At 36.1% G+C, this 72,089-nt stretch overlaps 2 protein-coding genes across 2 annotated transcripts; one reads left to right on the forward strand and one right to left on the reverse strand.

The window, feature by feature from the left end:
* Positions 1-12,039: 12,039 nt before the first annotated feature.
* On the forward strand, positions 12,040-14,143 carry LOC145125576 (inositol diphosphatase DSP1-like). The gene is made up of 5 exons (XM_079061019.1): positions 12,040-12,312; positions 12,414-12,507; positions 13,450-13,513; positions 13,626-13,669; positions 13,964-14,143. The coding sequence occupies exons 1-5, from the start codon at positions 12,086-12,088 to the stop codon at positions 14,120-14,122; spliced, it is 588 nt and encodes a 195-aa protein (XP_078917145.1). The 5' UTR covers positions 12,040-12,085; the 3' UTR covers positions 14,123-14,143.
* Positions 14,144-21,259: 7,116 nt separating this feature from the next.
* On the reverse strand, positions 21,260-23,827 carry LOC145124728 (1-aminocyclopropane-1-carboxylate oxidase 3-like). Its single transcript, XM_079060179.1, has 4 exons — positions 23,646-23,827; positions 23,334-23,560; positions 22,327-22,660; positions 21,260-21,775 (listed from the first exon to the last, which is right to left on the reverse strand). The coding sequence occupies exons 1-4, from the start codon at positions 23,748-23,750 to the stop codon at positions 21,482-21,484; spliced, it is 960 nt and encodes a 319-aa protein (XP_078916305.1). The 5' UTR covers positions 23,751-23,827; the 3' UTR covers positions 21,260-21,481.
* Between the last annotated feature and the right edge of the window lie 48,262 nt (positions 23,828-72,089).

Raw genomic sequence — 72,089 nt, forward strand, 5'->3', positions numbered from 1 at the left:
ACACATATCATAACAACTGTAAGCATAAATGCTTAGTGAGTTCCCCAAAATACCACATGCCACACATACGCCTTTCCAGGCCACAACTCTGTAGGATCTTCCGATCCATGTGTCTCAGGGGACTCCCGTCCCAAATCTCGGTAGACCTTCCGGTCCTACCCGTATCGACCTTCCGGTCCGTAACCTCTTGACCTTCCGGTCCATATCATACATAATCATACATAGCACATACATATCACATAACCGCATATAGCACATACATCATAGGATACAAGACCTTCCGGTCACACATAAGTACCCTTCCAGGTACAGTATAGTGAGAAGACTCACCTCAATGAAGTCGGATAAACTCTCGTGCTCAACGTCCCGACTTTGCCTCCTCCTATTATTCAAATAACATCCTGATCAATATTTGATGGGTTTTAAGCATAAGAACAATCCTATGTGCTCATACAAACCCTAATGCTTGGATCTAGGTTTCTCTATTGTACATGCAATGAATCCAAGACTTACAAACCCTAGATTTATCAAATAAGAACTGAAATAAGGGTTTAGTAATTACCTTTGATTGTTATATAGCAATAACAATCAATCCTTGCTTTGATTGGCTTCAGAAAGCTTAGTGCCTCAAGTGTTGCACCTCTAATGGAGTCACAAACACCACTAAGCAACTTGGATGAAGAGGAAGGAGAGTGGATGCACCAAAAACGACTGGAAACCCTAGAGGAACACTTATCCACGTTTTTGGGGCATAGGGGTCCTATATATACATGTAGGCTATTAGGGTTTACAACTAGGAAACCCTAATCTGACTGCTTAAGCCCTAAGCAGTCCAATGGACCATTCCAGAAGTCCCTTGGACGACTTATTTATGGTCCTCCATATAGAATTCGTCCATTGCCATCTAATGGATCCTAAGCCCAACTTTGTAACTATCTTATAATTACAATATCAGTCCCCTTAATTTAATTAATCTCTTTTAGTCACAAAATTAATTCTTAATTAATTCTTGACTAATATTAATTAAACTATATGATTTCTCCTTTAATATATTATTCTTATAATATATTAATAAATCATAATTAAACCTTTCTTTCTCCTTAATTCATCCTACATATTGCTATGGTGAAGGCAACCCAAAAGGACCATGCTCATAATCGGGTCAAGTACATACCAAAATAGTTATGGACTTAGACACTAATCCAACATTCTCCCACTTGGATAAGTCTAATAACTATTCTGCGTATGACTTCAGAACATGATCAGTAATCGTAGCTTTCAAAAGCCGCTGTCAACTCTGATCTTATCAGATACGCGTGTCCTTTAGATAAGGGATTATATATTCCTCCATTCTACAAGATATCGTATAGACATGAGACATGGATTGAAATCATTCTCTCAGTCTATGTGTCGTTTCCCGATTTCCGATTTATGACAACTGACTAATTGAACAAATCAAATCAGTCCTGGCCCGGCCGAGCACTTTTCTTTGTCATCACTAAATCATCGAGGGGCCCACAAATATCGCTTTTATCCTACCTTGGGTAAAAAGAATGGATAAACTTTGACTCAATTGCTTGCTTGCACCTACTAATCGAATCACACACAACAATAAGTTTTATAACACCAAGTTACTGGTGTGTTTACTTATCATCAATGTGCAACCGACCAGCAAATAACAACTCACACGTCTCGGTTTCAAGAATATACAATGTTATCGTCTCACCAATCACTCGTGATAAAACCATGAAGTGATTCAAGTGAGCGTGGGTTTAATCCAATACTTTAATCTTATCAAAGCACTCATGAACTCTGCGGCAAACTTGTGCTATGTCTAAACACTTTAGATAATCTACAGACAGATTCATGACAATCTTCCTTCATACCTACTTCCAACGTATGACCGACTGTGGAGGTTCGAATAACCTAGTTATTTTGGAAGTCAAAACATGCAAAGTGAAACACAATAATAATATTAATCCTATATGGTCCCAAAACTTTTTGAGCGTAAATAAAACACTTTTATTTAAACACCATATTGATTACTCATTATTCATTGCTTACTGTTTCAGAAACTCAACTTATTACTCGAATTATAACCACAATTGTCCCATGCTCCAAGCATGCACACTTTGGTTTCCTATGGTCCATACTTTGTGAAATAGATCAATTGAAAACTTTTCCAATGAAACTCATTTCACAATCCCCAATCCTTATTATTAGTATAAGAATACCAAATTCTTGCCACTTTTAGAATATGTCAGATTCTAACATTTTATGCAATGATTCTTTCGTAATGTCATAGCACAAAAGTCACCAAGACCTGGCTAATGAAATTACAAGGTATTCTATCGGAAATTGTTACAAGACAATTCCATAGACGTGAAGTCTCACATTCAAAGTACATTCCTTTGAACATCCTTCTCGCATAAAAGTTTCTAATCTAGACATATTTCTTAATATCCAACTCCCATTAATGGAAACATTTCCATATTTGCCATATGACAACTCATTCTTAATAGAATCTTATCTATTCATAATAATGTCAATATAGTCCATCCAGTACTATACTTCCAACTACTCACAAGTGACAAATCCTCAGTGAACCTCAGATCGTCATTTGATAGTTGTTTAATTATTTTAGTCAAAAAACGATTCTAGTCCTTTTCCCACTTAATGCCCTAGGCATTTGGAAAATTTTAGAATGGTCAAATATTATAGCATATGCAATCGATCCTATACCCGAAGCGTATTGGACACGATGCATAATGTCTCACATAAAGACGTGATACTTTATCAGCCTTCTGCCATAATATTTTATGTGCCCTGTTCCCACAATTCGAACTATGAAGAGGGATGCCGTAATCATAATCGAATTTTGAGAATGCACTATGTATCCTTGACTAAATTTATTAACATTTCTCGATCTAAGCTTTAGAATTTTGAAACGAAGTATAATATTCTCTCCCTTAATTATAGCAAAACAACTTTTCAACCCTTGCAACTTTGCAAAATGAATCTTTGTTTTCTATAATTAATATTGCTAACTTGCAATACTTAATAATCATGCTCCCACTAACATGATGATTATTTTCTTACCAGCATAACACTTATGCTCCCACTAGCTTTGACATGTATTCAGAAAACAATTGACCTTCTAGAAAACAATGCTTATTGAATTCCTTAAGTTCATATTTCTAATACCTAATGCTTTCATAAGCCTTTATCTAAGCTTTTTAATCTCATACACCTTTGCCTTAGATAGCTCACATGTGTGTCTAAACAATTCAGAATTTATGTTACTAAGTCCCAAATGTTCATATCAATTGCCAAATCTCACAATTCGAACTATAAAAAGGGATGCCGTAATCATAATCGAATTTGAGAATACAATTTTCACAATTGCTATCTTCTTAAAATCTCTCTTAGTGAAAGCATTTCCTCACAATCATTTTCATGAAGGAGGAAAACTTTATGACACTTAGATTTTATGATGTATGTGTTCCTATCCATGTGAATTTGTCAAAACGAAAGTTTGAGACAAATCCAAAACCATATGGACTGAACTTGTTCAAACTTGATTTCTTGCCTCATGGTAACATGAATGCCCACCATGTCTTCCAAGCAACTCACCCTTTCATATCAATGTACTTTCCATTGATCAAGGTGCTTTGTCTTTATGCATTCAAATGAGAACTCATAGAATTCACACGCATAATTAACTCAACTGGAATGGCACAGAAAAAAGAGTATGTCATCCACGATAGGCTTTAAACCTCAAGTGGTGTGCTAGTGATGATCAACTAGGTTTACTCTTGATTTGTTCTTGAAACTTTTCAAGACCATTAAGACTCCCACTGACTTCTTGACATATAAGATTCTCTTGTCAAGAAACATTTCTTGACAAACAAATATTCAAGAGTTAGTGTAGCCTTTTGTCAAGTTTAACACTTCACACAATTGGTCCTGGTTGGTCTTTGTCTTATCCAAGACATCACAACTTACCAATTTCAAATGTGCAAGAATAAGAAAACTTTTCCAAATTCCACATTTATCGAGTGTTATAAACCTACTTAAGACTTGTCACTCATGTCAGAATCTTGACTCTAAGACTTGATATTGGAACGAAGTATGATTGACTTCTTGATTTAACCATTTCTATAATTCTCGATTCCTCTTCTTAGACATGCAATTGCACTAAGACTCACTTATTGGATCAATTGAGATATGGTTCTTAATCATTAAGACTTATCATAAAACACAATAAAAGGTACTCTCCCTTCTTCTTAGAATAGAGAAACTTTTATCTTTCTGCCTACCTGATTCTTCTTATTCATTCTGCTATTGATTGAAACTCTTTCAATCAACTCAGAATTATACTTAATCTTATAAGTATAATCATATTTACTAAACTTTAGTAAATGATGACGAATATCTTTATCACTCTTGTGGTGGACTTGATCAACGCACAACCTAGTGTACTCGATCTCCTGGTCCTTCTCTTGACACTTTGCCAAAGAATTAGTCTAATTTCCAAAATATGAAGTTTCTCATTCATCACGCAACCAAGTTGTATGATTCCAAGTTTCTGTCCAATTGAAACTTGGGTGATGAGAATCTTCCTTTATTTGGCAAATCCTCGACATTTCACAAATAACATAATCAAGAATCACATCCAATTCAACATTGCTAAAATTAGAAATACATAAACATCCATTTTCACATATGCCATTGCAAGGATAAATAAATAGGACGAAATCAAAATTCATTTTATTGCGGAAAAACTTGTCCTTACAATGCAATTAAAATGAAAACTATGCTATTTCAATTTCTAAGCAATCTATTCTAACTCTAAAGTAGTAGCTCAATAATCCGATCTTCAAGCAATGCGATCGAAATCCATTTCTTCACGATCAGATTCAGCTTACTTCTTCCCTTAAGCTTCCTCTCTTTTCTTCGATCCTACAAAACATCAAAATGTAATCTTATCACATCATGTATTGAAAATCAAAGAATAGGAACTTATAGAGTTAGTTATTGGATTTTACCTGAAGTAGAGCCATACGTCTTGACTCTCCCATCTCTTAGATCTCTCAGGTAAACAGGGCAGCTTCGTCTCCAATGCCCCTTCTCTTGGCAGTAGAAGCAGATGGACTCTTTTGGAATGGTACAAGGAACTATCTCAGAATTTACCTTTTCCGGATTTCCAATGTCACCATTTTCAATGTCCATTGAAGTTTGGGAGTTTGATTTGCCAAACAAATTTGCTTGATCGGCACGCCAAATCATTTCTGATTCAGCAGCTATAAGCAAATAGGTCAAATCAATGAGGGTCACGTCATGGTCCATCATATAGTACTCTCTAACGAACTCACTATATGATTCAGGAAGGGACTGAAGAACCCAGTCAACAGCCAACATTTTTGAGATATCGACACCCATCATCCTTAACCTATCAATGTGTGACTTCATCTCTAAGATGTGTGCACACACAGGTTTCCCATCTTCGTGTTTACTTGCCAAAAGGGATTGAGTGAGCTTGAACTTTTCAAGCCTTTGAACTTGTGGGTTAGGGAGAATAATTGGAGGAGGTGGAGGAAGTGAAGCATGACTCTCATTTCCTTGATCGTATCGTGGAATGTCATCTTCATTTGGAAAGCTTGTTCCAAGGGACTTGGGAAGACCATTGTAAGATTTAGACATCTACAACACGGGAGAAAATTCAAGTTAGTTGATAAGAATCCTTGATGTAACACCCAAATGAAACATCAAGGCTAGGATCCAACACAACATTCTACAACCTAGAAGAGGGATGCCGTAATCTAGTTGCAGAATATTTGAAGGTAGGTAAATGACGATTTACCAATTCCCACCATGAAAAAACGAAAAAGAAATTTAAGTTTTAAATGAATTGAAACTCCTAGATCTTTTGAGATTCATTGAACTTTTCAATGGCATGTTTAATCTCGATTATGCCCTTCAAGTTTGCGACTGGGATGCCGAGGATCACAAACAAGGTGTGAATAACCATATGAATCACGTGGTGCACCCAATTGCTACTATCACCTAATCAATGTGCCGGTTAGCCACACACGCTCCATTGATCTATGATAAACATCGAGCCACCCTTCGCCACCAATGTCAATCCCAAATTAGTGTGCCGGTTAGCCACACACGCTCCACTAACGTTTGACAAGGGTACGAAGTGTAATTCCATGGATTAGCATACAAATTCACATTTTGCCCTAAAGAAACTAAGATTGGGAATTTGTAAAAGCATTTAGTTACTTTGTACTTCATTATACTTATAATGGAAGGTTTCGTCCTATCCTACCCGTTCGGCTAACGACCCTCCACTGGTCAAGAGTGCGGTGGGTAAGAGTGGATACCCATTCAATCGCCATTTTATAGGCAATTTCCTTAAACACCCCTTATAGACCAGCTTCGTGAATGAGGCCTACTAACGGTAAGACTGACTCTTTACTCATATATATAATATTAGACCTTTAATGTTACATATATATATAGTATAGGGTGTATTTTACACTTTTAAAATACTAGGTGGTTTTATTAACTTTCTCTTTTAATTAAACTTTAATTAACTTAACAAAACCATGAGGGTGTAATTTGAACTTTTCAAAATACTAGAGTTTTAGAATTTAAATATTACATAATTAAACTATTAATCAAAATTTTAAATTCCAAAACTTGAGGGCAAGTTTTGAAACATTTCAAAACATTAGATTTTAGAATTTAAATATTTCAACATTAAACTTTTAATCAAAATTTTAAATTCCAAAACTTGAGGGCAAGTTCTGAAACTTTTCAAAACATTAGGGTTTAACTATTTAAATTTCAAAAACAAAACTTTTAAGTTCAAATTTAAACTATAAAACCTAAAGGGAGTAATTTGAAACTATTCAAACTTACTAGGGATCAAATAACAAATAATATAAATCAAACAATTAATTTAGTGATTATCTATATTTGACCTAATCCAATTTTAGTCACAAGATAATTACCAAATAATTTGAATAATCTATATTTATCATATAAAGAACTATTATTCAAAAGATTTGAAATTATCTTTTGTTTTGGTAAGGATAATCATTTACATACAATAAAATTCGGATTTTATTATCAAAAAACGATTTTGGCATCAATCCTACAACAAAACAGCAAGTAAATCCCGAAATATACTCTGTCAGACTCCCGGACTCGCCGAGTCAGTCCTAAACTCGCCGAGTAGGGCCAACTCGCCGAGTCCAGATACTGACTCGCCGAGTTGAGTCGGGCAGAGGCAAAAAAATTGATTTTCAGCAGAAAAACGACAATTGCATCACATACAATAGAAACCAATCAAGGCTCTGATACCACTGATGAGTTTTAAGCATAAGAACAATCATATGTGCTCATACAAACCCTAATGCTTGGATATAGGTTTCTCTATTGTACATGCAATGAATCCAAGACTTACAAACCCTAGATCTATCAAATAAGAACTGAAATAAGGGTTTAGTAATTACCTTTGATTGTTATATAGCAATAACAATCAATCCTTGCTTTGATTGGCTTTAGAAAGCTTAGTGCCTCAAGTGTTGCACCTCTAATAGAGTCACAAACACCACTAAGCAACTTGGATGAAGAGGGAGGAGAGTGGATGCACCAAAAACGGCTGGAAACCCTAGAGGAACACTTATCCACGTTTTTGGGGAATAGGGGTCCTATATATACATGTAGGCTATTAGGGTTTACAACTAGGAAACCCTAATCTAACTGCTTAAGCCCTAAGCAGTCCAATGGACCATTCCAGAAGGCCCTTGGACGATTTCTTTATGGTCCTCCATATAGAATTCGTCCATTGCCATCTAATGGATCCTAAGCCCAACATTGTAACTATCTTATAATTACAATATCTGTCCCCTTAATTTAATTAATCTCTTTTAGTCACAAAATTAATTCTTAATTAATTCTTGACTAATATTAATTAAACTATATGATTTCTCCTTTAATATATTATTCTTATAATATATTAATAAATCATAATTAAACCTTTCTTTCTCCTTAATTCATCCTACATATTGCTATGGTGAAGGCAACCCAAAAGGACCATGCTCATAATCGGGTCAAGTACATACCAAAATAGTTATGGACTTAGACACTAATCCAACAATATTCTCTCATGATCTCATCTCTACAAACTGGGTAGAAGGCCATTCTACCCTTCCCTGAACTCTCCTGAATCAGTCTTGACCAGAACCCTAAAGTCAACGAAAGTCAACGGTCAAACTTTGACCCGACTCGTCGAGTGCACATGGGCGACTCGGCGAGTCCATGCGGGTCCTCTGAATCCTTTCAGCCTCTCTTGGCTCGTCGGGTCATCCTTCCACTCGACGAGTTACACCTGACACGAATCGCGGGGCAACCCCGACTCGACTCGTCGAGTCCACTTATGGACTCGGCGAGTTGCCGCCATGCTCATACTCAAATGACCTTCTGAGGTCAGATCTGTTCCTCTAATCCATAGATCTGACCTTCCCAAGCTCAATAAACACGTTAAGGTTCGATCTTGATACTCATGCAATGTCCAAATAACCCTACTTGATGAATTAGCCCCAAATACAACATCCTAAGTCCATTTCTTCCATAACTCATCATAAAGCAAGGTGGATAGAGTTCTCTGAACCACTATGGGTCCAGATCTGAAGTCTAAACATGATAATGGACCATATTCCCAACAAATCAACCCAATAAAGGGTATAGAAAACCCTAGATCCATGGATTCTTTAACAAAACAGAAAAAGGATCGATATGCTACCTCAAGGATGATGTCCTTTGCTTGAAATCCACAAATATGCAACCTCCTTGGCCTCCTCTAAGCTGGAACCACCTTCTTCTTGCAAAACCAACCCACAAAGATCAAATAATGGCTTCTTCCCTCTCACAAACGCTCAAGCACTCTTAGGGTTTCTCTCAAGGGTCTGGTAGCCGCAAATGGTGGCTATAAAGGTCCTTAAATAGGGCTCAGGCCCCGAGAATTAGGGTTTCATTTAACAGTGTGGACTCGCCGAGTCCTTCATTAAATCAGACCAAAGTGCGCGATCCCACTCGGCGAGTCTGAGCGCCTATTCGCCGAGTCCCTTTCTAAAAGTCAACATAAATACTTAAAATAAGATACCTGGGAATCCGGATGTTACAACTGGATATTCTGTTGGGAGGATCAACAATCTGTTTGAGTTGCGGTGCAAAAGATGGGGTAATAGGGATCTGCAGTCCGGATCTATTTGGAATAGAAATGGTTATGTGTATTATCTTCATGTATTCACTATGAATAGAAATGGTTCAATCCTTAGTGACACCCTGATATTCGAATATTTGGAATGAATAATATACTAATATGAAATTCAATCGTCACGACATTTCATTTATGCATCAGTTTGTTGTTGTTGTTATGTTTTGTTTTAAGTTAATCAAGATTACTCTTAAATGGGGGAGGTTTTGTTGGTGATTTGTTTCACTAATTGTACTTAAGTGTAATGGGATGACTTGTTGACCAAAATCAATCTTGAAGAATATTAAACAAGTAAGGAATGTGCGGAGTGCACAATTGTTTAAGTTTATTCAAGATTCAAAGTAGACTGTCTTTTAGGGGAGAAGCCCCTGAACGAACGACGGCTCGGGGGCAGCGCTCTTGGGAGCGGGGTCCAAGGGCAGAGCCCCTGGCTGGGGTCGAGCTGTATTAAAAATACATTAGAAATCTGAATTTTGAATATTTGACTTAGTTTTGGCTTTGCATTAATCCTTATAGAAAACTCGTTTTATTACAGTTTTTGACTGTTGGAAAAACTGTTTTATGACAGTTTTATCAGTTTTTAGACATGAAACTGTTTTGTGACAATTTTCTAACAAAGGAGGTATTTAACCGAATTTTGGTCAGTTTTTTGGTACTCACGAAATTGATACTTCTCATTATCTGTTCTGAATCTCTTATGAGTCTTACCCAATCAAAGATTAGAGATACCACCTAAATACTTTGATTTGAAAGTGAAATCACAATTATGAGAATATCCAAGTGCCTTTATTACCCTAAATTTCTAACATGAAATGTTATAAGAAAACTTGAAAAACAACACAACTCCTCATGCATTGTTGATTGTAGGAAATGATTATTGCAAGTGCGATCTTTAAAAATAAAAAAGACACAATCATGCAAGTAGTTGTTTTTTTTTTCTTTTTTTTTTAATATGACTTGAGGGATCAGGTAGGCCGGTTTAACTTGTTTTTAAGTTGTTCGACCGGTTTGTTTGATACATTTTTTTTTTCAAATTGGCTGGTTTTTTTTGGTTTGATCCGACCCAAACCGCCAAAAATATTGTTGACTTTTTTTTTTTTTTTCTATTGGTTCACTTAATTAGGGAACACGATGTTATCATATTCCATATTCGCCACTATGGTACCCAACGGTGAAGCTTCTTCAATCGTCAAATACAAAAAACATGGATATAATTGTGTTATTATGCCCTAAAAGTTGAGAGCCAAAGAATTTTATCATTGACGACAAATGTGATTACAAAAATTAAAAAAGAAACTATAAATAAGAAATAACTACGACAAAGTCACAAACCTAACTAAAAAAGAATTAACATATAAAAAAGATACAAAATAGAAGAACGATGTAAATATATAATATGATGCCACACAAAAAAAAAAAAACCCAAAAAAAAAAGGTTTTGTTATTGGGTGAGCGTGGATTTCACCGTGTTGGATGTGGTTTTACTCGTCATTCAGAAATCACCGAAAAAAAATAAAATAAATAAATGTAATTTTTTTTTTTGATTTTTTGCTTGTGGCTTGTTTTATAAAAAGAAAAACGTTATATTCTCCATTCGTCCTTAACAAAACCCTAACACTATTTACTAGATACAAATTTCAATTTTCAATGAGAATATTTGATCAACAATTAAATATTTTAATTTTTTAATGGCTAATCCTTTTTAAAAGTTCTCTTTAAATTAACAAATGTATTATCGTTTTTGTAAAATGTTTTATATAGTTCCCTGTATGTTTTTTGAAAAACAAAATTATATTGAATCGTTAGCAAACGGATGGAAAAAATACATTACAAAACTCAATTAGCCAAACTTGGGTTTTATAACAATCGAACCAAATCTTTAAGTTTTTTACTTTTATTAACCAAAAATAAAGTTTTTACTTCTAACTTTTCACTTTTAAGTGCATGTTAAAAAAATTTGAAAATAACATTTATTGACACCTTTTTGACATAAGATGTCACACAAACCAAAAAAAAAACTATATTGGGTATTTTTTTTAAATATAAAATATACTATAAAACTATTATATATAATTATAAAATAAAAGAGCGACAAAAATAACTTATTTGTAAAGAATTTAATATTTGATATTAACGACTAAAATGAATTAAATTAATTTGTTGAAAAGTTATATATATTTTGAAGTTTAAATTTTAATAAATAATAAGTAAAAATATTATTAAATAAAAAAATCAATGATATAAAACACAAAATATAAAATACTACAAATAATAAAATTGAGAAAGTTGACTAAAAAATTACCGTCTCTATAGAAATATTATGATAAATTAATGGAAGTGATTCATATATAATTTATTTTTCATACACTTTATAAGATTATATAATAGTATAATATTTTAAAATATAAACTATTACATATAAAAAAAATATAAAAAAATTGTTATATACAGATCAACTCTTAAAATAAATAAAATATATCTAAAAAAACTTTCATTAAGGGTGCTATTATTGAAACAAAATCCCTAATCCTAATTGTTGTTATATAAAGTACAAACATATGCTAATTTGTATTTCTACCATAAAAAAATCTTTTTAAACGATTCAAAATAATATAAAGAGGTTACATATCTCAATAATAATAATAATAATAATAATAATAATAATAATAATAGATTACAATCTACATGTTCACAACTATATATAGAGGTGTTTTTCTCTTCTTGACATGCCACACCAAAGACATACACACACACACAAACTACAACTGTCTCTCTCTTTTGGCGCGAAACGCCATGAAAGTTGAAAGCTCGCCACCCGTGGTGTTCCATGTCATCGGAGTTGATGGAGAATCGTCTGGTGAAAACAGGATGACTATCGACTGGAAGCTGGAAAATAGCTCCGATGGCCTGCACATTCCGCCTTTCAATTTTGCTGTGGTTGACGACGGAATCTTCCGGTCAGGATTTCCAGATACAACTAATTTATCCTTCTTGAAAACTCTCGGACTCCGCTCGATCATGTATGTTCAGCTAATTCACAATTTTTTTTAGCTAATTGTTTTGCTTTTTGATAAATTGTTTGTGGGGATGCGAAATCATGGTGATTTTGTGTGTTATGAAGATATCTATGCCCTGAACCTTATCCTGAGGAGAATTTAGAGTTTCTCAATGCAAATGCGATTCAGCTTCATCAATTGGGAATCCAGAAATCTAAGGTATGTGCAAATATAATTACCTCAATTTGCATTAATCATGATTCATTTAATTTATCAATTTTTGCAACCAAAGGTTCTACTTGAAGAATTAAATCATGAATCAAATTTAAGTATCTCAAGTGCATTATTCGAAATTGTTATCGAACTACATTTGTTTGTTTAATTAATTTGAACATCTGGCTTCTGATTTTGTTTCCATTTCAACAATGATGTTCTATAAATTGTCAACTTCACTTAATTTATGGGAAAGTTAGGCAACCTGTTAGAGTTTATCAAAAAAAAAAAATCATAGCATCAACAAGAATTACATCCCCCGTTGTCCACATAACTTCATTACTTCACAACAATATATTCATTTTACAAATTACAATATACAAAATGACGTAACACTGCGAATTAGTCGGTGATCTTCTTTTTCGGGCAAAGAAAATCGGCACAAAACAACACGTTTTGCTAACGTATAGTAACCGACTAGCACCGTTTGATCATAAATATGATAATGTTTGCCAAAACCACCAATATAAAAAAAGAATAAAGTTATAAAAACAATATACAATTTTACATCATAAAAACAACCATTATGATCAACAACTAAGGGGTTGTTTGATAAAACTGGACCATTTAGAGTTTGGAATGATTCCAAACTCTAAATCGTTCGGATGTCGTATCAAACATGTTGAATGTTGACTGATTCAAAGATTATTAAACAACTCCTAGTTAAATAGAAATGATTTAATTGTTACTTAATTGGTAGTGTTCAATGAATTCAACCTATGTTTGTGTTAATAAACATATAACATTTTTTCAATGTCTCAACTTCTAACATATGTACATTAATTGCATGATACATTGTAAAAAACTCGTAGATTTGCCAATGTGTAATGTGTTGCCTTTTTTTTTATTCTTTTTTGTAATTATACTCATATCTTTATATATGTATAGGACCATAATCCTATAATGGAGATCCAAGAGGGAAAAATCCGTGATGCTTTAAAGGCTCTTATGGGTAAGGGAATTTATGTACTTTTTGTTTATAATCGTTTATGTTATATTAGTCATAATGTCAACATATTTACTTTGAGAATTTTCATGACACTCACTCTATATATCTTATCCAGATCCAAAAAACCGTCCGGTGCTCATCCATTGCAAACGTGGAAAGGTTTTTTTAATTCATCTTCGAACAATAATCTAGTGGTTGATGTCTAAATTTAAGTTAAAAATGCACAAATAAAAATATACTTTTCTTTATATGTTTATTAAAGCTTCATGTTACAATAATGTCATCCAAATATAAAACAGTTTTTGCACCGTTATAATAGTCTTGTTGACAGAAATAAAAGTAAGATGCTATAATAAACAAATAAAGAAATGAAAGTACATTTCTTTATCTTGCATTTAGCTCTAGAGTTTTCAAGGTAGTGATTAGTATTTTTGGTTAATTTGTGGGATTCAGCATCGAACTGGTTGTCTTGTGGGGTGCTTTAGAAAGTTGCAAAATTGGTGCATGAGTGCTATTCATGAAGAGTACAAACACTTCGCTGGTGACAAGTCAAGAGTTTCCGATCAAAAGTTTCTTGAGACGTTTGACATTTCTAGCTTCATCAAATCTTGATCATGTTTTTTATCCATCTTGTGTGTGTGTTTTTTAATATATAGTTATCTAAAAGTATAGTATGAAAATGGAGTTTATGATTATGATGATTCAATCTAGAAAGATTGGCTTGTTGTGTTGTTTCTATGTTATGTAAAGCATGTTTCTGTGTAGTTTCTTAGTTTACTTTCTACCATTGTATATGTGTGTTTCTAAACGATAACAACAAACATGATCAAATGTGATGGATTTTAAAACAATAGAAATGGACCATGTTAAAGTTTTCCAAATTGAACCAAAATTATGACAATGTGCCAACCAAAAGGACTAATCTGTAATTTACTGTAGATTTAAAAATGCTATTGCTACCAAAATTGGAACTCAAGCTCGAAACTAGACTTGAGCTTGACCTTGACTCGAGCCTTACTTTTAAGCTCACACTCAAGCTCGATAAAGTACTCGACACTTTCGATCTCGACTCTATTAGTTATTAAAAAAAATAAAAATTACATTAAATTGCAATAAGAAATACAATTAAGATCGTGAGCTCGACTAAACCCAGCTCGATTTTGTAAATATGAATAAAATAAAGGTCAAAAGTGTAAATATAACTTAATTCACGAGCTGAGTATTAGAATTTCTAATATTCATACCCGACTCGATAATATAACAGCTATTTGAATAATTGGAATGTAGATTGATAAGGCCCACATCGATTATTGGCATGAAATCTTATCAGAAAGACACAAACTTTGTCCATAGGTAAGTACCTGCGATTCTCATTTCTTCAGATGAAGAGATTTCGATTTCGTTAATAGATTTCTCTTGATCACATTGCAGATTAGACAGTTCTCATAGTTTATCTCATACTAGATTAAAGATTTTCCCATGTTAGGGTCAAGTAAGAATCAATTTTCGAAACATTGAGGTAGGAAGACAAATGATAATTACACAGGTGTCAAACTTGAACTTAAAATCAAACGAAAACCATCCCAATGGTGGTGGCATTCATATGTACTTGTCAATTTTGTGAGTTTTTACCAAAAAAAAGTATTTAAAGAAAAAGGATATTTAGTAGATGGGTATAGTTTTAAAATATTTAATTATGTTATTGTTTTTTTTAATATACATTTTTTTGATTTTTTTAAAGCTTTTTACAATAATTTTTTTTGGATGAGATATGGTTTTGTATACATAAATACGAAAAATTATGTGTATATAATATATGCATATAATTTTAAAAAATGGTTTTTGTATGTTCATAATCTAAATGGAAGTATAAGAAAGAAAGAGTTGTTTTTGTTTTTTTGTTCTCTTTCATGTCAACAGTAATTTATTTATTTATTTTTTTCACATATCAAACGGGCAGAAGAGGAAATTAAGAAAAAAACAATATTTTGGTTTGTACACTTGGACAAGAACACAAAAACAAAAGAGATTTTTTTGAGTTACACTACCTGAAGAGAGATAAAGAAACAAAAAAAAAAGTTTTTTTTTAATTGCTTCGTATTGATTGTTGCATCTGGACAAGAAGGGAAAAGAAAAAGGATAATTTTTTTTTGTTGTTGTCTAAAAACACAAAAGGTAAAGAAGTGGGCCGATTTCCATGTAAAACCATATCCGAACCATTACTTATCAGTTAACAAAAAATAGAAACAAAACCATCAGTTTTAAAAATAGTTCGATTATTATGGTTCGGTTTTGGTTCGGTGTTCTTCCGGAAATACTTTTTCATTTTTATAGTTTGTGTCTACATTTCATTGCGTATAATTATGTGATCGCTTTTTACCTCTCGGCTTTAATTGTTTTGTCTCAAGATTGGGTTTTGATGTTTTTAAATCACATCTTATTTGATTTCATTACAAGTCGCAGATCGATGGAATTTGAAATTTAGATTTCAATGATCATATTAAAAAGTTGGTTGTGTACATAAAACCATCTCATCAAAAATATATAACAAAAAGTAAAAAAAAAAAAAAGTAAATTAAAAGGCTGAAAATTTTAGACAAATATTAAAATTTTGAAATTACACCTGTTTATTTTTTAAATTTATACCTATCTAATACTATTTTTTCAAAAACACCCTTTTGATAAAAAATAAAAATGAAAAAAATAACCTCCGATTTTGTTGAAGAGAGCTAACCATTTAATTATAATCTTAAAGAAGAAGAAAATAAGAGATTTCAAGTCAAATGATGTAGCTGCACTTGAACAATAAGAAACTTCATTTTTCATTTGTTCTTGTTAAGGGCATCTCCAATATAGGCAACCCTCTCATATTATACAACTTACATTTTAAACGTCTCCCGTCGATACAATACATACAACTCTCGTACCACTCCATCTCACTTATATATTTATCTCAATCTTTATAAATTTATCATCAAAAAAAATCCATAAAACCATTCAATAATCATACAACTCCAAAACAATATCAATCCACGTCACCACCCTCCAATTCATATAACATCCATACCACTCTACCTCATCCCATACAACCCTTACACAACCCTCATTAGAGATGCTCTAGGAAAGAAGATTTCTCGAAGTGGGATCAACCACAAATGATTCATCTTTTCGATAGTGTTGAAGAGAAGATGAAATATGCAACTAAAATATGAAAAAAAAAATTATAAGATAGCTTAAAGATTTGGGAAATACATAATAAAAGACCATTCCACACCATTGCAATGTAATTAGAGCATCGACAATATGAGCTTTTTCAAGAGTTTAGGCTTGAATAAACCCTTGAAAGTTAAAAACAAATAGTAACGAGTTTTAGGTAAACACACAAAATAAAAGCTTTAAGTTTGCATGCAACCTAAATAGGATTTATGTTTTCTCTATTGAACTTATAACTAAGAACATAAAAAAGAAACCTACAAACCCTAGACAATTTTCGAAATTAACATGAAAGAGTTTTAGGATTATATACCTTTTAGTTGTTATAGCAAACAACTAGAATTCTTCTTTATTGATCTCTTGGAAGCAAACACCACAAGTGTCGTGCCTCTAATGGAATCACACCCAAACTAACAAGAAGATAATTTAAGAGAGAAGAGATGGGAGAAGGAATTTTCGTCCAAGGCTTGTCGAGGGAAGCATGGGATGAAAATAAGGCTAGAGGACTCTTTATATAGTTGAAGAAACTTGGTGTCAAAACTAGGGTTAAAGGGAAATCTCCTAGATCCTTTGTTTGGTGACCAAACAGCCCATAACCCCTTGTCTAAGGGGCCTTGGACGAAATCTCCTAGGGATTCCATAGAGATTTTTGTCCACCTCTTTCAAGAGGTTCTAGAGCCTTCTTTTCTCAATTATTAACAAATAACAAAACAGTCCATGTACTTTTAATTAATCCAATTAATTTCTGATTAATTATTAATTAAATAATATGATTTCTAATTAATATATTATTTTCATAACACATTAATAAACCATTTATTTAATTTATTATTCACATAATAAATTAATCTCTCTCTCTCTCTCTCTCTCTCTCTCTAAAATCATCCTGTCAAATTGCTGGGTTTGAGAGCAACCCAAAAGGACTGTGTTACTATCAATTCAAATATATACCAATTTTAGTTATGAGCTTAGATATATAATCCAACAAATAACATGAGAGCTTATTTAATTTTTTCACGTAGTTTATAAGTTTTTGACATGAACTTCTTCAATGATTCGGATAGGTCCCATAGATTTTCAACCAACTTTAAATAGACAACTTATACACACAACCATAAAATGATATAAATAAAATTAGTGGGTCATATAGTTGATGAAAAAATCTCCTATCATGGAGATTGTTTTGAGGTATTTGAGTTGATGAGTTGTGTTTAAGTTTTATGAAAAATATCAATAAATAAACTCTACTGTTATGGATAGTGGTTTAATCTTTCAAATAAGTCATGTTAGATTTTGCAATTGAAATGTTAATACTCTTTCAAAAGTAGTCCCTATTAGCATACAAAAACTAGTTCATAATATTGAACTAATATTTTAATTATTTATAATAGTAAATAGTAATTCAAATATATATACATATAAGTAATTTGTAATATAATGAACACATCATTATCAAGTATATAATAATATGGAAGTTATTAAGTATATTTATAAATAATTGATATAATTAATTTAATATTCTAATATACATGATCTGATATTCTAATAAATTACTATTAAAAAAGGCTTCTACTTAATTGGCACTGCAAACAAGATTTTAGAATTTGAAAGGCAACTTGGTAGTATTAGTGACACGATAGTGCCATATCACTTGCTAGTGAAAGTCGTGAATGACTTGAAAATGGTTTGTGATGTGTCTGCTAACGAGGCAGCTGAGCTGGCAGTGGTTATGAGACCTCAAATACATATCTTTTGCGGTGATAATATATGCTTTTGAGAGGTCACAAATTAAGGGTAAGCTCGGTTTTGATTAATAAGAGAACAAGTTAGAAACATATGTTGAACAATTTAAGCTTGCTGGGACTTTAGAGGTTGACATATCTAAAGTGTTAAAGAATCAATATTCAAATGTGACGAATAAAGCAATCATGATAACAAAAAGATCCAACAATCTTAAATATTTGATGTTCATCTAATTAAAGAAATTGCGTTTTTTCTTTTAGTTTTGGAAACGGGTCTAGTTTACTTTTCAAAATGTCTCATAATCAAGGAGTTGTGCTTATATTTTTTTGTTTATTTTATTTTATTTTTATTTTTATTTTTTTATCATGAGTCGGGTAATTTTAAATAGATACAAACAATAAAGCTGAAAGTAAAAAAAATATATATCAAAAGATAATAATATATGAAAAACACTACTATAAGCCTAAGGGGTATGATCACATCCAACCCACCCAAAAAGTGATGTCACCTCAGCGCCATGTCAGCTCCACTGCAAACCCACGACTAAACCACTAGCTCTTGTAAATGGTTACCAATCCACATCATTTTTTTTACATTAGAATAAATTAAAAAATAATTATTAAACAAAAATAAAAACATAAATATTAATTAAAAACATTTTACATTAATTAAAAAAAAAAAAATTTAAATTCTAAATTACTTAAAAAACATAAACATTTTAAACCTAAATTACTAACAAAAACATAGAAAATATTACTTGTCGTCGGTGTGGTCCGCGTCGCCATCGACCCCGTTTTCGTCATTCGCGTCCTCATCCTCATCGTCATCATTGCCATCGTGTTGTTGGAATGAGACATATTTTTACAAAATTGTCTATTATAAAAACTTAAAATACAATTGCAATAAACAATTCTAGTCACTGTTGGGCCGAGTGTGATATGATACTAGGAGGTGGGCTGAGCCTTGGTCGCCATCCATTCTCGTATAGTGTTGACCTGAAAGTGGCCCATTAATGTTTAGGCTCGATCCAGTAGTCCGTATGGAACATGTTGGTATGGGGAGCCCAATATTAGACGATGATTTCCTCATGAATGATGTAAGTTAAAATATATACAAATTAACAGGGGTATAGTTATAATATATTCTAAAACATATCATGCCTAAACTGACTCAAAAGCTTGTCATATGAAGAAAGACTGCAACTATTTACGTTGGCATAATTAAATATATTGGGCTTTTATTTAGCAATTTAGCTAGGTTAGACCAAATAAATTGTCTTTCACTTTAATTGAAATTTACCTTTTCCTTAGATGATAAACCCTAGCTCTATTCCCTTTTATTTTGTTATCAGTTTACATTTACGTCCATTTTAAGTTTTGAAGATCAAGGATATGTCGCGCGTGATTACATGGTTATAGTGGTCCTCCTCCCATTAACTTGGGATGTTTCCACATTTTCATACTTAGCTGTAGAATTGACATACTGAGGCCCATTAAGTTGGGTCCTCAATTCCTCATACCTAGTGTGGGTGTATTAGGTTCATGCATAGAGACTTTAGTGTTCTCATCTTTGGAATTGACGATACATATCCGTTCATTTGGGTGTTTTCACCTAACTTTCCTTTCTTGTCATGGAGTTGTTGGATTCATTAATCTCAGTCTTAATCTCTCTCTCCCAAATTAACGGCTACTTACCCATTCATTTTGTTTTTTTTTTCTCAATTTTATTGGGTTTAGAGGTATTGAGCTCATTTCCGTGGGCCTTAAATCTTAATGTCTACTTAGACATGAACAAAAAGATTAGTCCCGAAAAGACTGAGACTAACGGTGTGAAAATAGACCAGTCCTAAAAAAACCGGATCGAAAAAAGACTTGCCCTAGATCTTTCGGGACCGATCCAAAAAAAGAACAGACTATTCCGATATTTGTCTAAAAAAAGACCGAACCGATCTAATAACGATCTAATAAAACAGAAACCAAAGTTTATATACATATCATTTTTGTGTTAATTACACATTTTTTTAATCACGCATTAACCAACTTTTTCCGTTATTTCTCTTATTAAATTTTAGTGTATCATTTTTAATAAATCTTAATGTTAACAGAGAAACTCGAAACCGAAAGTACCAAAAGTGAACCAAAACCCCCGAAACAGAACTGAAAAATGTGCAAGAAAAGACTGTGATACTGGACCGAAAAGACTGAGACCGGTCTAAAAAGAACAGTCCGAGACCGTCCGGACCGAAAAAAGACCGGACTGTTCTAGTCCCCAAAAAACCAGACCGTTACGAAACCGACCCGAGACCGGTACTGCCAATGTGCATCTCTATCTTCATATAATTATATTTGGAACTGAAGACCTCACCAATGTCCATTCATACGGACTTTGTTCAAATGCCAAATAGTTCTAAGCCGATGCTAGTTTTGTTGAAGTGTTGTGGGATATTTTGCATAACTAATATGAAAAGCCTGCTTTTGATTTGCATTGGTTTTCTATCAAAGTTAATGGATAATCATAAAAATGGACATATGTAACATTTCATAATTTGATCAACTATTTGACCCATAACACGAAATGACCACCCATTTGCAATGGGTCAATTAGGAAACTGCAAAATTACTTTTTTTATTTTCTTGCGAAATGACATTATCATTTTTAAAGACCAACATTTTCCCAATATAATTGCAAAAGATGTTTTTTTTTCGATTTTTTTTTGAATTTCTTTTCACAATGTTTGTCATTGTTCAAATACAGGAGCTGGATTATTGAGTTACTATTAAGCAAACATTGATATTGGAAAAACACAGAAATTATGTCATTATGTTATTAGGGCATTTCCAAGATTTGGTGTTCTTATACAAACATTCATAGATAGACGCCTGCAAGACACTAGAAACACAACACCTATGAATATACTCCCAACACATTAATTTAATTTCCTTTTTTTTTATGTATAAACCTTTTATTTTATTAAATCCGCAGACACACAAACACCATTACTGTAGGTTTTTGATCTTAAACAGTTGCAATTGGGTCGACTCTGATGGTGTCTTCCATAGCTGTCTTAAAAGCTTCAAATCGGGGCTCTTTTGCCTGAAACTTCACTTGTGCATAGAGCTTCATGTAATCCTCAAACACAAATTTCGGGTAGATATTGTTTTTCTCTTCTGCTTTGTTTACTAGTTCTGGGGCAGGGTAGATCACAGCATCACTGCCCGGATTGTAAAATGATGCAATCGACATGCGGGTCCCATCTGTTTGAGCAATCACTCTATGCATCACACTCTTGTACCTTCCATTTGTAATCACCTGAAAAAGAAAGATAATGTTTTTAGTACACCCTTTATTGTTTCAAGAAACGGGTATGATTCTTTAAGCATGAAGTACAACATTTTATTGCAATACTCTATACTTGGGCTAAATGCAAGAAGTTAGCAATGTACTTTTATTTATTTGTGTATTATAGAATCATATTTTCATTTCTTTCTTACATACTTTGAAAAATCTACCCAACTATAGCATTGTAGCATAACATCCTACTTTAATTTCTTTTTGTTATATTATTGTACTTTTGTTTTTTTTATTAAGGCCCTTGTACTTTGAAAAATCTACCAAATTATAGCATTGTACTTTTAATTTATTTCTGATTTAAGACATTATATTTTGAAAGTTCTATCCACTTATACCTTTCTATTTGGATGACATTGCTACATTTAGATCGATTTTTCAAAGTACAATGTTGTGATAGAAACAAATAGAAGTAGATTGTTATATATATAAAAAAACAAATCAATGAAAGTATGTTGCTATTTCTTGCATATGTTTAAATGGGGTTTGGTTTATATTGTTGTTATATATACCTCAAGCTGATCACCCAAGTTGATGACAATCGAATGATGCATAGGTGGCACATCAATCCATTCTCCATCTTTAAGTAACTGGAGCCCACTGACCTTATCGTCCTGAAAGAGCAATATAACACCGCCAGCATCGGTGTGGGCCCGCAGACCCTTGATAAGATCGGGCTTGGGGCAAGGAGGATAATTGCTCACCTTGGTCCCAAAGGTGGGGCCCTTGGAACCATAGAAAGCTTTCTTGAGATAACCCTTCTCCAATCCCAAATTCTCACATAATATGTCTAAGATATTTTCAGCTAGTTTCTCAATTTCTTTAGCAAACTCCTTCATCACCTTCCTGTAATCACACATAAACCATAAGGGTCTCTTTGTTACAATGGAATAGAATTTAAAAGAGTGGAATGAACAAAGTAATTAATGGAATGGATCATTAGCTTTGTTATCATATCTAGTTGGCTTGAAATAACAAAATAATGTACAATAAAACGCTAGATAAAACTAAATTGATAAATAAACCAAATTATTATTTCATAAAAATAAACTTTAATCAAATTAGATATCGTTAAATAAATGGTATATGAACACATATTGATGTCGGTTGAATATAAATACTATAAATAACTTTAAATAATAAAAAGAATTGTCATCTAAAACAATTGTTTACAAAAAGTAAATACCGGTACAATGATATTTTGAAATAGAATCATAGTAGAAAAAATATTTAGTTATAACACCAAAAAAGTCATTTGGTTTTAGTTTTTAATTTATTTAATTTTAAAAACACTAGTAGTTATTGAAGATCATATAAATAAAATAAAAGTTATATATGATTATAATCTATCAACCCGAGCGAACGGAATCGCATTCCAGAATAAATTCGTTATTCCATTCTTACGTGGCGAACAAACTGCATCGATTTTTACATTTATCTCAATGATCAACAATCTATAAATAAAAAAATCATCATAATAAATTAATAAATTAATAATCATTATGTATATACTATATACCTGTATTCATCTTCAAGATCAGGGATCTCAGAGATGTTGGATTCAGGAAGATGACGGAGATAAAAAGTACTCTCCCAATCCAAATCTTCAATTTCACTTTGAACTGCTTCTAAGCCTTTACTAGCCACCATTTCTTTAAACCTTTCTTCCATACATTTCTTGTAATGCCCTTTTGTCATCTTCTCCACAGTGTCCAAAAGCTCGGTCGATATCCCATGATTCACAATCTTCAGTATAAATTATACAACAAAACAACAATAAGTTACAAGTTACAACAAATGATAGAATAGAGTACAAGTGATGATTGCATACCTCAAAGAAACCCCAGTTTTCACAAGCATCATTGATCAAGTTCATTGTTGCAGACCTTTCTTCTCCATTCAGTTTCTCCATGTTCACAACTGGGAATGTCGCCATTTTTTTCTTCTGAGTGTTTAAGTTATGTGTGTGTAGGGAAAGGTGATGTTAGTGTGTGTGGAATGAAGGTGGGGGTGGGTGCAATTTATAGAGGAATTGAAGAAGGTGGGGGGAAGTAGGAAAATTAGAAACAAGGAAAAAATGGAACAGGACTCATGCAAATTTTGCATGTAGCATTCTTTGTGGGACCCTTTTGAAAAGTTATGGTCAGCCTATGACCATGGGTCTAAATCATCTCTTTAGTTATGTCATTATCATTTTGGTTTATTGTAATTTATTGTTAAATTAACATTTCTATAAAAAACTTATTACTTGGTTCATAAATCATGTTCTGAAAAATGTATTTGTTCATTGAACTTATTATCGATACAAAGATATTGGACCAGAGATTGGGACCATAGATTCGAGACCTGAGATATTGATCAAAATTTTGGATCAAAGATTCAAGACCAATAAACACTTAGTAGATACAAATTTCGTGTATCTGGTAAACTCTGATGCTGTAAAATAAACTATGTTAACCCTTGCTTGTTTTATTTTTCTTTGTATTTTCATAGCGTGTTTGTCGTGATTAACAATAGTAATTTTTGTATTTCGGTCCACAATTTTATTATTTTATTTGGGAAAATATTGATCGAAAACATGTATTTTAAGCTCTTCTTAGAATTAAAAGAGTTATTCCGTGTTTGAATCTCACAAGATTTAATTTTAAGATTGCATTTTGAGCATTTTTTTCGTGCTTTTTGTATTTGGATTAAGTGCAATTATTACTATAATGTATTTCTTTTGTGTAAAATCTATCTTTATTTGTAATGATGTTTTAGAACATACATTTTACGTGTTTTTTGCATACTTTTTATGCAAGTGCACATGCTTTTTATTGTTGTATATATTTTTAAATGAAAAATGATTAGCCATTTTTGAAATGATGTTGTAAATCATGTATTTTACGTGCTTTTAGTATTTGGATTAAGTGCAATTATTACTATAATGTATTTCTTTTGTGTAAAATTTATCTTTATTTGTAATGATGTTTTAGAACATACATTTTACGTGTTTTTTTGCATATTTTTTATACAAGTGCACATGCTTTCTATTGTTGCATATCTTTTTAAATGAAAAATGATTAGCTATTTTTGAAATGATGTTGTAAATCATGTATTTTATGTGGTCCTCATATGCTTTTTGTACTTTGAGACGTGCATTTTGGGGTGCGGTGACTATTTTTAAGTTGTGAAGAGTGCATTGAAGTTGTACATTGATATGATTTGTCATTTTGTAGATTTCAGCCAATAATAGGTCTTTATTGAGTTGAATGAGTCTAATGTACCATTGCTATTGCATAAAATACAAATACATGAAGAATTATTGGTATGGAAAAATGATTTAATAACTTTTCCCTATTTTTGTGCTCCATGACGTAAAGATTTAGTTGCTATTTATGTTTTATGTTAAATATTTTGATTAAAGGGTGTCTGATAGTTTTCATTTGAGTCGGACGTAACTCTAAATCGGACGGACTAAGAGACATATCAGAGGAGCTAAAATCGAATTAAAGACTTCAAATTGTGATATCAAATAGTCTAAATCTCACCGAGGAGCTAAAATCGAATTAAAGACTTCAAATTGTGATATCAAATAGTCTAAATCTCACCGAGTCAGACCTAACTTCTTACCGGATTCAATAAAAAACAAATCAAAATGCCCTAAATTTAAATAAAATGTAAGGGTATGCTTATGGGTATATAAATATGTGAAATGCAAAAAATTTATCTGGGTGTGTTAAGTATAGGGGATAATGACTTAAAATGGTAATATATTTTTTGATTTGTACATATTTGGTCATTGAGTTTTATTTTTGTCCATATTTACCCATTCAACTTGTTAAACTGTACACATTCAGTCTTTATGACGGGTTATTCCAGGTTAGCCGGAAAAAATGACTTAATAGGTAATATATTTCTCATTTTGTATACATTTAGTCCTTAATATTTTTTTTGTTTCAAAATTAGTCATTTTTGTTTTTGTATTCATTCAGTACTTATGAATGATTTCTTTACGTTTTTCTCACGACATTTTACGTGGAACAATCATTGATGAGGTATTTAGGGTTGTTGATGCTTATGTTCATTGTGATCTCGACTGTTTGGTTGCGTAGATCTTGTGGTTTGACTTAGGTCTTATGTTCTAAATGTAGTAACTTCTTCATACGATATTAGATTTTAACGATCTTTATATCCAAGTGTTCGTTTTTTGAGTCTACTACAACTTTCGTTAAGATTACTCCCGTTACAATGTAATATATTTTTACTTATGGTTTTATTAAAATAAAACATCCATACATGCATTCATAAAAAAACGTATCGATATAAAGATCGTAAGTAAATATATATTACTTTTTAACTGGGGTAATATAAACAAAAGTTGTACTAGGCTAAAATACAAATGTATGAATATAAAGATCGTTAAAATCTAAGATCCTATGAAGAAGTTATGACGTTCATAACATATAACCTAAACAACCAAATATTCCATATCGCGATGAGCATAAGCATCAAAAGCCTCAAACACCTTATTAATGATTTTCCCACGTAAAATGTCATGAGAAAAACTTAAAGAAATCATTCATAAGTATTGAATGAGTACAACATCAAAAATTACTTATTTTGCAACAAAAAAAAATATATTAACGATTAAATGTGTACAAAAATATTAAGGACTAAATGTGTACAAAGCGAGAAATATATTACCCTATTAAGTCATTTTTACCTGCTAACTTGGAGTAGTCGGTCATAAGGACTGAATGTGTACAGTTTAACAAGTTGAATGGGTAAATGTGGACGGAAAAAACTCAATAAACAAATGTATACAAAACCGAAAAATATATTACCCTTTTAAATTACTATCCGACAACATTAAAATATGTTACAAGAAAGCATTACAGCTGTAAGACTTGTACTTAATGCATTAAGAGTTTATACTTCATTTTATAATTGATATTTTATATTTGATGGAAAGAGAAAACGGATCATAATTGAAATTTAGTTGCAATAAATATAGAAAGGGATTTCTGGATATTATCCTACCTATTGCGTTGTGTGGGTCCTATTGGAGTTTTTTTTAGTTATTTTTATTTTTTTGATTTTTTTATTTATGATCGGTCATCTCAAATAAGGTATTTTTTGTAGTTAAAAATTATTTTAAATAGAGTATTTTTTTATTTTAATTTTAAATAGAGTATTTAAAATTAACTAGTAGGTGATTCAGGCTTTGCCCAAAACATTTTTTTTAACTAAAGAAAATCAGAAGTGATTCAAAAATGGTTTTTGACTTTAAAAATGGATCAAAACTGAATAAAAATTAAAAATTGGGCCAAAACTAACAACTTTAATAAAGTTCAAGGACCATTTATGTCAAAAAAGAAGCCCTCCCTCACATAGTTTACTATTCATAAGGGCCTTATGCCTTTCATATGTATATAAATATACTCCATACTTCAATATTGAAGATACATTAAAGAAATCGATAATGGCAAAAGCTTGAGATTTCATTAAATCAAAAGAGGCTACATGAAGATTTTGAATAAGAATAAAACTAAGAAAAGATAAACAACTATTAGCTATGGAAACTAATCTATACTAGGATTCCTAATATAATCAAATAATGACAGTTAAGTATTCGAATTTCATTCTACATAACATAATTCAAAAGCAATTAAGGATTCAGTTATTTAAAAGGAAAAAATTCTCAAATGACCAAAATAGGAAACGGGTTTGAAAATAATGACCAAGAAAAATTAGTTTTCAAATAAAAAAAATGACCAACGTTTCTGTAGGGTTTTAGTAAATCAACCACACGTTAATTTGTGTGAGTTGTATTGTATATATGGAATAGATTAAACTCCTATAATAAAGGAGAGATAAATACATAATACATAATTGAATAATTGACTATCTAATTATCTAATATCCCCCTCAAGCGAATGGGTGGTGGACCAAGGCGTATCATCGCACGAAAGTGCTTAAATTGAGCACGCGGAAGACTTTTAGTGAAGATGTCTGCCGCCTGAAGCTTGACTGGTACAAATTTTGTGTAAAGTTTACCCGAAGCAACTAGTTCGCGAACAAAGTGGTAATCGAGATCAATATGTTTAGCACGTTTGTGAGCAACTGGGTTTTGAGTCATGAATAAGGCACTTTTGTTGTCACAAAGAAGGTGGGGTGATGAGGAGGTAGTGCATGAAGTTCTCGCAAAAGATGAGTTGTCCAAACAATTTCAGCTGTTATGTTTGCCATGGCCCGATATTCCGACTCACAACTAGAACGTGAGACGGTTGGTTGTTTCTTGGCGCTCCATGAGACTAAGTTGCCACCAAGAAAAATTGAGTAGCCATAAGTAGACCGGCAGGTCTCAAGACAACGCGCCCAATCAGCATCTGAATACCCAAGAATATTGTTGATTTGAGTTCGTCGGAAAATAAGGCCAAAAGAGACAGTTCCTTTTACATACTGTATTATACATTTCATAGACTGAAAATGAGCATCAGTAGGCGCATGAAGATATTGGCTAGCTTGATTCACAACATATGAGAGATACGGTCTAGTAATCGTTAAGTATTGAAGAGCTCCGACTAGGGATCGATAAAGAGTAGGATCAGAAAATGGTGTTCCATCAGCTGTGAAAGTCTCATGAGTGGCCAAGGGTGTTGATACTGGTTTAGAGTCAATCAAATCAGAACGAGTAAGAATATCTTTGGCGTATTTCGACTGGCTTAAGAAGAGACCATCATCAGTATAAGTGACCTCTAAACCAAGGAAGTAACTGAGAGCACCAAGATCTTTAATAACAAACTCTTTGTGTAGTCGTGCAGTGAATGTTGTAATAACAGATTCCTGATTACCAGTAAGGATGAGATCATCGACATAGACAAAAAGGTACATGATGAATGAATGTCGAGAAAAAACAAATAAGGATGTGTCAGCACAGCTACAGACAAAACCATTGGCAAGCAAGAAGGTGCTAAGGCATTGAAACTAGGCACGGGGGGCCTGTTTTAAGCTATAAAGAGCCTTAGTTAGTTTGCAAACATGATTAGGAAGCCGAGGATCAGTAAACCCAGACAGTTGCTCCATAAAAACTATCTCAGTAAGGTGACCATGTAGAAATACGTTTTTAACATCAAGCTGATGTAAACGCCATTTATTTAAAACAACAAGAGATAGAACAATACGAACTGTGGAGGCTTTAACAACCGGACTAAAAGTATGGAGTAAATTACATGAATGGTCCCTATGGTTTAGGGTAATTTGCGCTTTTGGTCCCTAACTTATTTTTTTTAACTCGGAAGGCCCCTATTGTTTGTTTTTGTTACGCGTTTGGTACCTATCTTACCTAAAAAGACTATTTTGCCTTTGATTTTTTAATTCATTTAAATCAACACACCTCAAACCCCACCCCCTCACCTTACCTTACCTACCCCACAATTTTTCCCTATTTAATCAATAGTCTTTTTAGGTAAGACATGGACCAAGCGCATAACAAAAACAAATAGTAGGGAGTAAGCGCGTAACAAAAACAAACAGTAGGGACCTTCCGAGTTAAAAAATAAGTTAGGGAACAAACGCACAAATTACCCCAAACCATAGGGACCATTCGTGTAATTTACTCAAAAGTATGAGAGTAATCTAGTCCAGGAATTTGGGTGAAACCTTGAGCAATATGACGGGCTTTGAAACGTTCAATTGAGCCTTCAGAGTTATACTTGGTACGATAGACCCACCGAGAACCGACAACGTTGGAGTGAGAGGGTCGAGGCACTGCACCTCAATTTCTTCGTGCATGGCAACCATCCATTTGGGATGTTTAGCAGCAGATTTGTACCCCTTAGGTGGAGATGTAGAAAGTAAAGCAACATGCAAGACATGGTTGGTGAGTGACGCAAAATCAGCTATGTGTCGTGTTTTGAAAATACCAGACTTGGACCGAGTATGCATTGGATGTGTGGAAAAGATTGGAGGTGGTGGAGGAATGTTGGCGTCAGGATAATCGTGATCAGAATGATCATTATTATCAGAAGAATCAACATGAGCAGACTGATCATCATGATCAGAAGGATCGTCAGGTGCATCGGGTGGAGGCTGCAGTGGCTGTTGTTGTTGGGCAGCCGATTCTGAGGGAGTCGAACAAAGTGAACAAGGCACGGAAGGGCCCATAGCGGGCTTATTATGCCCAGATGGCACCGTGGGGTCACTCAGTATTGGTAAGGTTGGGCTAACAGACCCATCATCCAAAAAAGAGGATAAATCCAAAGTGGACAAACCTGAAGCATTGCTGGTCCCTTCAAAAGGAAATGATTGTTCATTTGTAACAACCCAAATTTTTACAAAACATTTTAGCTTTTATAATCACAAATACCAACCACAATTGTTTCCAAAAATCCCATTACATAAATACCAACAAAACTGTAAGCACACACTTAGTGAGTTTCCCAAAACACACAAAAAATATAATTACATAATGCCATGAACATATACATATAAGTTTGCCATGGACTCCCTCCATGGTCTTCATTTTCAATGCCATGGGCTACCCCCATGGTCTTGTATCCCCGAGCCATGGGCTCCTCCCATGGTCTTGCCAAGTGCCATGGGATCCTCCCATGGTCTTCACATAAGTTCACATATATATCAAATAACAAACCATTACATATTTCATTACTAATCATCTCATGTCAGTTAATGGGCCGACCTTGGTACCTTCGACCCATGAGTGTGGTGAGAAGACTCACCTCAGTCTGCTGAACACAAAAGCCGCTCGCCTAATAGTCCGAAACCACACACTGAACAATGATACAATTAACCCTAAATTAGGATTATAACACAATCTAATCAAAGAGTCCAAACACTTAAACCTAAGTCCTTCCATGGTGGCCCAAAAGTCTTCCCTTTGCTAATGGGCCTAAGATCCAAGATAAAAGCCATTAATGGACCCCAATAGCACAATAAGGCCCAACCAAAATCACTATGGCCCAAAATAGAATATCAGCCCAAAACTCTAAATGGAACCAGACTTAAAACTGAAAAAGGCCCAATAAGCTTACAAGCCCACACAAAGCCCAAACCCGACTGGAGTGCGTCCGCCCTACGTACCACTCTAGTACGCTCAGCGTACCAGACCCTTAAGTTGTACGCGCTGCGTACACACTATTACGCACGGTGTACAAGCAAGACATGCATCATCGACCATTAAGTGCTTAATACTTGGGATTTCAACGTCAAACTTTACATCTGAATCCATTAAGATGTACTAGGGCATAAAGTTGGAAAATTATGCCCTTGCATGTCATGAGTGACCCCAATACTTCATTCTTCCTATTAAGACCTCATTTAAGACCTCTAACTTAAGCATGTAATCAAAACAACCTTCAAGATGGCACCTTTATGCATCAAACATGCTCAAGGGGCTTAGATCTAGCAATCCTAATCTCCGGAGTTGCTCAACTCACAAGAGAAGGTCCAAAAGCCAAAAAGGGACTCCATAACAAAACCCTAGCTCAAACAATCAAAAGAGATGACAAGGTCATGACTTTATACCTCCAGAAGTTCCTCAAGATGAACTAGATGCAGGATCTAGAAGCTCAATGACACCCAAGGCTTGATAACCACCTTTTCCTTCTTGAATGCTCTCTAAAATGGCCACCAACACACTTTCTAAGATCAAGAATCACACTCACAAGGAAATATGAGGTTATGGGACGAAATGAGGCTATGGATGATGATTAGGGTTTGGTCCAAAAGACTTAAGGACGTTTATATAGGTCTCAAGCCCGAATATTAGGGTTTTGGTCTTTAGTCACGTACGCCCCGCGTTCCCTTGGTACGCCCGACATACATGACGAGCCTCCACGATCACCCATCCTTAGTATGCTAAGCGTACTCCTTAAGTACGCCCAACGTACGAAGGGACCAATTTGCCATAAACTTTCATATTAAGGGTAAGAAATGTGAATACCTAGATCCTAACCGTTACATCATTAAAACGTGCATGCCGCGTGATATATATGCGAGGAGTCGCTGCATCAAGACACTTATAGCCCTTATATTGTGAGTGATATCCAATAAAAATGCAAGGGATACTCCGAGGAGAAAGTTTGTTTGCCGAATAGTCGCGAAGATATGGATATAAAAGACACCCAAAGGTGCAGAAGTTTCTATAATTTGGCATGCGTGGGTAGAGTAACTCAAGAGGAGACCGGTTGTCAAGTACTTTAGTGAGCATGCGATTAATGATGAACACTGCTGAACTAAAAGCATCAACCCAATAAGAGGCATGGACGTGAACATGAAAGAGCATTGCAAGACCCGTTTCAACAACATGTCTATGTTTACGTTCCGCTCGTCCATTTTGCTGAGGAGTATATAGACAAGAGAGCTAATGAAAAGTGCCATTGTCTTCAAAGATTTTTCGCACAATGTTATTGACAAATTCTGTACCTCCATCACTTTGAAAAAACTTTGATTTTTCTTGAGAATTGAGTTTGCACGAGCTTGATAAAATAGATAAAACAACATAAAAACTGTTTTTAGCCTTTAAGGGGTAAAACCATGTGAACCATGAATAGTCATCGACAAATATAAAATAATAAAGATATTCACCAGATAATACAGGAGCTGGTCCCCATAGATCACAATGTATTAGGTCTAAAGGATGCAAAGAGCGTTTGTGATTTATTTCAAAAGATAAGTGTTGACCCTTGGAAAGCTGACAAGGTTCACAAATAACAGGTTTTGGTACAAGTGAAGTAACATGCATAATACCCAATTTATGTAAACTAGAAATAACATCAAAGGAAATGTGTCCTAATCGACTATGCCATATTTCAAAAGAAGCCTTGTTTGAAGTGGGAGAAGAAACCACCAAAGCTGTATGACCATCTCTAAGCATGTAAAGACCATCATCACATCTACCTTGAGCTATCACTTGTTTGCTTTTCCTCTCCTGAATAGTAAAGAACGGTTGAGAAAAAAGTACCTCAACCAGGTGATCCATAGTAAGTTTACTAATAGAGAAAAGATTTTTGGTTAAGTGAGGAATAACCAGGACACCTCGTAGCAATAGCTTATTAGAGACCATAGAATTACCAATATGAGAGACAGGAAGATTTTGTCCATTTTCAAAAAGAACATGCATATTACCCGAATAAGGTGCCGATTGAGACACATTGTTGGTGGATGAAGTCATATGTGAAGTAGCCCCCGAGTCAACATACCAATCTGGATTTTCTTGAGTGATATGGCATTGCGAATGGAATGCCTGAGCAAGATTTTCAGCAGAGGGAATGGAGTTGGATGCATATGTGTGAAGGTGTGGGTAGGAGGAGGCATAATTCCTATTAGTGCGACATAACTGGCAATGGTGAGGTCATCTGCCTCTTCGTACTCTACCCCTATTATTACTGTTTCCACGATACCCTCCTCCACGAGGGTAATATGAAGACCGACCCCATGTATTGCTGTTATGAGACTAAGAAATAAAAGCAACAGTACGGGTTGAAGAACCGTGAATTGACTGTAAAAAGTGCTCATGGTTTTCGGCTTGAGATAGTAAATCTCGAAAGACAGGAAATGGATTTGAGGTAGGTATAGCTGTAGAGAAAGTCTCTAACGAAGATCCAAGGCCACAAAGAAACTAATGAATCTTATCCATATCATCAACAGGTTGGCCGATGACAGCCAATTTATCACAGATAATCTTGAATTTTCGACAAAAATCAGAGACTGAGGTGTTACGTTTTTGCATCTGGCGTAGGGAATCACGAAGAGAGTGAATGCGTTCAACAGAGGAATTGCTATAGGTGGCTTCCACCGCTGTCCAGATGGAGCGAGAATCAGAGAGACCAAGTACTTTTGCTGCTGCCTCTTCGGTTAAAGAGGAATTGAGGATAATGACCGCCCGCTGATCAAGTTCAGTACAGGCAGAACATGCTAGATTGGGGGCTAATTTACTGTCAATTTTAATGGTCTTTGATGGTTTAAGAGACGTGCCATCAATATGAGGCAGAAGCTTTTGATAGGTCAAAAGAGGCAGCATCTGATTTCTCCACAAAAGGTAATTTGTGGAGGAAAGATTAATTGGTATCATGTGCAAGACGGTGTTCATAGAGAAAGTAACATCAGTGGATGTCGACATGATCACAGGTTCCAGGAAGAAAGAAATCGGAAAATGGTGAGGGAAGAAGAGAATCAACGATTAGGAGGGAGAAGATTGGTTAGGCTGATACCATGTAGGGTTTTAGTAAATCAGACACACGTTAATTTGTGTGAGTTGTATTGTATATATGGAATAGATTAAACTCCTATAATAAAGGAGAGATAAATACAGAATACATAATTGAATAATTGACTATCTAATTATCTAATAGTTTCCACAAAGCCGTCTCTGTGGAACGAGTTTATGCTTTGTAAAAGACAAATTGCTATGAGGAAGTGGACATGTGCTTAAAAAAAGACAAAATTCGGACGTCTAACGGTACGGATCCGCAGAGCAGGTCTCTGTCAAATATGTACGACCTCTGCAGAAATTTATTTCACTCTGTGGAACCGAACACGTGTGCAAAAGCATATTTTCTGGATTAAAAAAAAACACATTTCCACAGAGGTCATGTGGATCATCAGAGCAGCCCTCTGTAGACATGTTCTTCATGTAGCATGCCTATGAGGAACTGATCTTCACATAACCAAAGATTCCCATGATTTGTTAAATGTTTTGTTGTTAATTTAATGAGGTTTTTCCTATTAAGCGCATATCAGTGATTCAATATACAAATTTTAACTAAAAACCTAGGTTTATAAGAGTTTAAAAGCTAGGGTTTCAATATCTCCTCACCATCTCTGATCGATTTGGAGTCGGGATTTCCGAACGACTTCTCCAAAACCCTTCCCCTTTTCTATTTTACTTATGTAGTTTTACTATTATACCCCTGAAAAGTCACTCCATCAGAGCATAAACTCGTTCCACAGAGACGGACTCTGTGGAAACCTTGGTCATATTTTGAAAAACAATTTTTCTTGGTCATTATTTTCAAACTCATTTCATATTTTGGTAATTTGACAAATTTTCCCTATATAAAATAGAAAAATAAATGTTGATAACTATGTTTTTTTATCCTAGCGTTATATGATGTGTTTTTAAATATTGAATTTATAAAAAAAATTGCGAATGCATTCTTTTTTTTTTTTTTTTTGTGTGTGTACTTTTTAGGATTATATATGATTAACTTTTTTTTAAACGGCGGAAGTATATTAAAACGAGCTAGCAAGACGCTAAACAAGTTACATAGTACAAATAGGTAAATGAGAGATACAACAATCGAACCAACATAACGAATTTAATCTACCTCTATTCTTAATCCAGTTAAAAAAAGAAAGCTGGTTGTCATCCGCCCTTTATCATTAGGCTGCACTTTTTTTCTTGAAAATCCGATCTTAATGTTGGGTTACTTTATACTTTAATCATTAAATGTTAAGATCATAAAAAAAGGATTTTGCATAGAGTTTTTTTCTTAATGATTTTCGATTTTCAACGATCAAATTAAAAATGACAACAAAGTTAGTTCTCATTTTTAGCGATTGCTATTTCTATTAGTTGTTCGGATTTAATTTAAAACTTCAAACTCATGTTTGAAACGTTATTTTTTTTTTATATTCATCGTTTTTACAATTTATCGTTGCTTTTTTTTTTGTATGCATGATATATTGTATTGTTATTATTATATAGTTTCATTTAAATTCATTTATTTTTTTGTTTATAAAATATTTGGTACTTGAAAAATAAACGTTTTGTTTTCGGTTATCTTCAAAAATGCAAACTTTTTGTTTGGATTTATTTTTAAACTAGTTTATAACACGTGAGAACCACGGTTATTGTTGGAACCTGAAAGTGAACCTCTAGCAATCCTAAGTACATATTCCGAAGTGTGTTGGTTCCGAAAGGAAATGTGATCCGGAACCTGTCCGGAGCTGGAGAAAAGAAGAGTGAAGTATTTTGAAGAGGAACACATTCTGGAGCTAATCCTGTAGTCCGGAATGTATGCTGATCCGGATCAAACCTTCATCTCCGGAACAATACTTATCCGGAATGAAGTCTTTCTGTCTTTAGTGCATTTATTACTTTTGTCTTGTATGTGATGTAACGTTTCATAGGACTTAGTCTAAAGTTGATTTAGGACAATCAGAATGTCAGACTTGTGTCTTTTGTCCGGTCCTATGTAAACATCTGGGTTAATTCGTTGTAACATTCTCTCCTATAAATATGAGCTTTCAATACAAGTTAACTACGGATCTTTTCTCTTACTTTTGGCATTTAATCTTATCACATTAAAAACATTCTTCTTGTTCTTCATTTATTAACTTTACCTTGATCATTATCTACTTGTTCTCAATTAATGTCTTGATCATTTGTTGAACTGATCATCTAAGACTTGACTGGTCTTTCCAGTCTAGACTTGAACATCTATTATCAAGCAGACATTGATCTCAAGCATTCACTCAAGGTTTGAGTTTTCAAACCTTGTCCCTGTGCATAGATCTTGTTCTCACAATTGGTATCAGAGCTCGAGTGGTTGTCCTTTGAATCCATAAGATCAGATTATAGTTGGTTTGAATTTACCTTGGTATTTCAACCATTTCCGTGTTAAGGATAAAAGGTCTTCTATATACCACTTAAGCTTGAAGATATCTTGACTTCAATGGCTGCTTCAAATCCTCAGCAAATGATTTCAATGCAAATCGCAAATAGCGTGGGTGGCCCTACACGTGCCCCATTGCTAGTTATGGAAGAATATGATCATTGGAAAGTTAGAATGGAAAGGTTTTTACTAGCCAAAGAGAAAGGTGAACAAATCTGGAGATCCGTCAAAGAAGGCCCTAATGTTCCTGTAAGAACAGTTGTAAGAGATGCAGCTGCTCAGCTCATGCGAGAGGATGAAGCTCGTCCAGCCCCTCTAACTGCAGATGGTATTGAAAAGTTGCATGCTGATCAAGTTGCCTTCTCAGAATGGTGTTTGGTGTTCCTCCATCACTCTTTGAGCACATCAAGCTATGCAAATCAGCCAAAGAAATTTGGGACACTCTTCAGGATCTGATTGAAGGTTCCGAAAATATGAAGGACAAGCGCCTCACTTCGGTTGTTAATGACTTTGACACCTTCACCACTACTCCAGGTGAATCTGTAGCCTCAACCTCCAATCGATATCGAATCGTTGTCAATAACATGACTGCTCATGGGATTGTTCGAACTCCTCTCGAGTACAATCTCAAGTTCATTAACAGCCTTGGTAAAGGATGGGGAAATGTAAAATCTTGTCTTCAAAGTAATGGTTCTTTAAAAAAATTGAAACTCTATCAACTTTTTGATGAGCTTCAGGGACATGAATCAAACGTTGCTCAAACCATAAGGGAACTTTCCGGAGGACCACTTGCTCTCGTCAGTTCTTTTGAATCAACCATTCCGAACTCACCTGCTCCGGAACCTTACAAACCCACTGTTCCATTAACTCAGTCATCCTTAACCTCTTTACCCACAAACATCTATCCTGACAATGATTCCGAAACCTTGGATTCCGAACTCCGTTTCCAACAAGAATTTGCCTTACTCTCAATGAAATACAAAAGACCTTTCAATCCCTCTTACAAGCCATACCAAAACAGATTCAGTGCTCCTCACCAAACCCATCCTCAACCAATTCCACTCCGGAACCAAAACAAACCTCTGAAAGTCCTCCTGCATACAAGCCTAACCTCACTAAACCAAACTCCGCTCCGGAATCTTCTCAAAATTCCAAATCAGACAAACCAAAGATCTTGTGTCATAAATGTGGTCATGCAAACCACTTTGCCAAAGATTGTCTAGCTGATGCTCCACAAAAACCAAAAGTCAAAGATTCAGCTTATTATGTCCGAAGAGCACAAGAAATGGCTGAAAGTGAGAAAGCATTTGTTACTACGGTTTCAAGAGAAGTCGAAGGATATTGGTCATCCGGAGATGATGATGATTTGGTGACTGGAAGAAACATGTGTTTGATGGCAAGACAAACGGTTGATTGAGATGAAGGTTATTGGTCTTCTGGGTCCGAAGATGAAGATGATGTTGCTGAACCTCACTACTGCTACATGGCCACTAACGATCCACCAGGTCGAAGCATCGTTCAGCAGGTAAAATCCATGATCTCTGATAATAACTTTGATTTGACTTTATGTGAACCTTATCTGACCCAGATCCAAACAAATATGAACACCATCTATAAAGCCTATGAGTCCACTATAGAAGCCAGTGAGAAGATGGACTGTGAACTAAGTCGTCTTAGATTACGTTTTGAGGATAAAAAATTGAAAATCGAGTCTCTAGAGTAGGGATGAAAGTGGGTCCAAACCCGGACCGGATGGACCCGGACCCGGAAAACCCAGAACTGGTTAACAGGATTTTGTAGAACCAGAAACCGGACCGGTATATAGGAACCGGTTCCGGTTCGGTTCCGGGTAAAGTGGGTCTAGAACCGGAAAACCCAGAAACATCAAAGTGGGTAGGTTGGAACCAGATAAAGTAGGTTTAGAACCGGAAAACCCGAAAAAACCGGAATTTTTTCGTAATTACTACATAGTGGGTTGAACTTTGAAAAATTTCATATTGATATCCCGACTTTGGGGGACTGTAACGCATTGAATATGAAACAAAAATTAACAATATTATAGTCTAAAATCATGTACAAACTCTAAAATACACTCTGGAAAAAACCGCATGTCAATATGACTTTAAACGAATGAGATATGCATGTGTTAACATTTTCACATAATACAAAGTACAAAAACAAATAGCTGAAAAGTTGAAATTTTTCAGTTTTGATATCCCGACTTCGGAGGACTGTAAATCATTGAATGTTAAACCAAAAATGACAAAATTATAGTCTAAAATCATGTACAAACTGTAAACTACAAGTTGGAAAAAACTACATGTCAATCCGACTTCAAACGAATTAGATATGCATGTTTTAAAACTTTCACCGAATACAAAAAACTGAAAAACTAAAAACTTCCAACTTGATATCTCGACTTTGGGGGACTGTAATTCAATGAATATAAAACTAAAAATGACAAATTTATAGTCTAAAATCATGTACAAACTCTAAACTACATGTTGGAGAAAACAGCATGTCAATCAGAGTTGAAACGAATGAGATATGCATCTTTTAAACGTTTCATAAAAACCAGTTCCGGACCTAAAAGTGTTTCCGGTTCCAAACACCGGTTCCGGTTTTTAGACACGGTTTACCCGGACCCGATGGACCCAAACCCGGATTACCCGGAACCCGGATAAAGCCAATTTTTAAACCCGGAACCGGAACCGGTTCTATATATTCCGGTTCTAACGGTTCCGGTTCCGGTCCGATTTCGGTTCCGGTCCGGTTTTCCGGTTCTAAATCTCATCCCTACTCTAGAGCATGAACTTGTAATGTCAAAAGATGAATGTATCATTTTGAAAGATAAATGTGAAATCACTTATTCTGAATGAAATATTTTGATTTCGGATAACAAACATCTCAATGCTAAAATAGATGCTTTGCATAACTCTGTAGACATGCTTGAAGCTGACATTCGGATGACTCATAATTTTCGTCATCCATGGTCCAAAGCTCCTGGTCTCAGAAGCGAGTTTCTGAAACCAATTGTTAGTCCCCTGAAGGAATTGCAAAATTTGACATTCATGGGAGAAGTTCCGAACATTAAACATTCGGACACCCCTGTTTCTCCCTTGTCACCCCTTCCGGAGGCTAAAAGACCTTTTGAGTCCCTAATTCTTGAGTTCCAACCAATAGTTGTCAAGTGTCCTGATTCCACGCCTCTTCCGCCTCTGATAAACATGGACCTGAATCGGACCACAGAATATCATTATAGTCTTCCAAATTGTGTAGACTATGTTCCTAAAAGTAATCACGTAAACAACTGCATGATTGAAGAAATTATTCTGGAAACAACTGAAATCAATGCCTCGGAATTTGTATGGGCATCTCTAGATGATAAAGTTGAAGTCACAAGCCATGTGTCCTCTGATTCATGTGAATCAGACTCCTTAGTTCTTTCAAAGACCAAATTGGTTCCCATTACTCCTGAGTTTACAAATCCATCCAAAGGAAAAACTTCTAGATCCTCTCCTCATCCTAAGAGAAAACCAATGTTGAATAGGAAAGATGTTGTAGATCCCAAGGTAGAAGCTAGAAATGCTTACAAAAAGGAATTTAAGACCAGACAAAATTCCAGGTTCCTTGCTAACTCTAAACCAAATTCATCCCGGAATTCTCGTGTCTCCACTCATAGTCAAAATTCTTTTGTTCCCACTAGGATTTTAAAAAGACTTTCCGAACCTCTTGTTCGTCCAGAACCTAAGGAAGTCCTTAACTCCAAATCACCTCAAGCTCATGTCAATGTCAAAACCATCCGAAATACTTCACCGGCACCTCAAAATGTTTCATCTGTCTTTATTGCAAAATCTAACGGCACAATTTTTAAACCAAGAATTTCAAGAAACAATGTGTCATCAAACAAATCCACAAGTACAAAAACCACTGTTTCAAAATCTTCAAAAAAAATCTTGTGTGGAAAATCAAAACATCTGTTAACAAAACAACAATCCCGGAGGTAACAAAAATTGTCAATCCTTCGGATACCAAAGATCCGAAGAAGTCAGCTCCGAACCCACAAGTAGTTGAATATGACTACTGGATAGATGAAAAGACATTAGCATTCTGTCTGTTTCCAAAGAATTCCAGTAATATCACCCAGAAACACAAAGTTGTTCCCAAGTCACAATCAAAGTCCAAAGCCCATGCCTACGTCCCAAAGTCTAACTCGGAGCCTAAAAACTCCATTGATCACTAATTTTGCAGGCACTTTGTGCTTCGGAGCAAGAAACAATATGGTATATTGATAGTGCTTGCTCCATGCACATGACGGGGTAGAAGGATTTTCTGCGAGATTTAAAGCTTTCTCCAAATGCTGGTTACGTGACATATGGCAACAACTCCAATTCTCAAATTCGTGGTTATGGAACTCTCACCAATGGAAACTTCTCTATTTCACATGTTGCTTATGTAGCTGATTTGAAACATAATTTGATAAGTGTTGCTCAGCTCACTGACTCAAGTCGACGTGTGGAATTTTGCAAAAAATATAGCTATGTGATGACTGAAGACCGAAAAGAATGTTTGATAAAGTCACTTCGCAACAAGAACATGTACCCGCTTGACATCAACATGATTATTGGCAAACCGCAACTCTGCCTTCTCTCCAAAGCTGTTCCTGACGTCGGTTGGTTATGGCACCGAAGGCTCGCTCATCTGAACTTTCGGTACATGAATGATCTTGTATCAGGCGAAATGGTAAGAGGTTTACCTCTTCTCAAGTTCGAAAATGATCATTTATGTGCTGCGTGTGAGTGTGGTAAGCAATCAAAGAAGGGTCATCCTGTTATCATAGAAAAGTCCATCTCGGAACCATTGGAACTTCTACACATTGATCTTTGTGGACCATCCACTGTAGAAAGTCTTCATCATAAGAAATACATTCTTATGATTGTTGATGACTTTACAAGGTTCACCTGGGTTTTCTTCCTAAGGCTGAAATCTGAAACAACCTCTGAGCTCATCAATTTTATCAAAGGAATAAAAGTTCTTATCAAACTCCCAGTCAGGAGAATCCGAAGTGATAATGGTTCAGAATTTGTTAATTCCACCATTGAGAAATTTCTCACAGAAAAAGGAATTGATCACAACTTCTCAGCTCCCTACACTCCACAACAAAACGATGTAGTTGAAAGACGCAATAGAAAACTTGTTGAAGCCGCTCGATCAATGCTGAACTATGCAAACTTACCACTCTATCTTTGGGCTGAAGTTGTATCCACTGCTTGCTTCACTCAAAATCGAAGTATCATCAATCGACGCCTCAACATGACACCATACGAAGCAATGAATGGTCGAAAGCCAACAATCTCATTCTTACATGTCTTCGGATGTAGATGCTTCATCAAAAACAACCGTGATCCGCTTACAAAGTTCCAACCCAAAGCTGATGAAGCCATCTTTCTTGGGTACTCTTCCAAATCCAAGGCCTACAGAGTTCTCAACCAAAGAACTCGCGTTCTGGAAGAAAGTTTTGATATTACCTTTGATGACAACTTTGTTCGGAATTCTGGCCCCACTCACATCACAACTCACATCATGGTCTGATGCTCCTCCGCCAGGATGTCCGAACCCTCAAACCATTCTTGAGGTTGACTTTGAAACCCTCTTTGGTCCTTCTGAAACCGCTCTTGATTCCGAATCACGATCCAGACCATCTCTAATTCCAATTCCTCCTTCGGAAGCCCCAGTTTCTCACAACCTCTCCGGTCCACTTCCGAGCCTACCTCCATTTGATTCTGAACCGTTTCAACCTTCTCAGGTTGAGGGGGAGAATAATGCAAATCCCTCTAATCCCTCTCTTGAATCAAATGTGGATGGCTTCCAAGATGCAGCTGCCGATTTCGATGACTCTAATCCTCTCAACATTGATGAAAACGAAAACTTCTTTGAGTTCCCTTCTGATGATGATGTCAACCTCTCAGGTTCAGAAGTTCAGGGGGAGCATCATCCCAATATTCAAATCATTCAGGGGGAGCAAATCAATTCCACTGTTGATGTAGGATCTTCGGCTGGACAAGAACTCCCTCGATTGCATGTTTGGACGAAGGATCATCCTCCGAACCAAGTGATAGGCAATCCGAATGTTGGTGTACAAACTCGCTCAGCTACCAACATGCAAAATGAATGTCATTTTTCAGCATTCATATCCATGGTTGAACCTAAATCCATCAAGGAAGCATTAGAGCATGCTGATTGGATTACAGCCATGCAAGAAGAACTATCAGAATTTGACCGAAATGAAGTATGGACTCTCGTACCTCCTCCTCAACATCACCCTGTTGTCGGTACAAGATGGGTATTTTGCAACAAGCTAGACGATGCAAGAGTTATCATCCGAAATAAGGCAAGATTGGTAGCTAAAGGTGTTACTCAAATTGAAGGTCTTGACTACGATGAGACATTTGCTCCTGTTGCACGACTTGAAGCTATCAGAATCTTTCTTGCTTATGCTGCTCACAAAGGCTTCAAAGTTTACCAAATGGATGTTAAGAGTGCCTTTCTTAATGGTGAACTTGACACTGAAGTATATCTTCAACAACCCCTGGATTTATTAATCTTTCCTTTCCAAACTACTGTTATAAACTCCGAAAGGCTGTCTACGGACTCAAGCAAGCTCCTCGGGCTTGGTACGATACTCTCACCGATTTTCTCAAACGCTCAGGTTTTTCAAAGAGGAATACTTGATCCCACTCTATTCCAAAGATCAAATGGAAAACATCTCATGCTGGTACAAATTTATGTGGACGACATCATTTTTGGATCTACGGATTCATCTATGGTTGCTGATTTTGCCAAACTTATGGTCAGTCGATTCCAAATGAGCATGAATTGAGAATTAAGCTTCTTTCTTGGCCTTCAAGTCAAACAGACTAACAAAGGTATTTTCATTCACCAAGAGAAGTATATTTCTGAACTTCTCAAGAAATACTCAATGGACACCTGTGCCTTCGCCAAGGTACCTATGGGCTTCGGACACAAAATCTTTGCCGACCCTTCGGGTGTTTCCGTTGATGAAAAGAAGTATCGTGGAATGATTGGATCCTTACTCTATCTCACTGCAAGTCGCCCGAACATTATGTTCACAACATGTTTATGTGCCAGATTTCAAGTCAATCCGAAGATGTCTCATCTTTTGGCTGTGAAACAAATATTCCGATACCTCAAAGGTACAAAGAGCCTTGGAGTATGGTATCCAGCAAATGAAAGTTTCCTCCTGCAAGCTTACTCTGATTCAAACTATGGTGGTCTTCAACTCGATAGAAAAAGTACATCTGGAGGATGTTAACTCCTAGGTGGTCGATTAGTCAGCTGGTCATCCAAGAAACAGAACTGCATTGCTCTCTCTACAGCTGAAGCTGAATACATTGCTGCTGCCAGCTGTACCTCTCAAGTTCTTTGGATGAAATCTCAACTCTTGGATTATGGTTACCGATTTCAACGCATTCCTATCTACTGTGACTCTCAAAGTGCCATTGCAATTTCTCACAATCCAATTCAGCACTCTATGATGAAGCACATTGACATCCAGTACCATTTTATTAAAGATCATGTTCTAAATGGCAACATCGAACTTATTTTTGTTCCATCTGATGATGAAATTGCTGATGTCTTTACTAAGGCATTAGACGAAACCAAATTTAATGGTTTTCTGAACAAAATGGGTATGATGATGCCTGATCCTCAATTCTTTCAGGAGACATGTTCTCTTTGATAGAAGTATTCAGAAGAAAAATATGCTCCGAACTCAATTATTTTTGCTTCAGAACTATTTTCTCTCTAAATACATAGGATCATTTTACCTGTCTTTATTACTAATTATCCTTTGAGTCTTTAAGCTGTACAGTTCTTTCTCTTCATCACGACTATCAAGATCAACCATCATCCGAATCTCTATTTCGGAACTCACTCCATAAAGGAATTTCGGAAAATCCACTCCGGAAAGGTGATGTTAAAAGTGCTCCGGAAATTCAAAATTTGCTCCGGAATTTTCAAAAGTGCTCCGGCATTCTCAAAATTTGCTCCGGAATTTCAAAAATGCTCAGGAATTTCAAAGTGCTCCGGAATTTTTAAAAGTGCTCCGGAATTTCAAAATTTGCTCCGAAATTTCAAAAATGCTCCGGAATTTCAAAGTGCTCTGGAAGTTTCAAAAATGCTCCGGAATTTCAAAATTTGCTCCGGAATTTCAAAAGTGCTCCGGAAATTCAATATTTGCTCCGGGATTTTCAAAAGTGCTCCGATATTCTCAAAATTTGCTCCGGAACCTCTTTTCTATCATATATGTTCCGGAACATAACTTTTACCCTCCGGATCATGCACTGTCCGGAATAACTCATCCGGAATACCAAAAGGTAATAAGGTTAAATGGTTTTTCTCAACAGTTACTTTTCAGGAAGATCCTTATCCAATCTTCCTCGATTTGCGTGACACGATTGCACGCCCTCTAAACTGGAAATCGAATTGACAGTTACATTCTCCTCTTTTAGCAAAATTTGCCTTGCCCTTTCACCTCACCTGTCTAATCTCACTCCCAAACGTTAAATGCGACCCGATGGATTTCGGACCGTCATCATTACCTTTTTCGACCCGACCCATCTTTCCCTACCTATAAATACTCTTTCACATTCCCTTTTACCTCTTTACGCTCTCTTAACTCTCAAACCTCCAAACATCTTTCACTATTCTTCGTGTTCATCAAGCTTCCTTCTTGTTCATCAATGGAGTCTTCAAAGAACCCAAATCAATCTACACCACCTCTCAAGAAATCCATCGCCAGAAAGAAATCATCTAAAGGATCAAAGGGCTCATCCTCATCTGCCGATCAAGAACCCTTTCTTAGGGACATAACTCAACTGTTCTTTTTAAACCCTCTTGACTACGATGAATCAATCAGGATAATGATTGAGTTCCTGGCAAATCATCCTCTCTCCATTCCACTTACCAAATCCCTTGATCCTCCACTCCCACTCTCTCATCTTCATCGTGCATTCACTAGCATCAAACTCGAAGATGGTGTTCTGTTAACCACCATTATTGGTGATCGCACCATTCCTGTCTACAAATCGACATTCCTAAAGGCGATTGGAATTACACCAAATCCTACTGGCTTTGAAGTTGTCGAACCAACGACTGAAGAGTTTCAGACGTTTCTGAACTTCATTGGGTACACGCAAGACTATAGAGCAAAGGATTTCAAGAAAACCGCTGTTTCTGGCCTCTGGACCGTTCTTATGCATCTCATCATCCGAGGGTTATCTGGAAAACATGGCGGTACTGATACTTTGAGGAAAGATTGGCTGAATGTAGTCTTCAGCATCTACTCCGGACGCAACAATGCCGTAGATCTTCCGGAAGTCCTGTGGCAAGACTTCTGCAAGTTCCCCATCAAAAGGAAGCCGAACGAGATTTCGAGCCCTAGATTTTGGGCTCTGACGATTGAACAAATCTTTAAGGAACTCAACGTACCCATTCCGGTTAGCACCATTCCTCCGGAGGTATGTGTCTCTTTTAAACTTGTTAAGGCATATAGAATTCAGGACCAATCATCTTTTAGTCCAGTCAGACGTCTTCCAGACAATATGTTGGCCATCATTCCTTCCGACTCTCCCTATTTAAAACAACATATTGAGACTTCGGTTGTGTTCGACCCAACACAAGTACACAACCTGCCCCGGTCTCTGTTGAGCCTACTCCGGAAGAGGCCATTCATACTAAGTCCGGACCCAAAGTTAAGCAACCAGCCAAACGAAAGATTTCACCTACCAAGCCTAAGGCCAAAAAGAAATCCAAAGTCAGTGCCCCCTCTCAACAGGAGGGAACCCATGACATTCCGGCTGATTCTGGCCGTCCGCACACCCCTCCTGCCCACTCATCTGAGGTACCCCTCAATGTTTCATCATCACAAGCACACACTCACGGGGAGTCTCCACATATTCCACCCTCACCCTCCCAAAAGAGTGATGCCGATGTTGAAGAAAGTTCCTTGCAGCCCCCTGGAACACACCCACGTGTCAAATTCGATATTCCCATTATCTCTTCCACACGCACACACTCCGGAACCATTGTTCCGGAACCCAAGCACCCGGAAGGAGGAGCAGTCTCTCCAACTTCCGATGCCACAACTGGTCTGATACCCGGAAGGCGTATAGGACGACCAGGCTCTAATGATCCTTTGTGGGAAGATTATGTGAACAGGGCCGCATCTCGACGTCCGAACCTTTCTCGAGCTCAAGTGGAGTCCACTCTCATCTCCATGAGGAACAGGGCCATGCAAAGCAATTTGCCCTATGTCCCTCCAACTGACGATGACGCTATCAATGAACTCACTACGGAGCTACCCCCAATCACCACTCATCAAAGCATCTTCCATACTGATCCGGAAGAAGAAATATCTGAAGAAGTTATGTTGGAAGAAGAAGCAACAACCGTTCCGGATGCTCATCTCATGCCCTCCGTTCACTATCAATCCAAAGCATCCGTATCCAAGTCTGCCTTTGACTTTGGATCCTCTTCCTCTACCACTCCGGACGACGGCTCCAACTCAAACCTTCAGGAAGATGATGATGCAACCAAACCAGGTCCCTCCTCAAATCCGAACGCTCACCAACCTCCTCCACAACACTCTGATTCTAATACACAATCCTCAGCTGGTGATCATGTTGACCCGTTTGCCCTTCTGGAGATCCGCAACAATGTTTCAGACACTATGAATAAAGTGTCAACTGTAGAGGCATCCGTAACAGAGTTAAACTCCAAATTGGATCAAAAAGTCTTCGGACTTGATTCGAAACTTGATGCTTGTGATATCTCCTAATTTCTCGGCCAGAAAAGACCGATTTAATTTATGTTTTTTAAAATAAAATCAGAGAAATCTTTTTAAAAGATGTTGTGGAATTGGTCCCCAAAACAAAACATGATAAAAGTTTATCAAAACCTTTCTTTAAGAAATGTATAGTTTCATTTCATATCAAAACCTCGGGATGTCATGTTCCGATACAGATCAAAAGCATATACAAGACATTATAAGCCTTACAACAGTTATTTACAACTACTGGCCTATAATCCAAAAATCTCTCATCTTCCTCCGACTATGCTCGGGGTCCACTACCTGTAATCATAAAAAGCTGAGCGGGTCAGGCTTGGGAGCCTGGTGAGCATATAGGGTTTTCAACTCACAATAATAATAAACTTATTAAGTTCACCAATCAACAATAACCCTGATTACCCATTCCCGTTGTCCTTGCTTTACGTCCCTAAACACCTATCACAAGGGACCTAGCCTAAGGAATATCATCGGGATGGACACTACTGCTAAGGGGACTCCTCAGCCATACATATCCTAAAGGCAACCATGAGGGGGATGGAGTACGCCAATGAATATTTAGTTCATCAACACCTACAAGTTGCGAACCTGCTAGTGTGCCACTGGACTGTCTAGAAAGGTCCGTGGTCGTCATCTATACTCCGCTAGACGACTACAACAACAACAACAACAACAACAACAACAACATCGAGGCCTCTCACCATTTTAACACACATCGACTATTTCGTCTACCCATGTTCTACCCAACATATTTGTAGATAAAATACATATACAGTTTAAAACTTGTATAAAACATCTGTTCAACAGTCACCTCAAATAAACACTTAATATAATTACACATAGCACGTATTTTATAGAAAATACTTCATATCTAGGTGTAAGATGAAAGTGACTACACACTCACATGATTTGATGATAATCGGGCAACAATTCGTTTCCTAAAATGTTCGTTTCTAATAAAACCGAGAGTTTTATTGAGAAACCGGGCTCTACAAGGGTCTGGCTTCAAAACCGAAAAGATAATTTTTCCGGGTCTTCGGGCACTTCGGGACGTGTTTCGGGTGTTATAATTGATACCGGGGATTTGGGGGATGTTAAAATGAAAGAAATATGAAAAAAGGGGTGAAAATGAACAATTTCTTAAAAGTATCCGAGAAGGCTCGCAACCTTCTATTTATAGGGGGAGGCTGCTGATCGGACGGTTGGAAAGAAGCCACGCGGCAGCAGATCCGAAGGGGGCAGATGGATCGCACGTGGGTTGCGCATGCGAGGGCCTCGGTGGCAGTTTCTTAGTGGATCGAAGTCTAGTCCGAGGAGGGGGGTTCGTGGCACCTGGTGCGAAGGTCGGATGCATCATCAGAAGGCACACGTCGGACACCAATTGGACCGCGGCTTCGGATGCGAGGGTAGGCGACACGTCTTCGGATGACTCAGCGGATTTCAGACACATGGCATGATTTGAGCGAGGGTGAGGTGGCCGAAGTCCACGTATGCGAATTTTCTCGGTTTTGACATTTTTTCTCGATATTCGCGCCAATACTTCTAAAATCCATAACTTTCACATACGAGCTCCGTTTTTGACGTTCTTTATATGTACGCGTAGGTAAAATTACGCTCTACAACTTTTGTTTAGACTTCGTCAGCTAATTTTGACTTTAATTTTTATATTGTTATTTTTAACAGACCGGGACAGGAAATCCGTTAAAAATTCATAATTTCTTCATCCGACGTCCGTTTTCGTCTGTCTTTTTACCGTTGTGCTACTATTGACGAGACCTTCGATTCTCGTTTAGGTCGTGTCGGCTGAAAATCACTCGATCTAAAATTCGAGTTTTTAGCTGTCTACTGCTAAGCTGAAACTTCGAAAAATCATAACTTCCTCATACGAAGTCAGATTTGGGCGTTCTTTTTATACATACTCTCGGTTTAACGAGCACTATGATTTTTGTTTAGATCACTAAGGCCAAAAAGTAGTTTATCAAAAACTCATTTTTTACGACATTCGACACCGTGCCGGTTTTGTCGTGAAACTTCGACATGTCATAACTTCTTCGTTATAACTCGGATTTTGGTATTCTTTATATATCCGTAATCCTTGTCACGACCACTACAACTTTATTAATAGATATCGGCTTTATCTAATATTTATTTTCGATGCTCATTTTTATTCTTAATTAATTAACTCCTAGTAATTAAGCATAAAACACATAATATTCACATTATTCCTTTTCATTTCTTCAAAATGAGTTACAAAGGTTAACCTAGACTATCATATCAATATTAATGCCTAGCCTAGAAACACGGGCATTGCAATTCTCTCCCCCTTAGGATGATTCCGTCCCAAGAATCACATATCACCAAACAACTGCGGGTAGCGACTCATCATGTCACTCTCCGTTTCCCAGGTGAGATTTGGCCCATTCGTATGTTTCCAACGCACAAGCACTAAATCGACCATCTTGCATCGCAACTTCTTAGTCTTACGGTCAACGATTGCGTCATGTTCTTCAATCAACCTCTTGTTTTCATCCGACCTTAATTAAGAAATGGGAATTATGTCGGGCACATCTCCCGTGAACTTTCTCAAATAACACACATGAAAGGTGTTATGAATACCCTCCAGTTCTTCCAGTAATTCTAGCTTGTAATCTTGATTCCCGATCCTCTGAAGAACTTTAAATGGTCCAATAAACCTTGGACTCAGTTTTCCCCTTTTACCAAGTCTTAAAAGTCCCTTCCACGACGAGACTTTAAGTAAAACCGAATCTCCAACTTCGAAGGATACCGGTTGTCTTTTCTTGTCAGCATAACTCTTTTGTCGATCTTGAGCTGCTAACATCCTCTCCCTAATCACTTTTAACTTTTCAGCAGTCTGATGGACTATTTCAGGTCCCATAAACTGCTTTTCCCCAGCTTCCAACCAACATGACGGCGTTCGACACTTTTCTCCATACAAAGCGTGATAAGGTGCCATCTTGATGCTTGAGTGGAAACTATTATTATAAGAAAATTCTACAAGAGGTAGGTGTTCATCCCAGTTACCTTGGAATTCTAGGGTACATGCTCTCAGCATATCCTCCAATGTTTGAATTGTTGGTTCGCTTTGACCATCGGTTTGCGGATGGTAAGCTGTACTCAAACACAACTTGGTACCCAATTCCTCTTGTAGACGCCTCCAAAACCTTGAGGTAAAACGGCTGTCACGATCGGATACAATCGTCAACGGAACACCGTGAAGCCTCACAATTTCCTTCACGTAAGAATTCGCAAGCTTATCCATAGACCATTTCTCGTTGGCTGCTATGAAATGCGCACTCTTAGTGAAGCGATCAACGACCACCCAAATCATGTCGTGACCGTTCCTTGTTCTGGGCAGTTTATGTTGGATTAGTGTCTAAGTCCATAACTATTTTGGTATGTACTTGACCCGATTATGAGCATGTTCCTTTTGGGTTGCCTTCACCATAACAATATGTAGGATGAATTAAGAAGAGAAAGGTTTAATTATGATTTATTAATATATTATGAGAATAATATATTAAAGGAGAAATCATATTGGTTAATTAATATTAGTCAAGAATTAATAAAGAATTAATTCTGTGGCTAAAAGAGATTAATTAAACTTGGGGGACTGGAATTGTAGTTATAGGATAATTGCAATTGGGCTATGGATCACCTTGGAATAATAGGTTGGACGAATTCTATGGGGAAGCCCATTAGAAATCGTCCAAGGCATGTTCCAGAAGGGGTCCATGGGCTGCTTAGGGCTTAAGCAGTCAAATTAGGGTTTCCTTGTTAGATAACCCGAATTGCCTACCTATTTAAAGAACCCTTGAGACCCAAAAACGTGGCTAAGTCTTCTTTTAGGGTTTCCAGCCGTTTTTTGGTGCCTCCTCTCTCCTCCTTCTTCATCCAATTGCTTAGTGGTGTTTGTGACTCCATTAGAGGTGCAACACTTGAGGCACTAAGCTTTCTGAAGCCAAGGAATTGATTGTTATTGCTACATAACAATCAATGTAAGATCTAAACCCTAGTTTATATGTTGATTTGATTAATTGTGTGCTAGATCTAGGGGTTATAAGTCTTGGAAGTTTATTACATGTTCAAAGTAGAAAAACTAGATCCAAGCAATTAGGGTTGCATGAACACCATAAGATTGATGTTATGCTCAAAACCCATCAGTGGTATCAGAGCCTAGGTCGCTTTTCTATTGAATAGATGCATAATTGAACTACCAAAGACCTGAAAATCGAAATTTCTTGCTGTCTGCCTGATGAACTCGCCAAGTTGCTCTTATAACTCGACGAGTAGCTTGAACTCGACGAGTTGCATAGAGGACTCGACGAGTTGGCTGTTCAGTTGCCGGGTTTTTTCAAATTTTTGGTCAGATTTTGATGTGGATAATTGCCAAAACTCGTTTTTATTGCCTAAAATCGATTTTTTAATGTTTGGAATGATTATCCTTATCAAAATTGATGGATTTGGTTAAATATGGATAATATAGGATTATTATAAGATAAATATTTGACCCAGTAAGTTTGAAAAGTTTCTATTTACACCCTTTAGGTTTTATAGTTTAAATTTGAACTTAATAGTTTTGTTTTTGAAATTTAAATAGTTAAACCCTAATGTTTTGAAAAGTTTCAAAACTTGTCCTCAAGTTTTGAAATTATAATTTTTGGATTAAAAGTTAATTTTGAAAGATTTAAATTCTAAACCCTAATGTTTTGAAAAGTTCAAAACTTGCCCTCAAGTTTTGGAATTTAAAATTTGATTAAAAGTTATTTTTGAAATAGTAAATTCTAAAACCCTCGTATTTTGAAAAAGTTCAAATTACACCCTTATGGTTTTGTTAATTAATTAAAGTGTATAATTAAAAGAGAGTTAATAAATCCATAAAGTTTTTGGTTTAAATTTAATTAAATTAAAAGTATAATTAATTAAATTAGACCACCTAGTATTTTAAAAGTTTAAAATACACCCTATACTATGTATATATGACATTAAAAGTCTAATATTATATATGTATGAGTAAACAATCAGTCTTACCGTTAGTAGACCTCATTCACGAAGCTGGTCTATAAGGGATGTTTAAGGAAATTGCCTATAAAATGGCGATTGAATGGGTATCCACTCTTACCCACCGCACTCTTGACTAGTGGAGGGTCGTTAGCCGAACGGGTAGGATAGGACGAAACCTTCCATTATAAGTATAATGAAGTACAAAGTAACTACATGCTTTTACAAATTCCCAAAATTCTAGTTACTTTAGGCAAAATGTGAAATTGTATGCTAATCTATGGAATTACACTTCGTACCCTTGTCAAATGTTAGTGGAGCGTGTGTGGTTAACCAACACACTAATTTGGGATTGACATTGGTGGCGAAGGGTGGCTCGGTGTTTATCGTAGATCAATGGAGCGTGTGTGGCTAACCGACACATTGATTAGGTGATAGTAGCATTGGGTGCACCACGTGATTCGCACGGTTATTCACACCTTGTTTGTGATCCTCGGCATCCCAGTCGCAAACCTGAAGGGCATAATCGAGATTAAACAGGCCATTGAAAAGTTCAATGAATCTCAAAAGATCTAGGAGTTTCAATTCATTTAAAACTTAAATTTCTTTTTTGTTTTTCATGGTGGAAATTGGTAAATCGTCATTTACCTACCTTCAAATATTCTGCAACTAGATTACGGCATCCCTCTTCTAGGTTGTAGAGTATTGTGTTGGATCCTAGCCTTGATGTTTCGTTTGGGTGTTACATCAAGGATTCTAATCAACTTGACTTGAATTTCTCCTGTTTTGTAGATGTCTGAATCTAACAATGGTCTTCCCAAATCCCTTGGAACAAGTTTTCCAAATGAAGATGACATTCCACGATACGATCGAGGAACTCGAGGTCATGCTTCACTTCCTCCACCTCCTCCAATTGTTCTCCCTGACCCACAAGTTCAAAGGCTTGAAAAGTTCAAGCTCACTCAAGGCCTATTGGCAAGTAAACACGAAGATGGGAAACCTGTGTGTGCACACGTCTTAGAGATGAAGTCACACATTGATAGGTTAAGGATGTTGGGTGTCGTGATTTCAGGTGAGTTGGCTGTTGACTGGGTTCTTCAGTCGCTTCCTGAATCATATAGTGAGTTCGTTAGAGAGTACTATATGATGGATCATGACGTGACCCTCATTGATTTGACCTATTTGCTTATAGTTGCTGAATCAGCAATGATTTGGCGAGCTGGTCAAGCAAATTTGTCTGGTAAATCAAACTCCCAAACTTCAATGGACATTGAAAATGGTGACATTGGAGATCCAAAAAAGGTAAATTCTGAGATAGTTCCTTGTGCCATTCTAAAGGAGTCCATTTTCTTTTATTGCCACGAGAAGGGGCATTGGAGACGAAGCTGTCCTATTTACCTGAGAGATCTAAGAGATGGGAGAGTCAAGAGGTATGGCTCTACTTCAGGTGAAATCCACCATCTAACTCTTTTAAGTTCCTATTCTAGATTCTTAATACATGATGTGATAAGATTACATTTTGATGTTTTGAATGATCGAAGAAGAGAGAAGAAGCTTAAGGGAAGAAGTGAGCTGAATCTGATCACGAAGAAATGGATTTCGATCGCATGGATTCAAAGATCGGATTTTTGAGCTGCTACTTTAGAGTTAGGGTAGATTGCTAAGAAATATGTAATAGCATAGTTTTTTAGTTGAATTGCATTGTAAGGACAAATTTTTTCCACAATAAAATAAATTTTGATTTTTGTCTTATTTATTTATCCTTGCGATGGCATGTATGAAAAATTAATGTTTCCATTATTAGCAATGATGGATTTGATTCTTAATTAGGTTATTTGTGGAAGTGTCGAGAGTTTACCAAATAGGGAGAGTTTCTCATCGCCCAAGTTTCAATTGGAAATAAACTTGGAATCATGCAACATGTATTGTATGATGAATGAAAAACTTTCACATTTGGGAAATTTAGACTAATTCTTTGACAAAGTGTCAAGTGAAGGAATAGGAGATCGAGTACACTAGGTTGTGCGTTGATCAAGTCCACCACAAGAGTGATAAAGATATTCGTCATGGTTTACTAAAGTTTAGTAAATATGATTACACTTATAAGATTAAGTGTAATTCTGAGTTGATTGAAAGAGTTTCAATGAATAGCAGAACGAATAAGAAGAATCAAATAGGCAGAAAGATAAAAGTTTCTCTATTCTAAGAAGAAGGGAGAGTACCTTTTATTGTGTTTTATGATAAGTCTTAATGATTAAGAACCATATCTCAATTGATCCTCTAAGTGAGTCTTAGTACATTTGCATGTCTAAGAAGAGGAATCGAGAATTGTGAAAATGGTTAAATCAAGAAGTCAATCATACTTCGTTCCAAAATCAAGTCTTAGAGTCATACGCTAAGATTGTGACTTGAGTGATAAGTCTTAAGAAGGTTTATGACACTCATCAAATGTGGAATTTGGAAAAGTTTTCATATTCTTGCACATTTGAAATTGGTAAGTTGTGATGTCTTGGATAAGTCAAAGACCAACTAAGACCAATTGTGCGCAGTGTTAAGCTTGATAAGAAGCTACACTAACTCTTGAATATTTGTTTGTCAAGAAATGTTTCTTGACAAGAGAACCTTATATGTCAAGGAGTCAGTGGGAGTCTTAAATGTCTTGAAAAGTTTCAAGAATAAATCAAGAATAAACCTAATTGATCATCACTAGCGCACGACTTGAGGTTTGTAACCTATCGTGGATGACATAATTTTGTTTTCTACGCCATTCCAGTTAAGTTAATTATGCATCTGAGTTCTATGAGTTCTCATTTGTATGCATAAAGGCAAGCACCTTGATCAATGGAAAGTACATTGATATGTAAGGGTGAGTTGCTAAACTACTTGGAAGACATGGTGGGCACTCGTGTTACCATGAGGCAAGAAATCAAGATTGAGAAAGTTCAGTCCATATGTTTTTGAATTTGTCGCAAACCTTCGTTTTGGAAAATTCACATGGATAGGAACACATACACCATAAAATCTAAGTGACATAATTTTTCCCTTCTTCATGAAAAATGGTTGTGAGGAAATGCTTTCACTAAGAGAGATTTTAAGAAGATAGCAATTGTGAAAATTGTATTCTCAAATTCGATTATGATTACGGCATCCCTCTTCATAGTTATAATTGTGAGATTTGACAATTAGTCTGAACATTTGGGACTTAGTAACATAAGTTCTGAATTTGTCTAGACACACATATGAGCTTTCTAAGGCAAAGGTGTATGAGTTTAAGAAGCTTAGATAAAGGCTTATCAAAGCATCAAGTATTAGAAATATGAACTTAAGGAATTCAATAAGCATTGTTCTCTGGAAGTTCAGCTGTTTTCTGAATACATGTCAAAGCTAGTGGGAGCATAAGTGCTATGCTGGTAAGAAAATAATCATCATGATAGTGGGAGCATGATTATTATGGTAAGTATTGCAAGTTAGCGATATTAATTATAGAAAACAAGAGTTATACTTTGCAAAGTAGCAAGGGTTGAAAAATTGTTTTGCTATAATTAAGGGAGAGAATATTATACTTCGTTTCAATATCTAAAGCTTAGATTGAGAAATTTTAATAAATTTAGTCAAAGGATACATAGTGTGTTCTCAAATTTCGATTATGATTACGGCATCCCTCTTCATAGTTCGAATTGTGAGAACGTGACACATAAAATATTATGGCAGAAGATTGATAAAGTATCATATCTTTATGTAAGACATTATGCATCGTGTACCACATGCTTAGGAATAGGATCGATTGCAAATTCTATAATATTTGACCATTCTAAAATTTTCCAAATGCCTAGGGCATTAAGAGGGAAAAAGGACTAGAACTGGATTTGACTAAAATTAAACAACTATCAAAGGACGATCTAAGGTTCGCCAAGGATTTGTTGCTTGTGAGTAGTTGGAAGTATAGTATTGGATGGACCATATCGACATTATTATGAGTAGATAAGATTCTATTTAGAATGAGTTGTCATATGGCAAATATGGAAATGATTTCCATATTGGGAGTTGGAAATTGAGAATTTATGTCTAGATTAGAAAACTTTATGCAAAAGGATGTTCAAAGGAATGTACTTTGAGTGAGAGACATCACATCTATAGAATTGTTTGTAACAATTTCTGATAGAGACCTTGTAGTTTCATTAGCCAAGTCCTGGTGACTTTTGTGCTATAACTTTGCGAAAGGATCGTTGCATAAAATGTTAGAATCTAACGTATTCTAGTAGTGGCAAGAACCTTGTGTTCTTACACTAATGATGAGGATTAGGAATTGTGTAATGAGCATCATTGGAAAAGGTTTCAATTGATCTATTTCACAAAGCATGGACCATAGGAAACAAAGTGTGCATGCTTGGAGCATGGGACAATTATTGTTGTAATTCAAGTAATAAGTTGATTTTCTGAAACAGTAAGCAATGAATAATGAATAATCAATATGGTGTTTAAATAAAAGTGTTTTATTTACGCTCAAAAGTTTTGGGGCCATATAGGATTAAGTATTATCGTTGTGTTTCATTTTGCATGTTTTGACTTCCAGAATAACTGGGTTATTCGAACCTCCACAGTCGGTCATACGTTGGAAGTAGGTATGAAGGAAGACTGTCATGAATCTGTCTGTAGATTGTCTAAGTGTTTAGACATAGCACAAGTTTGCTGCAGAGTTCATGAGTGCTTTGATAAGATTAGAGTATTGGATCAAACCCACGCTCACTTGAATCACTTCATGGTTTTTATCATGAGTAATTGTGAGACGATAACATTGTATATTCTTGAAACCAAGACGTGTAAGTTGTTATTTGTTGGTCGGTTGCGCATTGATAATAAGAAAACGCACCAGTAACTTGGTGTTATAAAACTTATTGTTGTGTGTGATTCGATCAGTAAATGCAAGCGAGCATTTGAGTCGAAGTTTATCCATTCCTTTTACCCAAAGTGGGATAAAAGCGATATCTGTGGGCCCCTCGATGATTTAGTGATGACACACTAAGCGCTTGGCCAAGCCGGGACTAAGTTGATGTGTTCAATTGTAGTCTGTTGTCAGTCGTCATAAATCAGAAGTCGGGAAACAGTATAGAGAGAATGATCGAAATTCATGTCTTGTGTCTATACGATATCTTGAGAATGGAGGAATATATAATCCCTTATCTAAAGGACACGCGTATCTGATAAGATCAGAGTTGACAGAGGCTTTTGAAAGCTACGATTACTGATCAGGTTCTGAAGTTATGCAAAATAGTTATTAGACTTATCCAAGTGGGAGACTGTTGGATTAGTGTCTAAGTCCATAACTATTTTGGTATGTACTTGACCCGATTATGAGCATGGTCCTTTTGGGTTGCCTTCACCATAGCAATATGTAGGATGAATTAAGGAGAGAAAGGTTTAATTATGATTTATTAATATATTATGAGAATAATATATTAAAGGAGAAATCATATTGGTTAATTAATATTAGTCAAGAATTAATAAAAAATTAATTCTGTGGCTAAAAGAGATTAATTAAACTTGAGGGACTGGAATTATAATTATAGGATAATTGCAATTGGGCTATGGATCACCTTGGAATAATAGGTTGGACGAATTCTATGGGGAAGCCCATTAGAAAACTTCCAAGGCATGTTCCAGAAGGGGTCCATGGGCTGCTTAGGGCTTAAGCAGTCAAATTAGGGTTTCCTTGTTAGATAACACTAATTGCCTACCTTATTAAAGAACCCTTGAGACCCAAAAACGTGGCTAAGTCTTATTTTAGGGTTTCCAGCCGTTTTTTGGTGCCTCTTCTCTCCTCCTTCTTCATCGAATTGCTTAGTGGTGTTTGTGACTCCATGAGAGGTGCAACACTTGAGGCACTAAGCTTTCTGAAGCCAAGGAATTGATTGTTATTGCTACATAACAATCAAGGTAAGATCTAAACCCTAGTTTATATGTTGATTTGATTAATTGTGTGCTAGATCTAGGGTTTATAAGTCTTGGAAGTTTATTGCATGTTCAAAGTAGAAAAACTAGATCCAAGCAATTAGGGTTGCATGAACACCATAAGATTGATGTTATGCTCAAAACCCATCAGTTTAGTCACAAAATCCATGGTAATGTCCTCCCATTTACCCATGGGTACAGGTAAAGGTTCTAAACTCCCATACGGTTTCTGATGTTGTGCTTTAACCCTAGCACAAGTTACACACTCGGCCACATACTTAGCAACATCGAGCTTCATCGTCGGCCACCAGTAATAGGGTTTTAGATCCCTATACATTTTCGTACTGCCGGGATGAATCGAGTACATGGTCTTGTGAGCTTCTTCCATCATAAGATCTCTTACTCCTCCCATCTTAGGTACCCAAATCCTATCTTTGAATACCTTCAGCCCTTGACCGTTTGTATCAAACACCAACGTTTTACCCAAACGTTCCTCCTTCCGGTCATTTTGCTCTAAAGCTTCCTCTTGAGCTTTCTTTATACTTTCCACAATTTTAGAGAATACTTCAATTTTCAACGCTCTTGGCCTTTTCTTTTCAAGATTTACCTTCCGACTGAGAGCATCAGCAACAACGTTTGCTTTACCAGGGTGGTAAGTATCTCACAGTCGTAGTCCTTGAGTAACTCCAGCCAACGCCGTTGCCTCATGTTCAATTCCTTCTGATTAAAGAGATATTGAAGACTCTTATGATCAGTGAAAAGTTTACATTTAGTACCATAAAGATAATGTCTCCATATCTTTAAGGCGAATACTACCGCTGCCAACTCCAAATCATGAGTGGGGTAGTTCTTTTCATGCTCTTTCAATTGCCTCGATGCATACGCGATCACTTTATCCCTTTGGGTCAGAACACATCCTAACCAGAGGCATCACTATAAACTGCGAAGTCATCAACTCCTTGAGGTAACGAAAGAATCGGTGCTTCACACAATTTCTTCTTTAACTTCTCAAAGGCTTCCTTATGCTTCTCATTCCACGCATAAGTAGCTCCTTTGTGGGTCAAAGCTGTTAATGGAGTAGCAATCGAAGAAAAGCCTTGGATAAATCGACGATAATATCCGGATAATCCTAAAAAGCTTCGAATCTCCGTAGGACTTTTTGGTTGTTTCCACTTCATTACAACTTCAATCTTTGCTGGGTCAACCATTATTCCTTCTTGGTTAACCACATGACCTAAAAATTGGACTTCTTGAATCCAAAATTCACATTTGGAGAACTTTGCATACAGCTTCTCCTTTTTCAGAACTTCTAGCACTTCCCGCAGATGCTTTTCATGCTCCTGCTTGCTTTTCAAATAAATCAAGATATCGTCTATGAATACTATCACAGATTTATCAAGGTATGGTTTACAAACCCTGTTCATCAAATCCATGAAAGCTGCTGGGGCATTGGTTTGTCCGAACGACATAACCAAAAATTCATAGTGTCCATATCTTGTTCTGAACGCAGTCTTTTCGATATCCTGCTCTCTCACCTTTAGTTGATGGTATCCTGACCTAAGATCGATCTTCGAGAAATAGCTCGAACCTTGCAACTGGTCGAACAGGTCATCGATCCTCGGCAACGGGTACTTGTTCTTTATTGTTGCTTTATTCAGCTCTCTGTAATCGATGCACATTCTCATGCTCCAGTCTTTCTTCTTTGCAAATAACACATGGGCTCCCCAGGGTGATGAACTAGGTCGAATGAAACCTTTGTCCAATAACTCCTGAAGTTGTGTCATAAGTTCTTTCATCTCTGTTGGTGCTAATCGATACGGTGCTTTTGCTATCGGCGTCGTTCCTGGTAACAAGTCGATACGGAATTCTACTTGTCGATCAGGGGGCAATCCAGGAAGATCTTCGGGAAAGACTTCCGGATAATCACACACCACCGGAATATTCTGCACCTCCTTCTTCTCCTTCTTAGCATCGATCACGAACGCTCGATATGATGTACATCCCTTGGCCAAACACTTTCTGGCTTTCATTAGGGAAATGATTCCAGAGTTTACTCTGCGTTTGTCTCCATACACCATAAACGACTCTTTCCCTGGCGGGTTTACTTTTACTATCTTCTTTCTACACAATATTTCGGCATCATTGGCACTAAGCCAATCCATTCCTAAAACTATGTCGAATCCATTTAACTCGATAGGCAATAATTCCTCGTGGAACTTATTCCCATCCAAGTCAATGAGGATGTTTTTCATACGATGACTAACAGGTACAAACTTTCCACTAGCAATCTCGACTATTATAGCATTAACTAGTCTATCTACAGGCAAAGCTAGTTTTCTACCAAATTCATGTGAAATAAAGGAGTAATTGGCTCCAGAATCAAACAAAATTTGGGTAGGCAATTCGTTTATGAGAAAGGTACCTGAAGCGAAATCGGCTTCTTCTTTCGCAGCTTCAAGTGTCATTTGAAAGGCTCTCGCCTTCGGCTTTGGTGGAAGATTGGGCTTTGCTGTATCCTTCTTCTTCGGGCAATCCCTCAAAACATGCCCTTCTTCATGGCACCCATGACAGACATTATTAGTGAAGGTGCAGTTATTGGCATAATGCCCTGGTTTTCCACATTTGTAACAAGTGAGTTCCATGCTGCACTTCCCAGCATGTTTCTTCTTACACTTGTCACACCACTTGGCTTCGGCTCCTCCTTCGAATTTTCTCGAACCAATATTCGAGAACTTGTTCTTTTTATTGGAACCTGAAGTTCCTTCAAACTTTCTCTTTTCACCAACTTCAACCTTGCTGGCGGCTCTCCCCTTAATCATATCTTCAACAGACTTGGCATCCCAGATAGCTGCCTCCAAAGTAAGAGCCTGACGTACTGGCACCTCATACTCCCATGGAAGTCCCTTTGCGTACCTGTCAATTTTTTCCAGCTCATCTGGGACAATACGCAAGGCAAACTCCATTTTATCTGTGAAGTTATTCGTATATTCATCAACGGTCATACTCCCCTTCTTCAACATTTGAAATTGGTTTTCTAACTCAAGTACACTTTGGGTCGAGCAGTACTTGCGCTTGAAGTGCACCAAGAACTCTGCCCAAGTCAGTTGCAGTGGCTCATTAGGGCTTAGGGTTTTCCCTAGAGTGTTCCACCAACGATCAGCACTACCCCTGAACTGACGTACTGCAAATGTGGTTTGTAACTTGCCTTGGCAACCACAAGTCATGAAAGCCAATTCCATTTCCGAGATCCAATCCATTACTCCGAAAGGATCTTCTTTTCCAGTGAAGGTCGATGGCTTGCAAGTCATAAAGTCCTTATACTTGCACCCATTTCTCTCCACTCTATCCTCGTGGTTATTTCTCCCAACCACAAGCGGTTCACTATGACCAACCGATCTACTATTGTTTCCTTCTTCAGATCGATCGTCATTCAATTCACGTTGTTCAACAGGAACTGAAGGTTCATCCCTGTTGTTCAGCAACATTTGCCTCAATTCCTCCCTCTGTTAAGCCATCATGGTCTGAATCATAGTTCGTACTCTAGCCATGGTGATGGGTTCGGGTGCAACTCCTACTATAGGCACATGTTCCACCACTTGAGGTTGAGGTTGTTGGTTTCTGTTTACATTTCCCGCTCCACTTCGAGTTCTTGCCATTATAATCTATATACCGAATAAGGCGAATTTAGGTCTTTATCCTTGTTAGATATTTCAATTCCCTTATCACTCCGAAACTTTTACATGTTCGTTCTAATCTCGTAATCATACGCTTAGAATCCTACACACATAAGGTTTCCAGATCCGGTCGGCAACAGACCATATATCCGAACAATTAATGGCACATATTGCAAACATATAGCATTTAGCACATAAAAACATTTTAGGCACCTTTCCTAAAATAAACTAGTGCTCGTGTGTAAAATATGGTAGACACTCATCTCACAATCATCACTTAGCATTCTAAGTTTAAGTCTAGAAATCCTACAATTTCTTAGTTCGCTTAAACTAATGCTCTGATACCAACTGTGACATCCCCTAATTTCTCGGCCAGAAAAGACCGATTTAATTTATGCTTTTTAAAATAAAATCAGAGAAATCTTTTTAAAAGATGTTGTGGAATTGGTCCCCAAAACAAAACATGATAAAAGTTTATCAAAACCTTTCTTTAAGAAATGTATAGTTTCATTTCATATCAAAACCTCGGGATGTCATGTTCCGATACTGATCAAAAGCATAAACAAGACATTATAAGCCTTACAACAATTATTTACAACTACTGGCCTATAATCCAAAAAATCTCTCATCGTCCTCCGACTATGCTCGGGGTCCACTACATGTAATCATAAAAAGCTGAGTGGGTCAGGCTTGGGAGCCTGGTGAGCATATAGGGTTTTCAGCCCACAATAATAATAAACGTATTAAGTTCACCAATCAACAATAACCCTGATTACCCATTCCCATTGTCCTCACTTTACGTCCCTAAACACCTATCACAATAACCCTGATTACCCATTCCCGTTGTCCTCACTTTACGTTCCTAAAGGCAACCATGAGGGGGATGGAGTACGCCAATGAACATTTAGTTCATAAACACCTACAAGTTGCGAACCTGCTAGTGTGCCATTGGACTGTCCGGAAAGGTCCGTGGTCGTCATCTATACTCCGCTAGACGACTACAACAACAACAACAACAACAACAACAACAACAACATCGACGCCTCTCACCATTTTAACACACATCGACTATTTCGTCTACCCATGTTCTACCCAACATATTTGTAGATAAAATACATATACAGTTTAAAACTTGTATAAAACATCTTTTTAACAGTCACCTCAAATAAACACTTAATATAATTACACATAGCACATATTTTATAGAAAATACTTCATATCTAGGTGTAAGATGAAAGTGACTACACACTCACATGATTTGATGATAATCGGGTAGCAATTCGTTTCCTAAAACGTTCGTTTCTAATAAAATCGGGAGTTTTATTGAGAAACCGGGCTCTGCAAGGGTCGGGCTTCAAAACCGAAAAGATAATTTTTCCAGGTCTTCGGGCACTTCGGGACTTGTTTCGGGTGTTATAATTGATACCGGGGCTTTGGGGGATGTTAAAATGAAAGAAATATGAAAAAAGGGGTGAAAATGAACAATTTCTTAAAAGTATCCGAGAAGGCTCGCAGCCTTCTATTTATAGGGGGAGGCTGCTGATCGGACGGTTGGAAAGAAGCCACGCGGCAGCAGAGCCGAAGGGGGCAGATGGATCACACGTGGGTTGCGCATGCGAGGGCCTCGGTGGCAGCTTCTTAGTGGACCGAAGTCTAGTCCGAGGAGGGGGGTTCGTGGCGCCTGGTGCGAAGGTCGGATGCATCAACAGAAGGCACGCGTTGGACACCCATTGGACCGCGGCTTCGGATGCGAGGGCAGGCGACACGTCTTCGGATGACTCAGCAGATTTCGGACACGTGGCGTGATTTGAGCGAGGGTGAGGTGGCCGAAGTCCACGTATGCAAATTTTCTCGGTTTTGACATTTTTTCTCGATTTTCGCGCCAATACTTCTAAAATCCATAACTTTCACATACGAGCTCCGTTTTTGACGTTCTTTATATGTACGCGTAGGTAAAATTACGCTCTACAACTTTTGTTTAGACTTCGTCAGCTAATTTTGACTTTAATTTTTATATTGTTATTTTTAACAGACCGGGACAGCAAGTCCGTTAAACATTCATAACTTCTTCATCCGACGTCCGTTTTCGTCTGTCTTTTTACCGTTGTGATACTATTGACGAGACCTTCGATTCTCGTTTAGGTCGTGTCGGCTAAAAATCACTCGATCTAAAATTCGAGTTTTTAGCTTTCTACTGCTAAGCTGAAACTTCGAAAAATCATAACTTCCTCACACGAAGTCAGATTTGGGCGTTCTTTTTATACATACTCTCGGTTTAACGAGCACTACAACTTTCGTTTAGATCACTAAGGCCAAAAAGTAGTTTATCAAAAACTCACTTTTTACGACATTCGGCACCGTGCCGGTTTTGTCGTGAAACTTCGACAGGTCATAACTTCTTCGTTATAACTCGGATTTTGGTATTCTTTATATATCCGTAATCCTTGTCACGACCACTACAACTTTCTTAATAGATATCGGCTTTATCTAATATTTATTTTCGACGCTCATTTTTATTCTTAATTAATTAACTCCTAGTAATTAAGAATAACACACATAATATTTACATAATTCCTTTTCATTTCTTCAAAATGAGTTACAAAGGTTAACCTAGACTATCATATCAATATTAATGCCTAGCCTAGAAACACGGGCATTACAATGCCATTCTCCAGTCGGTCTCCCAACAATCCGGACCATCAGTGGCAGAAAGGGAAGCCCAACTTGATCAGTTGAGTTCCATCCGGCTGAAGCACACTGTTGAGCAACTCGACTCCAAGTATGACACTCTTGTTGAAAATTATCTCAACACCATCTCCTCAATGCTCAAGGTTCATGACGATCTTGTGTCTGCCACCAACGAGCTAATCAAGCAGACTCATGTTCGTCATGAGAAACAAATTCAACGATTGGAGAAGGAGATCCGGAAGAAGGATGAGATGAACCTCATTATTCAACAAGTCCTCATCAAATTCCTGCGATCAACTTGGAACATTGTTGATGTTCTGAACAGGAAGTTTGATGAGATGATTGCCATCCTCAGCAGCACATTCAAGCATCTCTCCGAACAAGCTCCCACTTCCGAAGCCTATGACACGCTTACTCTTCAACTCTCCACAGGTCTTCAGAAGGTTTTCTCCAAACTTGATGATATCAAGGAAGACTTGACGCTTGCACCGGTCTCTAGGTTCACCGATGCAAGAGGGGGAGAAGGCCCAAGCAGAAGATGGGAACCAGCCTCGAAATTCACACCTAGGGATGAGGACCTCGATTCCGAAGATGAAGATGTTCAATTTGTCTCCGGAATCCTGGGAATCACTGAAGGAAACGAAGGTGATGAAGATAATGAAGCCTATATTCCGGATGAAGCTCCCAAAGGAGTTCTTTGTCTTCAAGCTCCAAAGATTACCACTCCGAAGGAGTTAATTGAGGAGCAAAAGAGGATCTGGTCCGCAGTCTCCTAGCCATCCTCTCTTCCGGATGCTTTTGAAATGGCCGTCAAAATGGCTAACGAAAAATCATCCCTTACAACTCAAGCCTTCCGAGCCACTCCCTCTGTGCTGTCTCCCACTCCCATTCCGGAACCTAAAATAGCCCCAATCGACCAGGACTCTCCTCTCCGGACTCCAGATGAAATTCCGGAACAACCACTTCCAACTCCCACTCCGGAATTCATCATTGATGAGAACATGAAGATGGTCATTGATGCACTTCAGAGAGACAAAGGGAAGAAACCGATGACTTCCGAACATCAAGCCTTCCACTCCGGACCTCCTCTCAAACAAAAATATGGATGGTCTGAGGAGGAAATTCACAAGGCACTGGAGGACATCATCCAGATTCAAGCTTTAAAAGACAATCCCGATCCGATGCATGACATTTCTCCTCTTTGCCGTGAAGGCATCCTTCAAGCAAAGGAAATCATCCCAACTCTCTACTATGACCTTCCCACAAATGACATTAATCAACTGGATCTTCCTCTCTCTCCTTTCAGCAAATTCTACACGAAGTTTGCTCCGCTCTACCCAAACGACAATCCGGAAGTGATCATCCGGACAGAGCGTGAAAGGCTCAAAACCTTCTATGCCAAAAATGCTCAACCCTACAAGGAATTATGGACAAGAAAGTGGATCACCAAAGTTCATGGCTTTGGAAGAAAAATTTTAGTAAAATTTGAGCTGAACTGTCCTCTGTTCCGTTTCCATCTCCTCCGGAACAAGCCAACTCCCTGAACCGTTACTGATGCGGATTTTCCTTCAATGAATCCGAACGACATCCTTACCCTAGCTACTTACTTCAGAGAAAATCAAAAGGATGACATCAGTATGGGTGTCTACCACGCAACTCTCAACTTTCTCAAAGATTATGTTGCTGAGTTCTGCTGCTGTGATTACGAACTTGCTCACCCCTACGGAACCGAACAATTCGTTGCAAAGATCGACTTTGTTCTTCCGGAAGCTGAAATTCTTGCAGATGGTCCGATTGAAGAACCGGTTCTAGGGTTTGTCTACACCACCAGAAGAACAAACAAGAAGGACTTCTTCCGAGTCCTTGACAAACACCTAGTACCTACCAAAGCTCTGCAGAAGTTCATATCCCGGGCGTCCAAGTCTGATGCTCCGGAACAGGTTAAGGCAAAGTTTGTAAGTCAAATGACTTGGTACATTGCGGTGCGTGAATGGTTGTTCTGAGCATACACCTTCATCAAGGAAGAAATGAACTAAGCTTGATGGATTGTTAAGTTCACTTAGGCGGAGATTGTTAGAACCTGAAAGTGAACGTCAAGCAATCCTAAGTACATATTCCGAAGTGTGTTGGTTCCGAAAGGAAATGTGATCCGGAACCTCTCCGGAGCTGGAGAAAAGAAGAGTGAAGTATTTTGAAGAGGAACACATTCCAGAGCTAATCCTATAGTCCGGAATGTATACTGATCCGGATCAAACCTTCATCTCCGGAACAATACTTGTCCGGAATGAAGTCTTTCTGTCTTTAGTGCATTTATTACTTTTGTCTTGTATGTGATGTAACGTTTCATAGGACTTAGTCTAAAGTTGATTTAGGACAATCAGAATGCCAGACTTGTGTCTTTTGTCCGGTCCTATGTAAATATCTGGGTTAATTCGTTGTAACATTCTCTCCTATAAGTAGGAGCTTTCAATACAAGTCAACTACATATCTTTTCTCTTACTTTTGGTATTTACTCTTATCACATGAAAAACATTCTTCTTGTTCTTCATTTATTAAATTTACCTTGATCATTATCTACTTGTTCTCAATTAATGTCTTGATCATTTGTTGAACTGATCATCTAAGACTTGACTGGTCTTTCCAGTCTAGACTTGAACATCCATTATCAAGCAGACATTGATCTCAAGCATTCACTCAAGGTTTAAACCTTGTCCCTGCGCATAGAATTTGTTCTCACAGTTATAAAATTAATTAAAATTTTATAATAAAAAACTATAATTATTAATCAGTTATTTTAAATAAGTCATATAAATAAATTATTAATTAAAAGATATATCAACTTTTTAAAGTTATTATAATTTCAAATTTAACATATAATTAGAAAATGTAAATTTGAATTTGAAATGAGTTGCCTAATATATTAATGAGTTGCCTAATATATCTACATGACACATGACATAATATTAATGAGGAGTTGTATCAGAGTGACACTTGGCAAAAAGATATTAACACTATTCATTTATTAGAATAAGGATTCTTTTTTGATAGCATGCTGCAGCCATCGCCGGATACTCTCGCATGATTGGTCCTTAGTATACATGTTTTCACATGTTGATAGGTATTTTAGGCATTTGGTGTGTCCAACAGTTTTTATTAAACTACATAACTATCAAAACGTGTATCTTTTGAATGTCAATGGAAGAATAATATAAGAAGTGGATCAATTTTTATAAGTGAGTTTAACTAATACAACAATAACACTACTATGTACTCTAGTATCATAACAATTAAGGTAAAAAGGATGCAAGATGTATGCACCGGAGATTGCTATAATATATTAAAAAATAGTAAATCATAACATTTGAACAATTCATATTAACCATCTTCAAGCCCCATATGAAAGGTCAATATGCAGAACATTAACAATATTTTGAGTATGTTAGAGTTTGAACCTTGAACTTTCAATGTGGAATTTCGTAGCTCAATCAACAAACTCCTATTGTGTAGCAAAATATTGTATGATCTTTTCCAAATGAAATGTCAGTCCACAATGAAGAAATAACCAGTGATGTGTGAAGAAGAAAATACTACATATAAGTTATACATATATGTATATACTGCTACAATCTTCATTCTAACTACCTTTTTAGTAAAAGTTGGAAGTAAAATGAGGTACATGTGTGAGTAGGTAAAATTAGCTGGAAGTAAAAGCTGACAAAAATAAGGAAGTAAAATCTGAATGACATGCACAAATAATTAAAAGGAAGCAAGTTCCTCGACTACTAATAGATTACTCCATTACCCTGATTTTAACTTAAACACCATCTTATAAGATGCTATGTACTCGAAAGAGCCAACTTCTCTAAGTCTAACCTCACGTCTATGTATATACTGCTACAATCTTCATTCTAACTACCTTTTTTAGTGATTGGCACTACTTTCAACAAAACTCATGATTAATGTATTCAAAACCTTGTCCAATAGAATTTTACTTACATGTCTACCACCACATCCTAATTTATCCGAGCTCCATACCTAGCATGCTCATTCTTGGTCAAGCAACATTTAGAACCATATAACAAAACATGGCATACAATTAATCTATAAAATTTAATCATTAGGTTCATCGAGGTCTTCTTATCACACATTACTCTTATGGTTGCTATCCATTTTAATCATCTTATCTTTATATGGAGGGAAATATCTTCCTGAGCACCTTTTTATTATGAATTATAGACGCCATGTATACTCATTTACCATTTTCCTCTTATCGAAATCCATTATATATATATATATATATATATATATATATATATATATATATATATATATATATATAATCTTAATTGTGTGGACCTAACTTTCTTTATCTCCGTCTGAAAAATTTCAACATAATATGAAATTCAATCTTAGTCTCTTGCCACAAAAATAACATCGTTGTCAAAAATCATACACTAAGGTACCCTCTTGAATATCTCAAAAAGTCTTGTTTATCGTTAAAGAGGGTATGTAAAGGCAAATCATTGATCCCTGGTGAAGTCTATTTCCCACAGGAAAAGACTTTGTGTCGTATTATACATCATGGAAACATGTCGAAGACCAAGATGATATACCATCTTTAGCCTTGACATAGCTCCCAAGAACCGTTCTAGCTTCAACGTTTATCCATGTCCTCTCCCTTGGGACATTATTATGCATCTTCCCCGGGTCGATTAACTCTATTTAGAGATCATTATTTCTTTCTGTAAATTTATCTTTTGGGCAGAGGAGGCTAGATCTCCTTAGTAGCTGACCTCTCATATACTAAGATAAATAGGTTTCAGAAACCATTTTTTCTCTTCTTAACTTAGTATCTAACACTCTTTAAAATGATTTCAAGGTACAACTAAGAAGTTTAATACCTTATAGTTTACCCATCTTAGCTCATCTCCTTTGCTCTTATAAACCATATCATAATGTTTGATCTACATGGAAATAAAATCTTGTCTAACTTAGGATAATGTTAAAGAGGTGTGTCAGTCACCAAAAACCTTCCTCCCTAAGCACAACCATAACGTGATAGACATCTGGTTAGTAATAATAACTTTTTCCTTCCTCGTCCTCTTTGAAGTTGAATCCATGTCCACTTCTTTATTTTTGATTTATGGGGATACTCGATATGACCTCTTGAAACTCTTAGTGTCATCCATATTCTATTTCTTCACAAGTATAATATCCTTGTTAAAAAATAATATGTTATACGATTGGGATAATCACTATGATCGTCGATGAATCTTAGTGGTATCCCTATTCTATTCCCTCACTAGTAGACTAGAGTTTCAACTACCTCGTTTTATTTTAATTTCCTTATATTTCAATAGAATTATCCTCAATATACCTCATGTTGCATATGTATATTTTCCTAATCTTACTAGTTTTAGCAAATATGTAGATTCCATTATCCCTTTATTTTGTGTAATATCCTGATTTTGGCCTAGAGGTTTTGCATATTTTTACTGAAAATTTATTTTTTGAAGATAAAAAAATAATTATTAAAATAATAAAATAAATTTTTTTATTAGTTTAAATAATATTTGTGTTGAATATTTAATTTTGGAAAGCTAATTTAGAATATAAAAAAATATTTGGATTTTAAGCTTATATGGATATTTAGCTCTTATTCTTTATTGCCTAATAATCTAAAGTAGTTTCCTTCTCTTAATCTCTTCAATTCCATTTATAGGGTTTGAGTTGAGGCTTCTAATATTTAAACCTAGGTTTGATTTATAGATTTTATAAAATTTCTAAGCTCTATTACCTTCCTTAATCACTCTTCAAGAAACAACTTATATCATAGATGTTTGGAGTTTTGATGAAGATTTTAAGTGAATATAAACCCTAGCTTTTGTAATATGAATTTCATTGTTAATTTGATGCTTTGAGTTGATTCTAATGCTTGAAGTTTAGTGTAAAATATCATTGTGTTTCTATTTGATTAATTAATGGTCAAATTCAATCTTAAAATGAAGGAGGGGGGGGGGATTTAGTTGTATATTGGCTATAATGAATTATACATTAGTTGCTAGTCATGGTAAAGGATCAAATATAGATTTATAGAGGTAATTTTGTCACACCCCCACCGAGGGCGGAATCACCGGGGTGTGACAATTGGGAAATTTCTGTCAACAACTGTCACTAGAGATTAGCATCGACAAATGGTAACAATAGAGTTTTTCATATTTTAGAAAAATATGATCAGATATGCTATGATTTATAAGTAAGAAAAAGGTTAATAGGGTAAAAAATGAGTGACCAAAAAGTAATACCACTATTAATAATGGGTAGTGTATTTAGAAAGTACACAGTAATGTGATCCCATGGATATAAACTTCGTAAAAATCTGACTCCAATTGGAGGGGTCATGATTTTATAAAAAGTAAAAATCAACCGCGTTGTTAACGTAATTAAAGTCAAAATAGTATAAAGAAATCAGTTGAGTTTTAGCTAAAGTCATTAAAAGGAAAATCGTAGTACTCTGAGAGATAAGAACTTTGAAAAGAAAAAGGTCAAAAACGGAGTCCGTATAAAGAAGATACGATTTTTGGAAAAATATAAAATACAGGTTAAAAATAAAAGTTAAAATTTAACAATGCAACCTTAAGGAAAGTTGTAGTACTAGCAAGGTTGCAAAAATCGCTCGACGGTAGCTCGGTGGTGCACTGGGGTCAAGGGATTAATCGGCTAGGCGGGGATTAATCGGGGGATTAATCGGAGACCATTAATTATTAAAAAATTAATAAATATAGCATTAATCCTAAGAATATAACATTATATATAACATTAATAAATATAAAATTCTATCAATTAAAAATTAATAAATATAACATTATAACATGAAACTATGATTACAAAAAAACCCCTTTCAGTTGGCTTCTTTGGTTGATTCGTTTCAAAGACCTGGAATTGGACACTAACCTTCAATTGGAACCTTAACACATTAAAAACAAATTAACTCATTAACAATGAACCAAACATTATCAATCAAATTAACAGTGAATAGGGTGGATAACTCAAATTACAAAACAACATAATAGTTAATTAAACAAGGTGAAGTGGTTGGAGGAGAACTCAAATCGCAAAATTAAACAAGCAGAAGTGGAGAATTAAACAAGTCGTTGCATGTTCCTTCCAATTAACCCTCCCTATAATCACTAATCATTCAATTAAACAAGGAATGTGAATCAAATTTCACTGAGACAAAATATCAAACAGTTGGTGTGCACCTGTTGTGATGGATTCAATTACAATACAAACATCAATTCATTTACACTACTCCGTTACAATACCTGATATATCCATGAACACGAGTTCCATTAAAATTTGCATCATGCATTGAAGAACTAACCTGCATCACAGATTCAAGGGGGTTGTGACAATCGAGACACATACCTCACACCTCAAACGAAGAACGAATTGAT

Source organism: Lactuca virosa, chromosome 7 (genome assembly GCF_052849685.1).
Source record: "Lactuca virosa cultivar CGN04683 chromosome 7, Lactuca_virosa_CGN04683_v6, whole genome shotgun sequence".
Lineage (NCBI taxonomy): Eukaryota > Viridiplantae > Streptophyta > Magnoliopsida > Asterales > Asteraceae > Lactuca > Lactuca virosa.

Excerpts from the sequence above, each read along its gene's own strand:
- LOC145125576 (XM_079061019.1), top strand. The coding sequence starts at position 12,086 with ATGAAAGTTGAAAGCTCGCCACCCGTGGTGTTCCATGTCATCGGAGTT. Across the intron at positions 12,508-13,449 it reads TGGGAATCCAGAAATCTAAG|GACCATAATCCTATAATGGA; the intron begins GTATGTGCAAAT and ends ATATATGTATAG. Across the intron at positions 13,670-13,963 it reads TCCATTGCAAACGTGGAAAG|CATCGAACTGGTTGTCTTGT; the intron begins GTTTTTTTAATT and ends TGTGGGATTCAG.
- LOC145124728 (XM_079060179.1), bottom strand. The coding sequence starts at position 23,750 with ATGGCGACATTCCCAGTTGTGAACATGGAGAAACTGAATGGAGAAGAA. Across the intron at positions 23,561-23,645 it reads AAAACTGGGGTTTCTTTGAG|ATTGTGAATCATGGGATATC; the intron begins GTATGCAATCAT and ends TTTATACTGAAG. Across the intron at positions 22,661-23,333 it reads GATCTTGAAGATGAATACAG|GAAGGTGATGAAGGAGTTTG; the intron begins GTATATAGTATA and ends GTGTGATTACAG.